Source organism: Maylandia zebra, linkage group LG1 (genome assembly GCF_041146795.1).
Source record: "Maylandia zebra isolate NMK-2024a linkage group LG1, Mzebra_GT3a, whole genome shotgun sequence".
NCBI lineage: Eukaryota > Metazoa > Chordata > Actinopteri > Cichliformes > Cichlidae > Maylandia > Maylandia zebra.
Window position 1 is genome coordinate 3,816,632 of NC_135167.1, and position 72,089 is coordinate 3,888,720.

A 72,089-nucleotide genomic window follows, 5' to 3' on the forward strand; every position below is an offset into this window, starting at 1 on the left:
CATTTCAATGAAAAACTTAAACGCAAACAACAATAAACCTCATTTCATTGACAGTTAGACTTACTTCCCACTAATTATCTGGAACCTGTGTGTTGTACCTGTATAGTTTATGGAACCAGTTTGCAATGGAAACCAGTGTGGACCCAGCTTCTCAGCTAAGGACAGCTGGCATAGGCTCCAATCGTACCAAAGCCCCGATGATCAGAGGAAGATGGATGATTGAATGGATGGCACCACAAACTCTCTCTGAGCAGCACATCAGTTTCACCCTCTGTATTGGCACCAGAGATGGGCAGTAACGCGTAATCCGATTACTTTTTTCAGGTAACGAGTAAAGTAAGGGATTACTATTGCAAAAAGGTAATCAGATTACCGTTACTTTCCCGAAAGCAGGTTGCGTTACTGCGTTACTAAAACCGTGATTCTTTTGTGAATGTCTCATGACAGTGACAGAAGCGAGTGCGACGTTCGTGACAACAGCTGTGTGCAGATCAACAATGGATCATATATCGAGTGCAGGAGAGAGTGTGAGCGTGCAGCGTTTAAAACGTGGAAGTACTGACCTTACTTTGAGTTTGATTCCGTAAAAAGTGACAAAAACATTAGTGTCCGCTGCTCACTGTGTGGGAAGAAAACTTCTCTTTACAAAGAAAAAACCCCTAAACTTCCGAGCAAGCACCGAGTGCGCTACCACGTAATGGGAAACTCACAGAGAAACTCGTGGATTCTTCCACTGACCGCTGCGGCACACCTGCACCAGGGTAAACAGGTGAAAATAGAGCAACAGAACCGCTGAGTCTTTGACTTTATTTTCTGCTGTGTTTTACTTGCATCTATTTGAAAGACTGAGTGTAAACACAAAAAAATATTTCATTTTATGTGCTGGAATGTGCAGAAAATAGGTTTAAATGTTAAACAAATTTCTTCCAGTCAGAATGTTGCATATAATGTCATTTTTGCTTGATGCATAAAGTTAAAAGATTAAAACTAATAAAACAAATTTTAAAAAGAGACTTTTATCATTTGATTACATTTTATATGATGGATTAGGTAGAAAGTAGAATTGGGCTGAAAGATCTATCGCTTTATCACCTATTCAGGTTGTAAATCATGTTTTTAAAAAGTAACTAAGTAACTAATTACTTTTGAAAATAAGTAATCAGTAAAGTAATGGGATTACTTTTTGGGGAAGTAATCAGTAATTAGTTACTGATTACTTTTTTCAAGTAACTTGACCAACACTGATTGGCACTGTGTTAAACTGCATCATTTGTATTAAATGAGAACTTTAATAAAGCTAACGAGACTTAGCCAATAAACCGGGACACCGCCTTCTTGTCCACATATGGTCACTTCTGTCTCCAAGAAACAAAAGTTGTTGACCAGAGTGCTAGCATAGAGGCTACAAAGTGCTAGCACAGAGGCTACAAAATACAGAGTTGGTGACATCATGGTGGCTCTGTCTGCTCAGGTGTCTCACAGCTAGCTCAGTATGAACAGAGCTGGTCATCCAAGCATAAGATCAGGAGTTTCTGGGTGTACTTTTTTTCTTGGCATTCTTACTCTATAATATAAAATGATTCCTGAACATAAACTTTGCCTTGCTGGAAAGCCCTACAACATCCAGGTAACATTGCACAACTTTCACTTATATTTTATATTTCAAGACTAAAAGTTGAGGAAAGTTAGCAAGCACTTCTCTGATTAGTCACCATCTGGGTTTCCTGTATGGTTGTAGTGTCTTCTTAATAATAAGAAGAAGAAGATGAGGAAGAATCTTAGTGCTTTTGTCCAGAGACAACTCCAAATGTTCAGGAGAGATGGAGGTCTTAATGGTTGAGCATTTTAAAGGTCAGCTGGGACTTTCCTGTTAAAACCACTTACAGTCTGATTGTACATGCTCAGATCAGTTAAACAGCTAAAGAGGTAAATTAACTTTTATTTGGTTTCCTTCACATAGTGAACATTTAAAGGAAATAAAGAACAAACCAGGGACATTATTAACTTTTATGAGCTACTCGATTATTCAAAAGGAAAAGCTTTCAGATTGGCTCTTGTCTGGCTGGTAATGCGGTTTTCTGTTTCTGTGTCTCACCTGAGGCTTTCGCCCAGGAATGTGTCTCTGTGTTTAATACAAAACTCCATTTAAAAAGAGACTCATAAAACTGAAAACAGTGGTTAGTGTGAGTGATGGAGTCTGGGTGGTCCGCCTCTCCACCCGGAGAGGGTAGAGCCTGAGGAAGAGGGGGGTCACCACATGATTTATGAGATCTGATAAAGTGTTTTCCATTGTAGAGTCCTGTTTTAGCTCTCTCTCTCTGTTGTTCCTATTAGGGAAAACAGTCTGTATCACAGTTTGGGCAGGTGGTGGCTCGTCGGCGTTCAGCTAAACAGATATTTTTCCGTATGCTTACCGTCAGTATTCCTGCGTTGGTCAGTGCTGCCGCTGGTTTTACAGTCAGATGGAGACGTGTGAATTTGCTGTCTGATCTGAAAACTCAGTGTGAGGTTAGAAAGCAGTGAGCTTACAAACTCTGCTTCGGGCTACATTAGCTACTACCAGCACACACCCCAGTCTAACAGCCGACTATCGCTGGTGCATCATGGGTACTGTAGGCTCCTGCAAAAAGAACAGTTCTGCTGCATCTGTTGTCATCGTTTCTGTTTGATGATCATTGTTTTTGACACTTCACGTGAGTCTCTAAAGATGTCAGTGTGGTGATGTTATGTCTTTGTGTCTTTGATATTTACTGCATGACCTCAGACTGTGGACTAAAGATAAAAACTGCAAAGTGCCTCAAACGTGCATTCTTTTTAATGGCCAGCAGGGGGCAACTTCTCTCATTGCAAAAACACGACCTTGGGCTGTATATGTATGTCTATGAGAAAAACAACCTACAGCTCCCACCGCCCTGTGCCTGCAGTAAACATTTCCCTAATGAGTTAATCGATTCAAACAATAGTTTTATGTCATTTTTAGTACAGCGTGATGCTTACTTAGCCAATGAGGGCCTCATTTAGAATAATACAGACAGTTAAGCAGGTTATAATTTTGGGTGTGGCTGCTGTGTGAGGGAGCAGTCGTTACTTTGAGAATGTGGGTGCCCTCAGTTTCTCAGATGCACTCATCGCTGATGAAGAGTAGATCTGAGCAGGCTGAATGAGGAAAAAAGAAACAGAAAAGGATCTCGGCAGAGCTCAGTATCTTACTTTGTTTTTACATTGTTCTGCCCAACTCTTAAATACCCAGCAAAACCAAAATGTTGACAAGGCCATGCATCAGTGTTGACTTAACATGCTGTAAGATTCAAGCTTTTAGTGATTGTTTAAGAAATTCAAAACTCTGTGGCTATGAAAAAAAATGAAACTAATGGTGGTTATACTTGAATAAACGCAGTCTTGTTCTCAGCCTGTGTGTCTTTACCAAACTCGATGTCAGCGTACAGTCACTCTATTTGGGGAGATTTATTTTAGATGAACTGAGGAAAATGATTTTCAGCTCACTTCATGTAAAATCAGCTCACTGGGGATCTGGCAGGTCACAGACGTCAAGCTCCTGTTTGAAATAAAGTTGCTTTTGTAGAGACTTTTCTTTGTTGTCTCTGCTGCTTTACCCGTGCAAACTTTGTTCTCATGAGCTCATGAGCTCGATCACCAGTTTCAGGTCGTCTGGAATGAAACAGGAAGTTTATTTTGTAAATTATGTTCATTGTTGGAGCCAGAAAGGATGCTCAGAGAAGGTGTGTTCATCTAATAACTTGTTAATCATAAACCATTAGCAAGGAGAGTGCAGTGTGACACCTGGTATATATGCTGACCCTTGTCACCTTCATGCTGTATGATCATCTTTGTTTTGCTGTTATTTATATAAAGATCTCTACAGGAAGCTCGGAGTTTGTCAGATTATACAGAGATGCTGCAAAAGTTTCTAAAGACTTTCTGGAAAAAAAGCTGTGAGATAGCTTTGCTTCCTGTTTTGACATCTTCTACACATGTACCAGCGCAGCAGCGAGGTTGGTCCATCTCAAGGACCAGGACAAATGTTGACGAAGTGATGTCACAGCTGGCACGCGACACATAAACAAGCGATGGCTTGGTTTCACAGACGCAACGCTCAAGTCTGGATTATACTTGGTTACGAACACGGACAACTGAAGGACGGGCCCATGTGTAGCTGGTGCATTGTAATGTAAATTCATATAGTGTGCTTGCAAACCAACTAAACTGTAATAAAAGAAAAATGTTTTAAAAAAAGGAAACGGTTTTTGGTTTAGTCCATGTTCATTTGTCAACAGAACCAGCATGAGACAGCTGTGGTACACATGTTTACTCTGAATGTCGACATGACTGTGAGTCAGCTGCCTGCGCAAACTGCTGTGACTGTGTTGTAATACCACTTCTGAAACCCCTTTCCCTGAAAAATACCCCCATATAATAAAAATAAGAAGAAAAAGAGAAAAACTCCTACAGAAACGAAACACGTGTAAACAACAAGTGTAAGGAGTAAAGCCATTCTGCAAACAAAGGAAACTCAACTCAACTAAAATTTAAAAAACCAAACAAACCTTATGATAAATGACAAAATTATAAGACGTTAGATGACCACACTGGGGTCTACTGAAGGGCAGGATGTGTGGAAAAACAGTACAACAATGGTCCAAACAACACTGATATAAAGGGTTATCGCGTAGTGAAAGTTAGTGGCATGTTTGTCTATTTTGAGGAGAGCAGATGTAAAACATCCTTTAACCTCAGGAAGTCTGCAGGATGTTTTCTGCTCCGAGTGTCATCAAACGCTCATTAACGTCTTCGGTGTCACGTTACAGGATGCAACTTTTTAACATTTTAAAACACGTTTCTGTTCCTCTGCCTCATCACATAAATGAATGAATCGCAGACACATATGCAGGTGTGCACGAGGACCATCGTAAGGCTCGGTATTCAATCCAGAAAATCAAACATTTACTCGGAACACTAATTTGCTCCTAAAATAAATAAACCTGAATGAGAACACATGAACTTAATCCTAAAATAAGAAGTATTTGGACACTTTGGATTGTTGAACTTTACAGATGTGAAGAACAGCTGTGATTACTCTGCAGGCTCCCCTGCAGAAACTTAGGAATCGCTGACTTTATCCACTGAAATGTGACCAAAAACCTGTCAGAATAAAGCATCAGCCAGTGAACCACATCTCAAAAAGTGGCCCCACATCCACAAGTCGCCTCATTACCAGCTAACTGCACTTTACATTTACCAAGTAAAAACAGACTTTTTACATTCTGTAGTGACTGTGACGCCTTCAGGAAGTCTCACTAATCCGAAACCAGCTGAGACAAACTGCAGTGACTTGACTGTCAGCTGAGATTAAACTCTTAGATGTTCTTTAAGAGCTTCAAAGGATCCACTGCAGATCAAAATAACATTCAAACAAGCAAACAAGTGTTCGGAATAATAACTCATTAAACTGACAACAAAATCCGGAAAGAAAGAATCAGATTCAGCTGATTTACATTAACTTTATACGTGTGTGAGAGAGAGAGTGCTTAAAACACACACACACACACACACACACACACACACACACACACACACACACACACACACACACACAAAGAAAGGAAAAACGGGGCAGAGAAGTTTAAAAAGCGCAGTCTGGTCCTTTAAAGCCTCTCTGAGGCTCCGTGCGGTTTCACGTTTTCATCACTGATCCCAGTCCTGGTTCAGGTGTGGGTGCGGGTCTGGTTTCTCCTCCGGCAGGGGCGGAGACAGTTCGGTGGGGCGGTGTGATGAAGAGGAGGAGCAGCTGGTCTCGGTTCAGTCTGTCGCAACGTTTTCTTCTCTTTGTTTCTCAAGTAAAGTTCTGATGGGCCAGCCGGGACCGCGCCGAGCCGGATTAAAGTGGCATTAAAGGCGGATTAAAGGCTGGGAGCAGCGGGACCCGCAGCGGGTCAGGGGGGACTGGACTCGGCTTCAGGTCTGATCGGATCCGGACCATGGGTCGGTGGGACTGACGGACTTCTGAGGAAACTTTTTTTGTGGCGTTTCCATGGAGATGGGAGTCTTCCCTTCCAGCTGAGGAAGCTGATTAGACTCCGATAAGGTATCGATACTCTGTATTGATCGCGTATTGATCGGAGGGATGGCCGCGCTCCCGCTACTGTTGCTGCTCGTGCTTTGGACCTGCGGACACGCCAAAGGCGCGTTCCCGCTGCGACAGTCCTACAACCTGTACACCAATGGACACGCGCACGGAGCCCGCGCTGCCAGCAGGCACAGGTAAGATGACACGTGCGCGGAAAGGATGGTGATGGTGATGATGATGAGGTTGGAAATGAAGAAAGGATAAGGTGGTGACGTCAAGGTGTTATGACCTCACCACAGAGGAGTTTTATGTGTGTGTGTTTTACTCTGACAGGAAGTGCTTACAGGTTGCTAGTTTGATTCCTGGTTCAGTTCTGCAGGTCTGATATTTAAGAGTGAGCCCTCTGCTGATGTCAGGATCCGATGACATCATGCACCTCTTTTTACATTGTTTCTATAGTAACAGCTGAAATTAAAGGTGAATTTAAGCCTGTTTTTGATATTTCAGGTCAATGAGCACCTGAAGTTTAGTGTAAGCTGATAACTTAATTTTCTGTTTATGACACGTCTCTGTGAAATGTTTGGTTTAGACATCTGAGATGTTTGGACTTAAAACATTTAATTTGCACAGACGTTTAATAACAGCTTCATTCTGTCTCTTCCTGCCGTCCTTTCATTACAGTCACTGCTTCAGATGACAAACAAGCTCAAAGCAGTTTCTGGATTTCTGTCCACCTTCATCCGTTTCCTGTTTTCACAGGGAAAAAGTGTTTAACTTGAATATAAACTGACATGCATGAGGAAATCAAACTCTATAGCGTCATCATTACTAACACTGTGTATCCACAAAGGCAGAGATGTGCAAACAAACTGACATCACCCACTGGTTTACGATCGCCGTGTTGGTGTTTTGCACACAGAAGTGACCACAATTAGGGTGGAGTGGAGTTATCAGCTAAAGCTAGCAAGCTGCATACGTAAAGACAGTATGGGTGCAACTACATCGCACAGATACAGGTAATTAAGTCTACGGAGCATAAAAATATTAGAAGTTCACTCTCTTGAGGTGGAGCACAATCTTCTGTGATTGGCTGTCTTATTATTGGATTTTAAATGCTCCAAAAGTCTTTAAAAACAGTCACAAAGTTTTTTCACTGGCTCTGAGTAGCTGAGGTGAAGCACTGGCCTGCTTTCTCTCCATCCACCTGACACTCAAAGCTTCCAGGGTTATAATAATGTCAACTTTAAGCATTAACATGGTTCAAATGTGTCATCTTGTCAAAAAAAAAAACCCAAACAGTTATCACAAACAGGGAAAATGGCTTTATAGCCTACAGATGTTTTTTGTATCCTGTTTATTTCTGTTGTAAAGTCTGTTTTTTAAATCCAAGGCAATGGGTCGACTCGCTTTAGGAGCCAAGTGGTCATTAGAGGAACTGCAGTGTTTGTCACTTTGTCTTCATTTTTCAGCCCCAAAGGCTGGAAACACTTTTCTTTAAAAGCCATTAACACACATTGTTGTCATAGTGCTTCTGTGATGATCTCAGTCACTGCGCTTCATTTCCACTCTCATCTCCATTCATGGATGGATGTTTGTACCGCATGTTATCAGACATGTCAATCAAAAACACAATAATTAGAAACTGTCACACTTGTCGAAAAAGCGATAAAAGGAAGTGTTTTATTTGGCGGCATCAGGTATGGAATACCGAGGGAACAAAATAACTACTGAAGGAAGAAGTAACTGAGGACACCGTCTCTGTAAATTCCAAGGAAAGGACTGTAAACAAGGCACAAAAAGAGCACCAGAGCATCCATCCTTACACATGGCCATTAAACACAGCTGCACAGAACACATAAATATAAGCTATTAATAAACTTTTTAGGCGAAATTCTGTCTCGCCTCATTTTCATTTCGATTTCACCATATCAGGCTGAACTTGCACTGCACATTCTTCCTTTATAAATAACACTTTATGTGTGGTTTATACAGCCGGGCCTTTCGTGACCTTCCTGGCAGAGAGGTTTAACTGGCACATCCTCTCAGAGCTGCTGACTGTCACTTCACGCACATGCATGCTGACAGCTGTGCTTTAAATAGTTCAGAGTATGTGCCCTGAGTGTGTGTGAGGCTCTTCGTGGTCAGTGTGTGTGAAGATGATGTTGGGTTTAAGTGTGGCAGGACTTTAAACTGAGCTTCTTTCAGCTGCGTTCACACTGAAAGCAACACAAAGGTGATGGCTGATGGACATTCCAGACTCGGACAGGTTTTATGTCAATCAGCAGCTGATGTCAGTCAGCTGTGTCCTGCACTCTCATTGGCTGAGGCTTCAATCACCTGGAAGTTGAGAACAGTTTGTGACATGTGACATTGACTTTCAATAGTTTTTGGTCAATGTGAATCTCTTCTAGTGTGTAGAAGAGTTTTTTATACCACTGCACCTCTTCACAGGAGCTCTTGGAACCTCAAACCACATCCACAACGGCATTTGCATGAATTTTAGTGGAAATAAACCTGCAGGTGTGACACTGGGGCCCTTGTCTGGTTTTCATGTGTATCATTTTGTATAATGGTAACTTCCCCACTCATTTTAGGGTCAGTGGAGGAAGGCGTACCCACTTGTTGTGGGTTCTTGGGTTGGATCTCGATGCTCATCAGTTAAAGTTGGAGAGTGTGAGCACAACAAATGTCACATGTAACACTTTCCACATCAGAGTGTTGTTTATATACATAAATATCGATCAAAAGAGTGAGTAGAAAGATCGATTTTTAACACCGGCGCTTGATGTGAAACAATAATTGCTGAAATATTTTGTCATTGGTGGGGATAGTGTTACTAACCAAGGAAAGTGGAAGAGAGATCGAGGCAAACATTTGTGGCTGAGAAAAAAGAAATCAGATGTTTTATTGTTTTAAAGCTGTATTATTTTTAAAAGGTGCCACACTGTTAGCTTTTGTAACCAAAGCAGTCGCACAACAACAAAGAGAGACAGCTGAGATGTAGCCTGCTAACTACGTTCTTATAAAGCCTGGTGTTTAAAAGCAGCTCTCGCTACGTCACTGGACTCATTCTGCCAGATCTTTTGTCTTCAGTGGAGTGGAAATGCAGACAAACAATACTCTGAAGGAAACTTTCAGCTCCCTGAAAAAAAAAACTTCTTGAGGGAGAAAATTTTAGATGGAAAAACAACTAATGAAGCAGGAGAAGGGTGAAGAAGTCTTTCTACTCAATCCTTTTCACTTTAGTTATGAACTGAGCAGCTGGGCATGTTTCCCGTGGATTCTTAAATAGTCATAAAGCTGAGTGAATTCATTCATCTAAAAAAAGACGCCTTCATTTTTTCCAAAATGTCTTAAATCAACATTTGAAGATGTGGGAACAGTTGAATTCTATGAGTATTTTTTTTATCAGTGAAATTAAGATCTCTAAATGATTTGTAATAGCTATAATTATCAGAAAGTGCCTTGCATTAATGACACAGATCACAATGGGAGAAGCAACAACATTTATAGTTTGTTTTTTGATATAAAACCATGTTTTTTAATATTTAAGCCAAAGTCTGGGATCCCATCAGCTTATTGTGGATGCTAAGAGCTTTGACGAAATCGTAGAAAAACAAACATATCTGTGGGATGATGTCACTTTCTCATTCCTAAATCTTACTTGCAGGAGAGCTGGTCTTAAATTTAATTCTGAGGGGTGTTAAAGAGGTCTTAAATCTAATCTGCCTCGAGCTGCAGGATTCCTGTTTTCAAATGTTTTTCGTCTTCCAGGTGAACTGTTTATTTAACTGTCAGCATGGTTTCATTGGCCGTGAGTGTTAGCAGCTCACACAAGTGTCTCCAGGACTAATGGAAAAAGGATAAATAAGTTTCCATCTGGAGCGATCCTGACTCAGATGTCACGGCTGCCTGAAAGCTCACGTGTTAGCTTCTTCCTCTTCTTCTTAAAGTCATTTTCTTCCACGGGAATCACAGGATCCGCTCAGCGAGGTGAAAGTAGTGTTGAGTATGAAGCTCCGATTTGGTGAACTTTTTACTGGGGTCAGTCCTGTAAGCTGAAACACTATAAAACTAAACACACAATACACCACATAAAAGTGCAATAAACACACAATAGAGCACAGTAAAAAGCATTCCGCCCAGCGAAACAGGCAGTTAAACCCTCAGTTTGATGTCGGCTGCTAAAAAAATACCAACGTGAAGCGCAAACTCTGAATCTCTCCTGTGGAGTTTGTAAAGCTGATAAATCAACTTTTTTCTGTCCGGCCTGTAGAGCTGAGACGCACGGGGGGCAGAAATTAAACCAACCCACTCTGAGGCAGGAATAAAAAGGTCAGAGGTGGCGTCTGTCCTGACACGAGCAGCATTCACTGACCTGCAGATGCAGAGATAACACGACATCAGCTCCAGTTTCCCCTCATTCCCCTCCCCATCCATCTTTATACCAAGTTTTACTTTTGTTTTTACTTGTGCGTGCATCTTTGCAGAGACGTGTAGATTCATACATCTCTGTTTGTTTCACTCAGCAGATTTATAGACGACGAAAAGCCAGAAAGCGAGCAGTGTCACGGAGCATTGGGAATCTAAAAAATTTTTTAAAAAGAGGGGAAACAGCTGAGACTGATCTGAGCAGCTCGGAGACAGACGTCCGGACATCCTGTCCGCAAGATTCGAGCTCAGAGATTCAAGCTAAACTCTGTACACTGAAGACTTTGTGTTTAGCGTTGTGCTTCATAAAAACCATCCTAGTGACATCAGCTCTGGCTGCCAGATTACTGTAATCCTGACTGCTGTAATCTATTATCAGTGCTGATAACTCAATCTTCATTAATCAGTACCAGAGATGTGATCAGCGAGTCAGCATGTGGAGCTCATAAATCAAGTGTGTTTCAGTTGAGGATAAAATGAGCACATGAATGGAACATCAGTGGGTTTTTGTGGTAGTAAACTAAACTGATCAGTGACTATAAAGTGTTTCAGGTTTTCTATCAGTGCTGAGATCAGTGCTCTCATTAGAAGCTGCACAGTCACTGTTTATTTATTAAATACTTAAATGACAGATGCAGACGTTTATTCAGATTTTTACCACTGAAGGTGTGGGAGTGTAGTGATGTGGTCACGAATAAACATGAGCGGCATATGAAACCACTGCAGGGTTCTGGTTTGTGCGGTTTCTGTCAGTTTCTCGTTGTCTTTGTTGTGTTTTCTTCTTGTGTGTTCCGTGTTTCCGTCATCACGCTCAGTTGTTCTTCAGCCTTTCTCACTGTTTGTATTGCTCTGAGAATCAGTTTTCCTCATGTGTCTTTTTTTGTTTTACTTCCTGCTTTCCTTTCCTCTTCTTTGTGATTGTTTGCTGTGTCACCTGTGTTTGACAGCCTTGTATCTCCCTTAGTTGGATCATCTCCTTATCTTCTCTAGTCCTCCATCAGCTTCCTGTGCTCCGTGGCAGTCTGCTTGGTTGGATTTTTGTTACTTTCTGGGACTGTTGTTATCGGCTTTTTCCAAAAGCTTGAAGCTTTAGAAAAATCCCGTCTGCGCTTTAGTCCTAAGTTCAGTTAAATTCCAAGCAAACAGTCAAAAATCACAAGAAATGAAAGTAACAAGAAGCTTTTTTACCCAATGGAAGTATGTGTTTGGTAACCACATGTCGCACAAAGACAGCATGTGTAGTGTTGTTGTGTTTTTGAATGATGCACGCTCATTTGTATATTTAATGCAACACTTTTCCAAAGAAGCTGTGACAGAAGCACGTTTAACGGCGTGTTGCATCATCTCTTCTCTAAAAAAAAACCACTGCATGCTTTTGGGAGCTGAGAGGCCAACTGCTGTTTTAGAAGCCAGATGTTTTCCCATTCTTGCTGGGATTTCAGTTGTTCAACAGGACCTCCTTTGTCGTACTTTTCATTTTATAATGCTCCATCTGTTTTCAATGGGTGACGGGTCTGGACTGCAGGAGGGCCAGTTTAGCACCCAGATTATTTTATTACAAAACCATGCTGTTGGAAAACCTGTGGAATATAGTTTTCCATCCTCTTGCTGAAATAAGAAAGCCCTTCTCTGAACCATGTTGCTCTTCATGCTATTTATTGTTCAGCATAAACAGGGCCTTCACACATGTGAACGTCACCAATACCGCGATCCCCAAACATTCACAGCTGTTGCTCAGTTGCTGATCTTTGTTTCTGACAGATTCAGCCTCTCTGAGATGCTCTTTTGTATGCACAGTCATGTTACTAGTTGACCTTATTAACTTTGAGATGTTCTAGCACATATTTGTTTTTAGCGCCGCACAACTTTTGCAGCCCGTGAAAAGCTGTTGGAAACTGCTCAGCGTCCCAACTATTTCTGAAATGTGGTTGTAATATCCAGCCCTGACAGGAATGTTTCAGCTGCACTCTAATTTATATGTGCACTAAGCCATAATCCGTCCTTATCCTTGGTAGTTTAGCTCTTCGTGGTAATTAACAGCAACTAACCACACTTCCATAACCCCACTTTTGCACTGTATTAAATCCTTCTACTAGTTTTGAAAAGAGTGCTATGATTTAAAGACATATGTACACCCTTTAACCAAAATAGGTCATTAAAAAGTCATTTATAAACTAACAGAGCCAAACTGTTGCACTGATAATCCATTAAATCGATGGGTGGATCGATCCAAATATCGAAAGTATCGAACCCAACGCAGGTATTAATATCGATGCTAGCGTGATAGGATCAATGCTTTGTTTCTATGCATGTAAATCGCCGAATTGTGTTAAAAAAAATTTTTTTAAGAGGAAGAAATATACCTCAAACATGCACTGTGAAAAATAAAAGTGTTGACTGATAGTGTTGAGTGTCACATTCTTGGCTTTTTTAAATTTTATTTATTTATTTAAAAGCCTACCAGCACATTTAACAACAGAAGGTGACCCAGTGCTTTAAAGACGGGCATATTTACCTGCCAGCTTTAAAATAAAACCCTGTTTCAAAATACACAAAAAGCTGAAAAGTTTGTTTTATTGTATTAACTCATTGTGATCATTAAAGTCAGTTCAGAATTTACAAGTTGATTACAATTAATCTTAGATCGATGCTTTTAAAACTTGAAATTATCGGTATTGGCAGTACTGGGCCTGTATTTATTTGGTATCAGATCAGATGAGATTAACCAGAAGTGCTAAAACCCACAACTACCACTTCTTCCTCATACTGCGGGGATTTACCTTCTGCTGACTCGCCTAACAGTTGGAGCAAATATGTCTGGATCACCTTAGATTCACGATGAACCAATCACAGCCACAGTTTGGCCGTTAATATTGTGAGCATGTGTTTATCACACCGAGTCTCATCTGAATTTCTAATTACTGTAACTGAAGTCTTAATGGAGATCTTACTGGGGATCGTTGAGATGAACCATGGTATTGATTGATGATTGGCTGCTGTATTTATTTCAACCAAGCAGTCTGATTTACAGCCCCTGATTTCTCACATAGTAAATGGACATATGCTATAATGATTTATGATTACCTTCAACATGGCAATGATGTAATTGGTTTGCTTGTTATCCAGATTATTCAAACGTCATGCATGGATTAGTAAAAGTGGTCATTTTTTGTAATAGCTTCATAAATAAATGTCACATTGAAATAAGAAAAAACAGGGACATCATCTTGATGTTCTTAAAATAATAATATCTGGATCCAAGAAATCAGCTCATGTGTGGCGTGGAGGGGATTTTCAGCCTTGGCAGAGGCAGCATACTGCTGTTGTTGATTAACACATGTGACTGCACGTTTAAATTGATCACACACAATCATTTGTGATCACACAGAGCCTGTCAGAAGCGTACATCCAGCTGCAACCACTCATCTTGACCATTGTCATAGGCAGTAACCAAGTTCCCTTTTAGGGCATGTATTCTGGCAAGTTTTTCCATGGCAGGACAAATATGAGTTTCCAGAGGAAATCTGCACATTCACATTGAAAAACTAGGGACTCCTCTGTAAACTTTCCCCACACTTTCTCATTCTGTGTCATCCTCTGGGACAATGAAGACTGAGGTCTTTCACAAGTTTAAAGAAAAACTCCCTGGGCTAAAGCTAAAATAAGGCAAAGGTCCAGCTGTAAAGCCTTTAACATTTGCACAAATTGCAACACACAGACACACGTGCACACATTCAGCCCCCTCCTTTTGGCAGCAACAGCTCTGATGTCATCAGCAAAAAACTGGAAAAACGGAGCGAAAAAACACCCGAATTACTCATTTCCGTAGAATGTGACATCATTCTGTGTGTGTGTGTGTGTGTGTGTGTGTGTGTGTGTGTGTGTGCTTTTCTCTGTGGACTCTGTGGTTCAGTTGCAGTTGTTTTTTTCGGCAGTGTGGAGATAAAACGTGATGAAAAACATGAAAATTTATCTGTAGAAATGTTCGGACAAGATTCCGTTGGTGCTGCCATTTAACACTGCCGATCTGTCCGGGGTGTACACCACCTTTTACCCAGTGGGATAGACTCCAACCCCTGCAACGGTGGATTGGATAAAGTGATTAAGAAAATGGATGGATGGATGGATGGATGGATGGATGGATGGATGGATGGATGGATGGATGGATGGATGGATGGATGAATGTATTTATGTATGTATGGATGGATGGATGGATGGATGGATGGATGGATGGATGGATGAATGTATTTATGTATGTATGGATGGATGGATGGATGGATGGATGGATGGATGGATGGATGGATGGAGGGAAGGATGGATGGATGGATGGATGGAGGGAAGGATGGATGGATGGATGGATGGATGGATGGATGGATGGATGGATGGATGGAGGGAAGGATGGATGGATGGATGGATGGATGGAGGGAAGGATGGATGGAGGGAAGGATGGATGGATGGATGGATGGATGGAGGGAAGGATGGATGGATGGATGGAGGGAAGGATGGATGGATGGATGGATGGATGGATGAATGTATGTATGTATGGATGGATGGATGGATGGATGGAGGGAAGGATGTATGGATGGATGGATGGATGGATCTATTAACTGATCAGAGGAATGGATGTGAGGCTCATGTTTCCTGCTTATCTTATATTTTTCTTATATTTATTCATTTTCAATGTAACCATAAATCAGCCAAGTCAGGCCCGTTGTGCTTTTAGAAGATGTTGTTTCTGTTTTAAGAGAAACTCTGTCAGGGGCAGCGTTTTCCCTTATCAGCCTCCACTTAACTCTGTCCTGCTTTCAGCCTGCTGTAGGTCAAAGGTCACTTGCTGTTTTAATTCTGATCATTGCTGATAGTATAAACTCACTGTCAGGAGTCATGCTCACACTGACTGAAAACATGTCAGCAGCCCCGCTTTAACTTTAGGTCACTGTTACTGTGACGCTCTCTGATTGGCTGTCAGTTGGTGAAAGGAGCCTTTGTCTCTTCTTTGGCTTTACGTCTTCTTGTAAAGATGAGAATATTCTGTGCAGTGAGAAATCTGAAGCTTTATTCATCTTTGCAATATTTAAATACAGTTGGATCTCTGAGTCGACTGTAGACGTGCAGGAAATATTTAGTTTGGGTTGGGTTTGTGTGCTGGCATCACTCATGCCTTTAACATTACATGTTGTTTTATTGTGGGTGGGGGGTTAACAGTTTGTCTGGTGTTTTTGTCTGTATGTACAATGTTTTTTAATTTCAACTTGAAAATGTCCAAACAAGGGAAGCTGTGTTTTATCATTCCCCAAGTGACTCGAATTCCCTTTCGTCCGATTTAAGATTGATATATGAGTATGTTTGCAACTCAAACTTTCAGTAAAACGCATTCATACAGACTTCTGCTGTGTAACATTTATTTAAATGCCCTCTGTGAACTTATATCTGCTGATAGAATCTCACTGCAATAATATTCACCATCAGGATCTTGTTATTGTAAACCACAATGTTAAACAGTGTCTCAGATTTGACATTTAAGAAGATGACTGTCTTTCTTACTGATGTGGTTTATTTATTCTCGCCAGAATTCTTTAACAGTGAATCAGATAGACATGCACCATCTGTTGTGTTCCCATACACTAATTAATAATGTTGTACAAATACAGAAGTGTAAATAAGAAAATAAACACATATTTTTAGAATTACATAACAGCCCATTTTTGCTGGCCAGGGTTCAGAGAGCTTCCACGTTTTTTTGTTTTAGCAATATGTTCATCTACCGAGGACTTGTCTGTAAGTTTGGTGCTTTTGTGTGTTGAGACTGGTTCTTAAGGAAAGTTTGACATAGCCAAACTTGGCTGGCTCAACAAATCCTAAAACGGCACTCAGATAACCACCATCTGTGAGAGCGCTATCTGTTAACTCTCCACCTCTGTGCACGCTCACATACAACATGAATCAACCGGATGCCGTCGACTTCAATCAGCGCTCCGCTTTCTAGCATAAGAAAGGCATTAGCCTGCATACATTGAAACTTTCAAAGCTTCACATTGTTGTCACACAGGTCTGATACTGTCTCACATCCTGCTCAATAAGACGTGAAGATAACTAACTTTTTGTCACCTAATCAGTGCTTAAAATCTTATCTTCTATAGCTGCAATTCCAGGAATGAAGACTTCAAGACTTAGCATCAGATTAAGGTCAAGCATGAATATGCATTTATACACAATCACCAACTGAAGACATGTAAATTCATTGGGCAGAGCGACACAGTTTGCACTGCTGTAACATAATAGCTGAGCTGATATGACTTAGCTTCCCCTCAGCAGGTTTCTGCAAAAGTCCTTTATATTTAGTTTCTTTAGCAATTCCTTTCCTGCCTTTCCTGACACCTTTCAAAGTTTTTCTTTGGGCACTGGCTGCCTTTTCGCTCATTTACAGTCCCGTCCTTGTACGTTACCGTTTTCAGTGAACTTTTTGTTTTGTTTGTTTGTTAGTTAAGCCACTTAAAAATGGGGCTTCTAACTCAAGTGATGAACTGAAAACAAACAGCTAGCAGCCTGTCATAGCCTGTTTCTTTAGTTGTCTATGAAAAATTCCAAAGGTAACAAAATTTCACAGCACAAAATAGTTTTTTTCCTCACCAACACCTGGCATATTTCAATATGGTGTGCAGTTTGGCCTCAAAAGACAAAATAGGAAACTGGACAGGTGGCAGGCCTAAAGTGGAGGTGGTATTGGAGATCTGGTTAAAATGAATGAATCTCTTTGTACTCCCAAAGGTTGATTCTGTTCATCTGGACGTAGCGTTTTCAGTGGGAGAAGCATCTCATTTGAATAATTTGTTGGATGAAGTTGAAGTTGAACACCTTCAACTTCATTGTTTGAAAATTTGGAGGTCTTTGCAATATTATTCCACGAAGGAGAGATAAGTTGAAGGAACTAGATAGGATTTATTGAAATGGATTGATATGTTTAACCTGTAATGTGAGATAGCGTCAGAGAAAAATGCCTGATTTTACCTACACTCAGCTCCAGGATAGCTTTTTAGCTCAGAAATGGGATGGAGATGGAAATACAGACTTCCACACCGGTGCTTAGTAAGAACAATACAGTGGAAAGTCTTGCTGCGATGACACTGTCACCATCTGTGTCCAAATCTCAAGGCAAGAATAACAAAGAAGCCCGGAACCACATTGTGGGGCTTTTCAACAACTGTCATCAAAAGAGAAATCAAAGCAAAACCAAAACTGTGCAAGTTTGGGTCCGTAGCAAAACCACAAAGCTGCAAGTATGTGCAAGTGAGCAATCCAAAAACAGCAGCACAAAGGAGGTGCTCAAAGAGGCAACCTCGAAGGATCTGTTTAGCTTTCTGCTCTCGCGGGTGGAGTCATTCGGCTCTTTCATTGCACCTCGTATGGTGAAGGTGGAGGTCATTTCTTTCTCGTAGTTACACTGAATGAATGATAGAATATTTAAATTGCACATTAAACTGATCAGAATGTATTCTGTTTATCCCTCTTTACATTTGGATATCTCATTATGATTATGACTACATCTCAGTTCACTGACATAGGGGAGACCGGGGATAGTTGTAACATTTTTGACATTTCTGTCTGTAAATTGGAGCTCTTTTAAGGTAGTGGATTCAAAATGTAATGCAAAGTATTTACATGTCTCTGCTATTAAATAGTGCAGCTATTTTCTCTGCAGCACAATTACCCATTGCATGGTATGGTCTCAAACACGAAGAGTGAAATGTTACAATTAACCCCATAGTCTGGGTTAGTTGTAACATATCCTGGGGTAAAATGTAACACAATGAAATAAGGGTACTAACAAAACATTAACATGTAATCTTTGTTTATTCAACACATGAATGCACTTAGAGCCATTTATGTAGCTGTGTGTGTGTGTGTGACAGAATGCAGACATCTAGCTTTTGAACATATTCCAACCCCCCAAAAAAGACAAATTATGGAAATTTCTGCAACTGAATATTTCATTAATTTTGGTTGGTCTTCCTTGAGTTTGGCCTCATTGGCTCAGTGGGCATTATAACCTACAACTCTTGCACCAATTTTGAACATAATAATGAAGCTGAAAAAATGTAGTTGTTCACCAGCATCGCAATTCCATTACTTTTTATCATGGCTTACCTTGGTGTGGTTTGCAAAGTGCTTCAGAAAGATGAGGAAATCTTTCTCACACCCATCCTGACTTATTTCCACTACCAGTATTTCCTACTGGTCCATCTCTGACACAGTGGTCTGCATAATGTATGTGTGGGAACACAAACAGTGGAGGAATTGTGTTGCCAATGGCATTAACTGCATATACAAATGTGACCAGTGAACCTCTCTCTGCTGATGTCGTTGCCCTAACTTGTTTAATATAAGTTAAAGTAATAGTGTGGCAACTTGTAACATTTGCATTGTTACAACTAACCCAGACTGTTGCTGTTACAACTGACCCAGACTCCTATAGCCATGAACTAGCTAACATTACAGGCAACGGCTAAAACATTAGCACTAAAGACCTACACAGAATATATCCCCATAGACATACAAATAACATAATTTAAGTTTGATGAGTTTAACTGCAAAGCAGATAATGCTATTACAAATTGAAATAAAGTAGAAAAACTTACTTTTTGGCATATAAATTACTTTTTTTCGTGTTAAATTATCTGTGTTTGACAAAATGTGCTGATTTTTCACATGTGATAGCAGAACTGAATTGGGCATGCACAGGATGAGTCACATCATTTGAAACTTAGCCCTGATTGGAGAAATTGGAAGTGTTACAACTGACCCACGTTACAACTATCCCCGGTCTCCCCTACAGACCTGCTTGCTTTGCATTTAAAGCACTTTGCGTTACTTTTTATATATTTGGTGTATATTGAGCCCCCTCCTTATGTCCTCCAAATATTTCAACGAATGCAACCTCAGCAGTGAAACAGCATGATTATGGTTCATGAGATGATTGTTTCTGCTCATCGTTCTGGATTCCAGAGACAACAATTCAACCTAATTACACGCAAACACACAACACAGCGAGTCTTTCTGCTGCTGATCCGACATGAACGAGACGGATGGAAACTCATCGCCACCACACGCTAATGACATCAGCACCACGCGCTTAACTTGTCATGAGATTTTACCCACAATGCCATGTGAACAATGAGCGTGTCACTGGATTCGATGACTGAAGCTGTCAGATGCCGGGCAGGATGTTTGACTTATAACCCGCATGGGAACAGAAACAGACAGAAAGCGATCCGGCGTGTTTATATTCTTCAGAGGGTCTGCAGGTGTTTGAGCGGCAGCACTCACATTTTCATTTGATGGTTTTTCAGCTTCGCTTCACATGTTTTCAATCAGCCGAGATGGCCAAGAATGCAGACCGCAGAGTCAACCGTAGCCTTCAAAATAAATGGATCTATGGGAGAAAGCTGTATTTTCAAAATAAAAGTCCTTAAACGGTGGGAAGTCAGCCGTGCTGGAAAAAAACGAGACGCTTCACAGGTTACTCAGTGTGCAGGTTTAAAGATAGTTTGTTTTAGAATAGTCTGCTACCGTGCTGCACCACAACCATCAAGAAACATCTGCACATGCTCAGTGCTGACCTCGCTCGACCTTAAACAGATGTTTGTGGTTAAGCCTCTATGCTGCAGCTGACCAAGTGAAAAAAAACTTTAAAAAAAGGTTCCTTCAGAAACATAAAAAGTAATCCACCCTCAGCGGTGCAATGAGAACATTAACATCAAAGTATAGTCGAATAAGGCAACGTAATATATCAAAAACTCCTCTGTAGCTCAAACAGTAAGAGGTCACAGGGTATATTTGAAGTATGAATGAAGTTACCACAGGAAAGTGATTGGAAAGTTTTCCTTTTATGGTTCATTATGTTTGCACTTTTTAAATGTTGTCCGTTTACATACGCCATCAGTGTGAAGTTAACAGTTTTTCAAGGTTTTTCTCTTTCACCCATTTGCTCCCATAGTCATGGTGGCGGAGCTGCCATGCATGTGGTTGGGCTAGATTGGGTTTAAACTGCCAACCCTGTGATTAGTGGGCAACCCACTCTGCCCCCTGAAACATGTCTCAGTTTTAAAGACACACTTGTAAAGACGTGAGGTTAGAAAGACCTGCTAGATACAAACCAGTGTGTGTGTGTGTGTGTGTGTGTGTGTGTGTGTGTGTGTGTGTGTGTGTGTGTGTGTGTGTGTGTGTGTGTGTGGCAAGTGTACACAGCTTCAAGAGAAACTATTCTTTTATCATATGCTTGGATATAAAATATATGAAAATACTTTTATGCTTTTGGGGGAATGCACACAATTTAAACATCAAATATCATCACTTAATTTATCTGATCATCACCAGCATCTTATCCAACACTATCTGTAAGAAATATTGCAGAAATATATAGAAATATTATTAAGAGATATTTGAGTTTGTTAGCTGAAAGAATTTGGTCAAGAAAATATTCACCTATTACTCAAACTAACATTTTAAGTTGAACTTAAAGAAGCCAAAAACTGATTATCTGATCGTCACATTACTGTCGTGGTGGTTTTGGTTTCTGTTTGGATTCACAAACCCTCCAGCATGAAATTGTAGTTTTTAATTAATGTCTTCTAGACTTTGCGATTCCTGTTTTGTTTCATTATCATTCTAATAATTTTGAGCTTTAGTTCTCGTTGTGTTATTTGAGTTTCTGTGGCGTTTTGATTACCAGCTTCTGGTTTGTGTCTTCAGTCTTCCCTATCTGTTCCTCTCTCGTTGTCTTATCTTTCTGTGTCTTCGTCCTCCAGCGTTCTCTTGTCTCTGTTTTCATGTTTTATGTGAATCTTCTCATTTCCGTGTATAGTGTGTGACTTTTGGATCCCAGTTTAACTTTAAAGGTTAGTTATCGTCTGTTTCCTGTGTTGGTTTTACTTCCTTGCTCTGCCTGATTTTTCTGTGTTGAGCTGTGCCTCCGGTCTCCAGTCGCCGAATCAGCCCTCTGCTTTTACACAGTCCTTTCTTCTGCTCGTCAGCATATCTGCTGTTGTTGGTTTGAGGATTTTTGATGGTTTCAAATTTTGGACTTTGTTACTTTGTGTTCAGTCTGAATTAAAGGCTCACCTTTTGTTCTATGTCTGACTTGAGTTCTCTAAACTATGACATTTAGGAACGTTTCCCTTTATTTTATTTTATGATAACGGTATTTCAAGGGAGTGCATGTTATTTTTATGCTTTTGATGTTGCATCGCTCATGTTGGCTGTAAGATTTTGCTTCATTAACGGTTGCCCAAATCATGGGTAAATATTACGTGTAGTACCTCCTTTACAAAGCTCTATTAAGATTCTGCTTGTGGGTTTACTGTTAAACATAGCATTTATGTATGAAAGTGTAACACTGTGTTATGTGCTGTGAGGTCTTAAGGATGTCACAGCACTTCACTCTCAGAGTGCGAGCTTCGTTTTGGTTTCTAGAGTTTCCAGAAGTAAAACAGAGATCAGGCTCCTCTCCTGTGGGACCAGCTCCCAGTTTGGGTTCAGGAGACAGACATCTCTGCTTTAAGATCTTTTTGATAAAGCTTATAGTCGGGGCTGGATCGGGTGATACTGAACCCTCCCTTATCCTGCTATAGGCTCAGGCTGCTGAGGGACTTATCATGATTCACTGAGCTTTTCTCCATCTCTACTCATGTTACATCCACTACTGCATGTCACTGACTTTTGTTGGGATTGTCTCATTTTGTGATTCTACTGTTATATTTGTGTGTCTAACAGGAACTGGTGTGCGTTTGTGGTCACAAAGACGGTGAGTTGTGTGGTTGAGGATGGAGTTGAAACCTACGTGAAGCCTGATTATCATCCCTGCAGCTGGGGGAGTGGACAGTGCAGCCGGGTGGTGGTGTGAGTACACACTCTCACACACACTCACACACACACACACATAGTGTGTGAATCAGAGTCATCAGTTTGTGCTCGTCCTGGTTCTCTGCAGTTATCGGACCTACATGAGGCCGCGCTACAAAGTCGCCTACAAAATGGTGACAGAGATGGACTGGAAGTGTTGCCATGGTTACAGTGGAGCAGACTGCAACATTGGTCCAGTTGGTGGAGGAGGGACTCAGATATCCACCACCAGACCTCAGCCCGGACAGGGAGGGGGGACGACCAGTGGACAAGGTGGAGGAGGGCATAGTTATGGGGGAGGCAGTTCTGGATCTGGACAGTCTGGAGGAAACGCGGGTGAGTGGATTTTCATTTTGTTCTTTTATTCACATGAAGTTCGGCAGTTTAAAGAAAAGCTGTGGCTGGAGTGCATGAAGACAAAGACGCACATCCTCAGTCCATCTGCTGCACCATGAGATGGGACTGAATGTAGACACTTTAAAAACCAGCGGAGATTCCTTTTATGAGAATTCCCAGTGAGATTCTCCCTGTTCTTAGGATCTAACACGGCTTAACATTCGACACCAGACCCAGATGGACTCAATAAAAACCAGAGCTGAAGCAGGAACTCAATCGTGCACTGAATCGTTCTTTATTTTCTCTCTTTGCTGTCATCTCAGTAATCATCAGCAAGCTGCAGCAAACAGTAGCATCTGATATTAGTCGATCAAAACTAATCTGCAGCCTTTGCTCACTTCTTCTGGTGAGAGCCAGTTCACTTCGTAAATCAATCACTATTCAACCAAACGGCTAAAAGCTGCTCGCAAAAAGGAGAAAATGGAGCTCGGTTCTCAGTAACATAGTGCTGACCACATGTCTCCTTTGTTTTTCAAACAGGGGCACTAGCTTTGCCAGTGAAACACCATCATCTAATTAGTCAGTAAAAGACTTATGATATGATATCTTCATGCAGAAGCATCTTTTTCCAAGAGATGTGAGAAGTGTGAAAGCAACCAAAGCTTGCATTTGTGTAAAAGAAGCAGCTGGTTGTGTGTGACAGTGTTGACTGCTGTCAGGAAGCTACTGCTGGAAATTCTCAGCAGCTGTTTGTTTAATGTGTGAAATAAAAACTATGACTGAAAGTGTCTCTTGGTGCCGTGACAGGATTCTGTCTATTCTAAAGAATGATAAAAATGGAAATAAAAGAGAAACTCTTTTATTTTATTAAGAGTTTCTGTAACCGCTTCATTTCTTTCCTTAACGAGCAGACAACGAGAAGATGAGACAGCTGGAGGAGAAGATCCGCAGTCTTACAAAAAATCTCCAGGACCTTCAGTCCACCATGAGCACCATGAATGAGCGCTTACAGGAGGAGGGCAGCAGGAATGGACTTGGTGGAGGAAGCTCAGGAGGGAGAAACCCTGCGGATGCCGCTCAGCCCGAGATTAAAGAGACGATTCACAGCATTCAGACCAAACTGGACCAGCTGGACAACCGCACACAGGTGAGCTGGTTTTCAGCTTTACTGGGAGGTTATGTGGACTGAGTAAAGAAGCTAAAACAGGAAAAGATGTGTTATGCTGTTTGTGTTTGTGCTGGTGTTTTAATCAGAAACTGTTTCACCTTCAACAGGCTCACGATAAAACCCTGGTCAGCATCAACAACCACCTGGTGAACGGGAAAGGTAATGAGTTGGAGGGAGGTGTGTCTGGAGGATCGTTAAGTGAAGGACGGCTGAACTCACTGAAGGAGGAGATCCTGAGCGAGCTGGAGAGGAGAGTGTCGCTGTCCTGCTCCTCCTGCCAGGTATCAGACAACTTTAATAAGCCGATATTCCAAAATCTTTCTAGCCGGTGTTTTTCAGTAAGATTAAATTCACTGCTGGATGTTTTCAGGCCGGTGTGGAGGATCTGCGCAAACAGCAGCAGCAGGACCGTGAGAGGATTCGAGCTCTGGAGAAGCAGATGAACGCCATGGACGTCCAGTATCGGCAGAGCCTGGACGGGCTGCGGCGGGACGTAGTGCGTTCACAGGGATGTTGCGACATCATCAGTGACCTCCAAGATCGCGTAACTGATGCTGAACGCAAGATCAGCACGGCCTCTGAGAACTTTGATATTCTGCAGAACCGCCTGGACAGGGAGCTCAGCGGACAAGGTGGCACCAGTAGCAGCGAAAACACTGGGTCCAGAGGACAAGGGTTACCTGTTGGTGGTGAAACTGGCGGGCATGGTAGGGATGCCATGATAACAGAGGAACGCCTGAACAACCGATTGAAGGATCTGGAGCGACGGGTCAACAGCACTATGCAGAAAACCGAAGAGAGCTGCTCATACTTGGAGAACGACGTGAAAGACTACTTCCACAGAGAACTGGACGAGCTGAGGTCCGTGTTTCTGGAGCGGTTTGATGACCAGGCCGACAGGATCGCAGACGTGGAGCTGGACGTGGAGCAGGTCAAGAACAGCATACGTGATCATGACAAGCGGCTGTCGAAACTAGAAAACACCACCTCCCAAATGAACTGGAGGCTGGAGAAGTGTGGCTGTGTAGTGTCTGAACAAGGAGGAGGAGGAGAAGGAAGAGGGAGAGGTGACGGGGGATATGGAGGTGGAAGTTGGGGAGCAGGAGGGGGTGGATCAACAGGAGAAGGAAAAGAGGGGGGTAACAGAGGGGATGGAGGTGGGACGTGGGGAGCCGGAGGAGGAGGAGGAGGAAGTACAGGGGGAGGAGGACGCTGGGGAGGTACCGGGGGAGGATTACCGGGAACGGGAGGAGAAAGAGACAATTCAACCAAGAAGTCTCTGGAGTGGAGAGTGGTGGCTAACGAGGATCAGATTCGACATTTCAACACTCAACTCAAAGACCTGTCGATGTCCGGAGACTCTCTGTATGACAAGGTGAGTCATACATCTGGCTCAGCACAACAAATAATTACAGGACAGATTAAGAATTCCTTGCATGTTCAAATAAATGTCCTCTGTATAAACACCTTAACATTATAGCGCATCGACTAGATTGGACTCCTGAGCCAAAGAAAATCATTTTTCACAATAACTCAAAGACTCTTGATGTGCAACTGAAAGTCTTATTATTCAAAATAATGTTATTTTAAAAGCTCCAAAAGGCACCAACAGCTCGAACAGGATTGAGAGGGTGGGTTTAGTGACCTCAATTAGCTGACATGAAGTTTAGCAGACAGCTAGCTTTCACGGTCACCTCTGTTAGCATTTCTGTGCTAGTTGAAGTGGTCCCACCCAAAATGCTGTATAACTTTAAACTTTAAAGGGGTTATTAATTAAAAAAAGACCCCACAGAGATGTTACGAAGAAGTAAGCTAGCTGTATAGACTGACACTATCCGGTCGTTAAGTGATGACGTGACGAATCCTACTTCCGGGCCTAAAGTAGTCTGCGTTTAATATGGCTTTTGTGTTGTTAACATGTTTAATGTTATGTATTTTCTTCTATTTAATCTCAAAAAGCTCCTAAAACAGTCAGTGATCACTGTTGACCTCCCTCGGCTTTTATTACCGCTAATCATTTATTTAAGCTCAGTTTTTAAAACCTTAGGATGTAACTACAGCCCATCCCATGCAGCAGTATATGAATGACTTACCTCGTATTGTGGATGGATTATCTCAGTTGTTCTCCTGGCTGAAGTTTGGTCCTTTTACAGCATCCTGCCATGCGATTACATTTGTTCCTGACCACCGAGAACACTCACGTTAACTTTTATCGAGTGGAAAAAAAGTTAGCTTGTTTATATTATGCTAACATAGCTGTGTCGCTAGCGGTCACGTAGCACATCATTATATACCAGCTAGCCAAACTTCAGTAACCCTACAAACGTCACTGCTGTTTAGTTTTCTGTCTTCATTTATGTTGGAAGTGATAACAGAGATGTACGTTTTAATTTGTTTCCAAAACCCCGCAGTCAGGACATGCTATATTGTATTTAGATAGAAGCTAGCGAGCTAACTCCCTGCTAACTTCTAACTCCGTTAAATGTCATAAATTCCGTTTTCATGGATGCCTGGATGTTAAACTCAATTGTTACACCTGGTAGAGCAGAACGCTGATCATTTTATTAAAGATAAAAGACTTTAGACAGTTTTTCAACTCTCATTAATGCCATAGTGATCGTTTGATATATGGACCTGCAGCGGAGTTTAGGCCCAGACACGGCTAGTGACGTCAGACTTAACGACCGGATTTATTAAACTGGGTTGTAGACATGTTTTTCTGCTGTAGAGTTGGGAATTTTAACATTGCCTCCAGTGGCCATTCTGAGGAACTGCAGTTTTTTGGCAGATTTTATTTTGTGGGTTTTTTTTATTCCTAAAAGTTGCTGCTTGGTTGGATGTTTTTTATCTTCACCTTTATCTTATTTCGCAAAGTTTGTAATATTAATCAACGCACTTAAATTAAAACTGTGATGTGTGGATTATAAACTGACTTTTGTGTCAAAGAAGCTCAGATTTTGTGACTATGCAGTCATCTCATTTGTTAATATTTAAATCAATAATCAGGTTTTGGACCTGACCGATGACGTCGGTAAAATCAAAGCCCTGACCGGTGATCACGGAGAACACTTTAACCGAATCGTGACAGTGGTGGAGATGCTGGGCGAGGACTGCGAGCTGTGCGGGAAGGTGGAGGAAGAGCTGCAGAAGATGAAGAATTATTCCCAGAATGCGCTATCCAATATTCAGAACCACATCAACAGAATCCAGAACAGACTGGATTCAGAGGGAGACAGCTGCTTCCAGATGTGCTCAGTCCTGCAGAGTGAAGTCAGTGTTCTGAGGGATGATGTCAGGAGGTGCACCAACCAATGCAAGAGCAACCCGGACATGACCACAGGTCAGATCTGTTTTTTGTTTTTTTTAACTTAACCTCATCTCCTGGTAGAACTGGTAGGGATGTAATACTGGGGCAGGAAAGGGTCAGAGTTCAGAGTCTGGACCGCTGTAGGGACAAAATTGCCTCTCTTTCTCTGTGTCCTAAATCCTGGACACAGATGGGAGCCACTCGAACACAGAATGTAAAATATGTGAGGGATCTTGGAGAATCCTGTGGGCAGTTTTAATTGTCTGTTTTTCACACAGGGCAGACAGAGCTCTAACAGGATGTCCATGAACAGCTTGTATTGGTCTATTATGTCTGCTCAAAGTTTCTTCTGATGTAATACTCAGGGATTTGCTGGGTGGAATGGGGCATTTTCCTCACTACATTTCTGTCCCTGTGTTAAATTATTTCTATCCCTGGTGGAGATATAAAAATATAAACATTTATCCCCCGCTGTGATTTTTAGCACTGCATCTTGAAACTGTCTACAGCACAGTCATATCCAAAATTGATTTCCACCCCGTATTCATAATCCTGTGACCGCAGAGATGAGTCTGCAGAAGGAATATTCTGGAGTCTTTTCAGTATGTGGCCAAGCACTGCTGTTTCAGTGTGAAAACTACAGCTAAGTAAATAAAAGATGAATTAAGAGGATTCAGCTATGTCGAATCATCTGCATTTGAATAATCTACAAAGATGAAATGCGTCTTCTTATTTCAACGTGTTGAACTGCAGTTATGCACCAGGGTGTCCTGCATTAGTAGCCTCTTTTATTTGCGTCTGAAGACATGTTATTTGCATGGTTCGCTCTGATGGTGGAGCTGCTGTGATGAGCTGATAGTGAGCTCCTGACCAAAATACAGTCATTTCTGATACTGATTTTTTCAAGCATCAACATATTTTAAGGGGAAAAAAATCCTGTAAAGCAAAGTTTAATTAAATAGATATTTTTGTTTTTACCACTTGAACACATAATTCATAGGCAAATTCAATCCCCAATAGGTGTTGATCATGCTAGACCTGGTGGCACAGATGACAACAGTGGACCGCTGGATCCTGCGAAGCCTTTAGATGGCCATAGCGTGAATGAAGGCATCAACAATAACCACCTGAAAACGCTGCAGGGCGAACTGTCCAATGTCATCCTCACCTTCAGCTCCATCAACGACACCCTGAAGGGTCTGGAGCACACGGTGCAGAAACACGACAGCGTCATCACGGACCTCGGTGAGCCGAGCTCAGGAACAAACATAGCTTTGCATTAAATGCCTCCAGCTAGTGTTCACTCTGTCACCCTCTAAATCCTGACAGGAAATACTAAGGATAAGATCATCTCTGAGATAGACAAAGTCCAGCAGGAGCTGACAGAGCACATCGAAGACAACCGGAATCGTCTGGATAAGATGGACAGGGACATTCGGCGATTTGAGAGTACAGTGCTTGAGATGGGAGACTGTAAGAGGTCTGGAGACGGGCTTGAGAAGAGGCTGTCGAAGCTGGAGGGAGTTTGCGGACGACTGGATGGGGTCTCTGACTCCATCCTCAAAATCAAGGAAGGTATGGTTCATTTTGATGGTCGTGTCTATAATAATGGATTGCATTTATATAGCGCTTTTCGAGACCCTCAAAGCACTTTACACTTCCACTATTCATTCAAGCTACAGTTGTAGCCACAGCTGCCCTGGGGCAGACTGACGCCATCTCTGGTCATCACCAGTAGGCGGCAGGTGAAGTGTCTTGCCCAAGGACACAACGACCAAGACTGTCCGACCCGGGGCTCGAACCGGCAACCTTCCGATTACAAGACAAACTGCCAACTCTTGAGCCACGATCGCCCCAATGTTTACTACTATGTTTACTCTTCCTTTAAAAAGCCTATCATGTGTTTTCATCTTGGACATGCAAATTTGTATTTGAGCTGGTAACAAACACAACATGTGTGCCGGTGTCTCCGTGCCTCACTGAGGTTCAGATGATTCAACATGGAGAACATATTGAAATCGGGTATAAAAAGAAATCAATCAAGGAAAAATAAAAACAGTTTCATCGTTCATGAGAAATTGTTTTTCCATGTAGACTTGCATTGTGAATAAGCAGGACAATAATTCAGGAAGAGGAGATTATGTTGGGTTTTTTCTAACCCGTGCATCTGTTAGAAAGGATGTTTACTCCATCTTTCCCTGGTATAGATACTACTCTGAGTTGCAGGTCAGCTAGAATGTTTACCTGTCTGCTAGTTATCACTTCCACTAATTAAAGTAACTACTTTTTGCTAAACATAATAAACCAGATGGATGTAACAGTAGTTCATCTTTGTGTACACTCTATGTACTTACATGTTGCAGGATATATTTACAACACCGGGCTGGCACCGTGTCCTTACTGGGACACTACAGTGCCCAATATGTGCAAATCAAAACTCCAATCGTGCTGCGGACCGACAGCTGATGCAGCTGTGCTCCAGCTGTGTTGCTGTGGTCAGAAAGTGAGTTCTTCAGCTGGAATTCAGAGAAAGTGAGCTTCTCATTTCTCTAGAAACATCTTTCACTGTGTTTTTTCTGTCCTGACGTCTTCAACTGGATGACGTGAGGAAAAAGTTGAGGGTACTGCCGCGTACCAAGTGTGTCATGTTACACGAGAAAGACGAACATATGTTCCTCGTGCTGATTTTGATGTTTTGATGTTTTCCGTGTTTAGGACTGAACAAACACGTTTCGAGTTTGTGGACGTGTGTTTCTGGTCTGAATGACACCGTTATCCGTCATGGAGGTCTGCTGGACTTTATCCAGAACGGCCAGGACGACATCCACAGCAGAGTGAAGAACCTGAACTCGAGCTTGAACCAGGTCTCCCGAGACCTGCAGGGTTTGTCAGAGCATGACCTGACGGGTGAGCTGCTCCTTCCTCTGATTCTGTTTGGGGGGTTTTCAGCTACAGTGTGATTTCTCAGCACAGCTCCCCTCTGATCTGAATAACATGAAAAGAGGGTTGCAGGGTTTTTATTGGCTTGATGTACTGACTTTGTCTTGGGGACCACCAATCATTACAACAGTGCTCTCAGACAGACTTAGATCTCTTAGATTAGATATTTATTAACATCCTGATGTGCTGAAATCCTCACAAGGATATCTAATATAGATAGACTGATGAAAGGTGAAGCTTCTCCGTGTTTACTACAGTTTACCACATGTGAAAGTAAATGTACAGGATGAGCTGCTCAGTTATGTTATTAATATGAAGCGCAAAGATATTTATCAGAGACGTTTGATGAAGTTCCTGAAGTACAGTAAACGTTTTCAGTAACTTTCTGCCCTCTGCAGGACGAATCAAGCAGTACTCAGAATAAACTGGAGGGTTTCACAATAATGATTCAGAAAAAAACACAACGCACGTAAGAAAAAAACTGTGAGAAAGTACGTTCATGGTGTTTTGTTTTCTAGGCCCGGCACTGCTCAGCAGAGGTTTGAATGCTCTTTTGATTTACTCACTAACTGCAAAGCTAAAAGGGAGTTTGTGATGTCATCAGATCCAGAGGAAACTCCAGAGTTTGTCAGATGTACATGTTGTTTGTTGTTCTCTGTTTCCACTTGGAATATGCGCCTGGATTGTGAAAACTAATAATAATAGTAATAATAAGAATAATAGTATCCACAGCTCCACGTATGAAAAAATAAAAACTTAAATGTGGCATCTTTTCCTTCAAAGGTCACCTCTTTCTGCACCTCTGGACCGCTTCCTGCTCAGCTTCTATTTTTAAATTTTCCTCCTGAAGGCTCATTTTGACCTCATTCCTAGTGCAATTTCACATTGAACGTATTTAGAGAGCATACTTGTGATCTTTATATTAACAAGAAGATCCACCAGGACTGTGCTCTTGTTTTGTTGGCTTCTTTCTTCACATTCGTGGACTTGTGCAGCATGAATTTATCCCCCAGAGTGAAACCTCCAAAGAAGAGTTCATCTGTAATGTTGTGAATTGACTTTGTGTAGCGCGCAAGAAGGCAGAAGGTAAAGTGACTTTTGCCCACCACCTACCCTATTTGCCTATGGCTTCATCCTCTTTTCCCCAAATAAAATTCAGGTTGAAGGGTTGCTGTGAAATCTAAAAATAGCAGTCATGTTGGAGGCGGTGCACGGCTGCTCAAGGAGAGGACCTTGAAGGAAAGATTGCTAGGTTGGAAGAGGCTGCGAGGTTTTTATTTTTACTTTTATAGACAGAGCAGTAGAACTTTATTATTGCACTTTGCAACTTGTAACATTTGTTTTATTTCACTGTCGATCTGTTTGATGATGCATCAGCAGCCAACAAACAACAGCTTGAACTAAACCTGCAGATTTTGTCTTCAGTGTGTCGTCTGTTGTTCCGTGTCATTAAATATTAATGCCAAGTGAGCTGTAAAAAACTGTTTTGAAACTAAACCCTTCAGCTTCCCTTTCTCCAGTGAACTTAATGAACAGTAACGAATGATTGCGCTTGAATTACTGGGTGAATATAACGAAGCTTTCTAACATTTTAAAGTCTGTTGGCTTCATATCCAGTCAAGTCCAGTAGAAGTCTATGATCTCAGGATGACTAAAATGTTACAACAAAGCTGAAGGTTTGTGTCATTGCACAGGCCCACCAGGCCCACCTGGACCTCAAGGACACCCAGGAGAACGAGGCTTCAATGGGCTGCCTGGCCTCCCAGGGCCCCCTGGATTTCCAGGACTACAAGGAGAAATTGGCCCACCTGGTGAGATGGATATTTTACATTTATAGAGTGTGTGATATACAGGAAGACTAAAAGTCGTGAGTAAAGCTATTACTAAGCCAGCTAACATACCTAAAATCATATTTTTTTCACTACTTCCTGTTCGTTTTTTCACATTAAAAGTACAGGCTAAAAGCTCACTACACTCAAAAACAATGATTTTCACCCTTAGTAAACAGTAAGCAATAATTTTGAGCAAAAAGCAACTGAAATATATAAAATAATAAAATTTTCAAATCAAATGTTTATTTATAAAAACAAATTATCATGAGGAAAAATGGGTTTGGTATAAACTGAATGGGCACCAATCAAGTAAATTTAAATTTACCATCAAGTACTTATGTTTCAAAATTGCACGGACAATTTGCTTGTGATAAAATTAGTTAAAGTCAGCATTTTGGACGTAACATTTGTTTTACTGTAACCTGAAAATTCTTGAGGAAGTCAGAGGCATCATTGGAGGCTGATGAATGTTCATCTTCAGCAAAGCAAACAGCCGACATGTTTCTGTTGTTTGCTTTCTCACTTCTATTTGAAGTTAAACACACTGTTAACTGGTTGCTTTGGGTTTTATTGTTGCACCTTTTTATTATTCCACTAAACATGTCCTCTGGTTTCTTGCAGGTCCCAAAGGGGAAACAGGTACGTCTTTAATTAAGAGAAAAACCGGCTGAAGTAGAAGAACAGTTGTGTGCAGTATTTTCACTGTGATCTGGCTTTTGTTTGTTTCTCTCTGCAGAGCGGTGTGTGTGTTTCTCATTGTGTCTTTGTATCTTCTCAGGCCTTCCTGGCGCTGATGCTCAAATCCCCAAATTGTCGTTCTCTGCTGCTTTAACTGCCCCCATGGACAGAGCAGGAACCATCGTCTTTGACAAGGTCTTTGTCAACGAAGGAAATTTCTACAACCCGAGAACAGGTGAGCACGAACAGAGGCTTGCATCTGCAGGTTGTCCACTAGTCACAGGGTTAAGAGTTCGGACTCTAATCTTCTCCTGGCATTGTGTTGATGTCGATAATTAACCTATAAATTACTTTGATGTTATTTTATGTCCATATTTACTTCCTGTTTGTAATAACTGAAGTAAAGTGATATATTTAAAGGTCAAAAATTAGGATGTTGTTTGATGATCACTGAACTCCAGTTTAGAAACAGTTTCCTAGTTTTGATCAGAACTGAAGCCATCTGCAGCTTAATGAATGTAAAAAAACAACCTGTTACATATTAAACTAATGCATACATTTCCTGGTTGATCTCTGCTTTAATATACTGTGAACCGGTTCCCTGCAGGTATCTTCACTGCACCTGTAGATGGAAATTACTACTTCAGCGCCGTCCTGACAGGTCACAGGAACGAAAAGATCGAGGCAGTCCTGTCAAAGTCGAACTACGGCATGGCCCGCGTGGACTCTGGAGGCTATCAGCCTGAGGGCCTGGAGAACAACCCCGTGGCCGAGGCTAAAGTTAACCCGGGCTCTCTGGCCGTCTTCAGCATCATTCTGCCTCTGCAGACTCAGGACACGGTGTGCATCGACCTGGTGATGGGCAAACTGGCTCACTCTGTGGAGCCGCTCACCATCTTCAACGGCATGCTGCTGTATGAAGACAAGTGAGCATTTATATCGATTTTTTGTGAACAAAAAGGCCTGAGGACCTGAACAGCGCTGTTTAAGATTCATGACAAACCCACAGGAGACGGGTCCATAAAGTATGATGTCACTTCCTAATTTGGGAGTGATCGAGAACTGATGACAGAGTATTTTTCGATGAAGCTTCCTGGTTGATTTCAGCATCAGTATAACGTGTTTTTAACAGATCACACAGACTGCACAGAAAACTTTTTCTTCAGAGGAGGCTTTACGTCACCTCTCATGTGGATGCCAGAGTGGATTTACTATAAACCCAGTCAGCTGATCTGATGTAGTCACATGGTCTGACCTCAGAGCAGCGCTGTGAGAACTGACGTCCCTGTAAACCAGGATAAGCTGATGCCTGCCAGACCTGCTTCCTCCTACTAGAAAGCCTCTGGAAACACACCGACGCATGTGGTGAAGAGTTCCAGATTTAACCGTGTAACGTGCTGTTAGTGCCCTCTATAGGCCGCAGAGCTCATTACAGCAATAATGTGAACAAGCATTCTGATGATTTATAGATGATTGGCTGCCACATAAAGTTTTTACTGAGGGCGGTGCTACAGAAAGTTTGTGAAGTCACAAAAATGCTATTAAAGATATCAGTTAACGATCATTAGAGCGGTAGATGTTGAGATAAAGTGGATGTTTATCAAATGTAAGCCCCCTTCTGGGCAAATGAGCATGACTTTAAATGTTAATGCACTGTTACTCGTACCCACCACTCAGTCCACTCCCCCTGTGAAGCGCTTCCTGCCACAACCGCTCCGTCTTGTCCAGATGTTGCTCTGCAGGCATTAGATGCTGACAGATGTAATCAGGTGGTGGGTCAGGTTTTCCACGAGGATGATGTTTAGTGCTGAATAGTGATTTATGAGCCTTCACTCCTGCCCCCTGATGGAGGTTTCCGTCGTCTTTTCTGTTGAGCAGATGTGCTGTTGATTCTTTTTCTTGATCTTCATCATTTTTAAGTGGAAATTGAAAAATGTCATCCCCCAGAAAATGAAAGGATACGTGCTGTTACCTTAAGAGGGGCGAAAACAGAAAGTGGAAAACGGAAATTTTTCTAGCACGCTCTTTGAAATATATTTTTCATTGCTGCAACCAGGTAGATTTAGTGCTTAAAAGGAACAAAACAAAGACTGAAAATAAGCCTCTTAACATGCAAAATTCTTAATTACAGAGAAACAAACTGCTCAGACTTTTCCGTACAGCTGTGCCTGTGACTGGTGAATCTTTGGATATCTGTTATTACTGATGGTGGGATATATCCCATCGCCACCCCAATGCCCTACCCTCACAGGTCAGTGGTCGTCATGGCAACATGAGACGTTGTGACTTTACATACGATGAAAGAAAACCAAAGAAAGCTTTTTTGCTCTGATGCTTTCTAACAGCAGAATGTTTATCTATTTTCAATCTGTGTGGATTTTCTTTTTAAACTGAGATGAGTTCACATTGTGAATGTTTTTATATTAAACAGCACTTTTTCTTGTTTTTATTGTCATTTTTATGTTCTAACAAATATTTATCACAGAATTTCACATTTATGGACAAACGTTAAAGGATGGAAATACTCCGTATTTTCTTACTGTCAAGAAATACCATAAAAGCACAGTGGTGGAAGAAATATTTTGATCCTTTACTAAGTAATAATACCACATTGTACTGTACTTAAGTAAAGAGAGTAACACCACTTGTAAAAATAAAGAATTACTATTAACGAGTCCTGCAGTCTAAATGTTATTTCAGTAAACAGCATTAACTGTCAGCAGACAGATATTGTTTGCTTTAAAACCCAGAAACCAAGCAAACTCTTACAGATGCACGATCTGTTTTTTCTTCGACACACAGAAGGAAATAAATTCATTCGGCATTTTATTACGAGTATAATCCACATTTGGTTCTGTACTTTGTATTTGTGGCAGTGAAAGAACCAGACATTTATTACAGATCATTGTTTACATTAGGATAACATATTTTTTGGTCTCTTGCTCTTATCGTGTGCTTATGCAGACATGGCTGATATATAGAAGAATGCTATGAGGAGTGTCTATATAATAAGCTTGTTTATGTTACCTTCGGTTGAACAGTTGTTTAGTGAGCAATGCTTAATTTCTGATAAAGCTTTTAAGATGACTAAAACATAAATGGGCAGATGCACTGGTAAAACATGCCCATCCAGGAAGACTGTAGAGCAGGGGTCTGAAACTCGCAGCCCGGGGGCCACTTGTAGCCCATGTCACCCCTACTTGCGGCCCGTATTTTGACCTGAAGAAATTTAATTTGGCCGTCGAAGTTACTTTTTTTGTGAGGGAGAATTTGTTTGTTGTTGAGTGCAATGTTAAAATAAGTTCTTTAAAAAGCAAAAAATGATGTAATATGATGGCAACATGATCAGAGAGCACAAACATGTTGAGGGACTGGCTGTGTTAGTTCAGTGAGAGTCAAAAACTAATGTGTACGCTTATGTCTGCATTTTAATTTTGTCAGGTCAGACAATATTTGAAATTTAAACAAAACACTACATTTTCAGAAATATTTGTGGGTGTTTTCTCATTTGTTTGTTTGTTTTTTTGTACTACTTGAAGACAAAAGTGGCCGTGGCCTGCTGCTCGCTTAAGTTTGAGACCCCTCCTGTAGAGAAAGTCCTCCTCAAAACAGTAGCTGTTAGCGGAGGTAACCCCAGCTCTGTGAGTATGTGCATAGCCCTGAATCTGTTCACCCTTGGTTGTGTAGGGTGACATACTGTAAGTCTCTCAGGCCCGGTTCCTGAGAAGGACATCTATGTTTCACTGGATCCAGTAAACCACTGGTGAGGAAGGAACATGGCAGTCAGTTCAACAGTGGGGCTGAGTCATGAGTTGTAATCATATAAAGTATAAAAGATGAGTGTATTGTCCAGCTCCTAACTGTAAAGGCCACATGTGTCTTAAACCTGTGTTTGTTTTAAAGGCCATCAGAGGCTGATACCTGGGATTGTACAAAGACTTCCAGTATCAGTCTATGAGAGAACAGCTCCTGGCTAAACACCTTCCTGATGGTTTCATTGTTTCAGATCATCCTGAATAAAATATGAAGTTCATTGTGTAAGTTTTGGTTATTCTCAGAGTTATAAACGCTGTGAAAGAAAGACAGAGATGTGGATAATTGTCATGATCCCCGCATCCCGCCAGCTGACGTCTGTCAGACGCTATGTTTTGTTTTTTCCCCTCTCTCGCTTCTGCTCTCTCTTTCTCTCTCGCTCTCCCCTGGCCCACGCACCTGGGGATGATCAGCACACCTGCCGCTGATTAGGACGATTGGCGTGCTACTTAAGATGGCAGACCGGCTCTACTCGTTGCTGGATCGTTGAGCCATCAGTGTCAGTCGCCCTGCTACTTGCAATTTGAACTTGTGAGTACTTCTGAACCTGGAAACTAACCGATTGTCTGTATGTGAGCATGAGCACGAGAAGTGGTGGAGAGAAGAGGAGCTGTTTGGGCTTAAGGAAGCTGTGTGGAAAGGATCATATTTTCCAAAAATTAATGTCATGTTGCGTTAAATAAGATGAAAAATTAGAAACTGAAATGTTTTTCCAACCAGAGGAGTCGCCCCCTGCTGCACATTATAAAGAATGCAGGTTTTGTAGCAGCTTCACTTTTCACCTGGAGAGACCTTGGGTATTTGTCACACTCGTCTACTGATGAATAATTTCTTCTGTCATTAAAAAAACTATTAAATCCACAGTCTATATTTCTGAAAACCCAGCAGGTTTGGCTTCTGCGCTGTCATTAGAAAAAATGCAGCATTGAATCCAAGTCTAACACATGAATACCAGATACACAGATCAGCATCTTTACAGTGTCTGTTTTTAATTCTCACAGTTTGGTAATTCATTGGCATGCTGCGCAGACCGTGAGGCTGAAATGTCTCACTCTGTGGTTGGAATAAAAATTAGTTCAGGTCCTCCAGTAGTGTAAAGAAACATAATGAAGTGACCAGTGTAGTAAGATATTAAAAACAGCAGTAATATATGTTAAAATATACAAATTCCTCTGTTTTAAAATATGTGACCTGTTGAGTTCACCTGAGCGGGGTTGAAGTTCCTGGGAACAGATTTCCGGACTGGCTGATAGCTCTGTTCAACGGTGATCGTTCACAATAGATATAGATGGCCTCCTTTACTCGTCTTTCAAACCATCTGTCTTCTCGGTCCAAAATGTAAACACTAGCATCCTTAAAGGAGTGACCTTTGACCTTCTGATGCAGATGTACAGCTGAGTCCTGTTGAGGTGATTCTTCTATTTTGTGCCTTTTGTTTTTCCTGCGTAGAGACCCGAGGACTCTTTGCTGCACTGTAGAGCTGTTTAGTTTCTGTCTGAGGGCGTCGCTGGGTCGGAGTCCTCCGGGATTCAACAAAATTCAACTTTCTCTGAAAAACTTTTTTTGACAGTGTTGTTCTGTTTGTCATTCGGTTTCTCCCAGGTTGGTGTCTGACCTTGTTTCCTGAGAATCCTCACTGATTTGATGAAGGCCCAGTTGGGAATTTACTTAAAACACATTCAAAACCTGTTCCTTCCTCTGTAAACGGAGTGTCAGCTTCAGTGTTGAGCAGAACCTAAAGAAGTCCAGCTGCCCTCTTTCTTTAACATCTCAAGGCTGCCATGACCGGGATTACTGAGATCCTACACAGACAGTGCATTGCAGAAGTAAAAACTATTTAATTAGCATACAATTACCATTTTTTCTATATGAAGGTTTCTAATTTACAACCCTATTTTTTGGTTAAGATATAAAAATTCCTAAAATTGTTACCAACTAAACATTATACCTCTTGGATTCTTGGATTACTTACTACTATTAGTAGGGTTAGTATTAGTAGTATTAGAACAGGTTATAGCCCTGATTCTTGGTTATTACAGAGAAATTACCACAAATGTTTGCAGTTATTACATTAAAGAATCGAACATATCATAATCACATTGTTACCTTCAAAGAAAAGGGATATTATTAAACATTTGTAACTACCCATCTGTGTTTTGTGCCGAAGAAACTTCCAGTGAGGTTGAACTGGGGTCATGTCATTCAGTAATTTGTACCACAAGATGAATCCGCCTTTAAGGCAAGTCGTTAAAATCACATTTTTATTTACAACCTAACGGCAAGGCTTCCTGAGGAAATATGGGAAAGGGCTAAAAAAGAATCAAAACAACAGCAGTGCACTTTGGAAACTATTTCGGCACTGGTAACACGCTGCCCCTGGGTAATGAAAGCTTCAGTTAAAATTGCAGATGATATTTACAAAAATAGCAGTAGTCATAGCAATAGAAGAAGTAACACAGTACATTGTGTTGTTGTCAAAAGTGCTTTGAGTGGTATTCCTCTGCAGCTTTGTTCCCAGCACAGAACAAAACTCAGCAGGGTCTTATGGGTAGACTTCTGCTGCAGGCAGGTGTTTCCAGATGTGCTGTCAGAGTTCTCCTGAAGAATAACAAAGAAACGGTGGAGGTTGCAGCAGACAACGAGACTCCTCGAGATGAACCAGAGCTGTTATCAGCCCAGAAACCAGTGAGCTCTAGAGTCTGTGCAGCCGCAGTCTGTGTGCAACAGCACAGACAAATAACAGAATCAAAAATCTGTGTCTTCATAGGGCATTTTAACTTTAAAGGACTGAGAGACACAACGATAATCATCTGCAAGCAGCAGTGAGGCAGAATGGAGCTTCCAGCACAGTTCAGGCTGCACTTCTGTGACTGTATTTTGGTGATTTGTGCAGAATTAGAGGTCTCCATTCTTAGAAAACTCTTATCCATCACACCACTGCAGTCAGGAAGACATCAGATTATTCTAAATTTGTTCTACAGCCGAACAACAGCAGCAGCATAAAGAATCCAAAAAATAAATAAAAAATAAAAATCACATTTTACTTTGTTGTTTCAGCTAAAAAACCACCAAACAAACAAACAAGTTTTTTTAAACTGAAAGAATAAAGTTATATCACTTTTGAGCTACTGTAAGTAAAATATACTAAGATACTAACAGTGGTGTCGTTAAACGCATAATATATGGAGCCGTGTTTTGCCGGCATTAATGTAAATAATTGTAAATCAGAGTTTTGCCAGAGGCAAGAATCAAACTAGTCCTTTAGTGTGCAGAATTTATAGCCTATGGGTTTCTCACTCACCAAACGCAATAAACACAGATATAAAAATACATTTAGGCAATAAAAACATTTGTCAAAGCAAAATCATGAACGTAAACACACATTGCAAATTTGACTATATTGAAATGAAGTGGCCTGATTTGTTTCCTGCATGCTGTGATTTGCATTTAATTTTACTGTGCTGAATTCTTCTACCAGGACTTTGGTGGAAAGCACAAATAAACTGTACCATTATTGGAATGTCTTGGTGTTGTTGTAAAACTTAAGCATAAGAAAAAGACAGAGGAAAAGACAACTGTGAGTTGAACGAGGTGCATTTTGATAAGCACGATTTTAATACATACATGTACATGTACAATACAAGGTTATGGACAATATCTGCAATGATTAAACAGTCATCATTCTGGTTCTCTCCGACTGTAAGTGGTAGAAGCATTGCCAATGTATGACTGTGTATTATAACTACCTAACAATAAAAATGCACCAGGTTGTTCCTGTTGGTTTGGGTTAGAGAGTGGTTGTTATGCCCTCTCAACATCTCTTCCATCAACTAGTGGGTGAACGTTTTAAGTGAGAGGCACAAACTGCCGGTGCATGTTCATGTTTTCTGCATATTCTGCTCAGAGTTGATTTGCATAATTCAGAGTTCAGTTACACTGGGTCTTGGTGCACCCCCTCACTTCATGCTCTGTCTGAAACAAGCAGCTCTGTGCCCTCTCCCTTTGAACTAACTTTCTTCTGATTGGCTGCCTCTGCCAAGATGAAGGCTTGGATAACAGGAGTGTGGAGCCTCTGTGTTCATAGCAAGAGCTGCGTGCCTGAGATGACCAAAATTTAACCCCTCTCCACACACAGCCTTGAGCAGAAACTCTTAAGGTGTCACAAACTTTGGAAATGTTTTATTTAGGATTTCAGATCTAACTTTCCATTGAAGTTGCACATATGTAATTTGGCCCCGGTGTACCAAATAGGTGACAATTTTTAAAAATGTGGCAGATATTAATCTAAACTTAGACCCAACCAGATTGACAGAGGAAGTGAGGAGGTTATGCTCATTTGAGAGCTGTTTGGACTTCACTTCAATTAAGTGGCTGGTGTTGAGTTAATCTGCTGGGTAAGAAAGAAGAGTTTTCTTCTTTTCCAAACCTATGCAGTGGGCCGGATATCAGTCTTTGCCGACGGTTCTGGCCCCAAGGGCCTTACGTTTGTTACCATAATCTGACATCAATTAAACCAAAAATGTGGCTTTAATATTAAATATCACAGTAAATAAAATAAATAATGTGATGCTAGTTTTCCACAGTTCAGACAAACAGCATTTATTTTATGCACACCCCTGACAGCTAGATTGAGTAAAGGCAGCTAGGGGCCCCTTAGGGTGGTAAAAATATAAAGTTTGTCAGCTTTTAGGGGCCCCCCACTGGCCTGGGCCTCAAGCAACGCCTCTGGTTATCGTCTTAATTTAAGGAGTTAAAAATATAATGCTCTTTATTGTGGAAATTACCGCACTGGTTGGTTAGGTTGTAAGAAAAGTTAAAAAGCGCTGCTTTTTACGAGGGGCACTTGAAGGCAACAGCAAGACAGCCTGTCAATCGTCGGTCGGCGTCGGTCACCTGACTCAAACTCCGAATCACGTGACTGTTATTCCATCCTCGCCATTTTGCAATGTGGGAGAGAGAGAGAGGGGCCACTTTTTATGGCTAACGAATAAAAGAAAGCGGTTTATGTGCTGAGGACAAAGAGCGCCAAACTTCTCCGTGTCCGTGAGTATATTTTTATTTCCACACACCTTCGCGCTCCTCCGTTACCCATTAACCACCAGCAGCACGGACGCGTCCTTGTACATTCATGTGTTTCTCTGCTAGCAGTGTGTGAGACTCGTGTGTGTGTGTTTGACTAGCAGGCTGTGAGGCTAACAGCGGAGCTAACAGCGTGTGCCAGGATCCTTTTGACTTTTCCCTTTTTTTTTAAACGTGAAAGTGTTTTTGTAGCGTGAAGGCAGCAGTGTGTTGGCTCACATCAGCGGGTAAAAGGCTGCTTTTTGTGTGAGAGCTCACACCGAGAGGCTGTGTGCAACTTCGTCCTACAGGGGAGTGAAAGTGGATGGAATATTTTTAGATCCTGACATAACAGGTGCTCATCTGAGACGGGTTAAAGCACATGATGGAGTCCAGAGAGAAGCTGACTGATCGCAGGCGCATAAAAAGGAGTCGGATGCAGCTTATTTTGAATTCCTCCTCATCACAGAATTCAAAATTCAGCTGGATGGATGAATGCACTACAACATCCCGCCGTGGTTTTCCTTCCCATGGAAAACCACGGTGAAATCAAAACATGTGTTTGTTCCACATGTTTTGATGTTTTCACACAGAAGCAGAAGTAGGAGAAAGAGGAAGTTTGTGGTCAGAAAGTGAGAAGGAGGGCAGTGTTATGTCATGTGGAGATGGAAGGAATTCAGCCAGAGCAGTTGTGCCCGTTTCCTCTTCAGCTTCCCATGTAAACAAATGCACATGGTGCACAAGGTCTGTATTGACTGTGCAGGGACAGGACTTATCAGGAATGAGTTAAGCTGTCACACTTATCCCATTAGTCGATTGACTGATTTCCTCTCACTAACTTCTTGGTAAATACTCAAGTGATAAATGTCATTAGTACAGATTTATTTTAAAAGACAGAGAAAGATCAAAATGATTTTGCAGTCTGTGTGGCAGTGATTCTCAAAGTGTGCCACACAAGAGGTTTTTTTTAATAGTTAACACCTTTTTTTAATTACAAGATCATCCAATTTATAGCTAGCTAGGAATGCATCATACAATTTAATCCTTCTAAAAAGCATAAAATTCGCATTTATATGATGAATCAACAGGATATGTCGGATCCAACAACACAAATGTTTTTGTTCAATAAAATAAATACTATACAAGAAGGAGGTCAGTTAAACTGAATGTTTAAAAAAGTGATTCAATAAATAAAAATGTAGATGTGATCCAATATGGAGCTTAAGCCTGAAATGTGGGATCAGCTTTATTGAGTAAGTATGTGTACACATATGAGGAAGTGAGAGTGTAGATAGACAACAGACAGTGCTGACAACAACACAGCATGTTTGTTGTGCAGAGTGTGAAGATGTTGGAGTAAATTATGAAATAAGGGATGGATAACAAGTTACTATATGTACAATATATAAATGAGGATTGACCCTCAGGTGTTGATCAGGTGACCCACGTGCCAAAAGGCTGCTCTCTGCAGTTGTCCTTTCCAGTAAAGGCAAAAGTCCCCCAGAAATCGTGATATGAGGCGGTTTGATACAGATCTTCTGTGTCTGTCTTCTTGGCAGTGAAGCCAGTAAGTGTCGCAGAGTGTGGTCACAGTCCATTAATTATCCATAGCCATTCACCACAGCCACAGTCAGCTGATGGAGGAATCCAAACAGTGTGTTGATTCAAACTGATTTCATACAGCAGAAGCGATGAGGGAGAGCTGTAGCGAGCAACATGGACGCTTCGCAACAGCGAGCGGTTCAACATTCAGGCCACAGAAACATTGTTTTGTAAATACGTGTCAGATTTTCATCATCGTCCACCTAAGAAGTCCTGAAGTTATGGTCCACTGTTGTCCACAGCGTTTCACTACACCAACACCTGCTACATGATGTTCATCAAGCTCCGAAACGAAGAATGACATAATCTTCAGTTGCTCGGAGATCGTTTTAACTGTTTACTCTTTGCAAACCGTCAAAGACACGCAGCACCGCAAACCTGTTTCTTCTTTCCAAACACACAGCTACAGGTTGCTTTATTTGTACTTGTAGGTAGAATTGGTCTGAGGAAGGTAAGTCGTCTTTCATCATATGTACACTCTGCAGAGGAAACGCTAAGAACGGGTAAGCATTGCAAAAATAATGAAGGAAAAAATAATGGTGAAGCTATGATTTGATCCTCTGAGTGATTGGTGCTGGAATGAAGCTGTTTTTCTGCACTTTGGGACTTTGTCCAGAAGAAGAAAGTGAAACTCACTTTGCAACAGCTGCAAGTCGAGTAAAATCGAACCAGTCAACCGTCGTGACTGCCTGGTGTACGTTCAGCTGTGGCCTGTTAGTAAAAATTTGAATGAGCCAGTTTCTGTTCGTTACAGAAAAACTTCGCAACAATGAAACAAGGGAAAAGGACAAAAAAGGGCTTCATGAAAGCGCAGTAAAATAAAATAAGATCATCGTGTGGAACGAACTGAAAAACATGACAGATGCTGGTCGTGTCTTCTTGTCTTAGATCTCTTAAACTGAACGTATGACTGTGTTTTAACTGTGTTACATGATAACTGTATTCATGTACAACTTTTCAAATTTCATGTTACTAAGTGCTTTACATGAGTATCCGAATAAACCAAAAATAACTGTTGTGAGAAATGCAAAGGAAAGGCCTTCTTGTAAAACTATGTTTTAAGACACAACTTGAAGATCGGGATTTCCCCGGGCAGGCTGTTCCTCATCCTCCAGGCCTCAACTTCAAACACTTTGCACTGTTTTCGGCGCGGTCCCTGGAACAGACAAAAGACCTCTGCCTGAGGGTCTTGTGGGTAGCAGGAGGTCAGAGATGGAGCTTTAAACGGTGGTTCTTTAAATTTCCCTATCTTGCATTGACCTGCACTGAGTCTGTGCCCCACAGTTAGAGAAACACTGCATTGCAGAGTGAGAAAGTGAAAAACTGCACTGAGGGCAGATGATGGATGTGGAGCCTTGACCAGCACCATGTCTTTCCCCAGTTCAAACTATAGCAGTTTCATATCTGGGGATTCCTACGTCTAATAACCAGCAGCGGCCTTGAATAGTAGCTGTCCTGCTAATTCTGTCTACCACTAAAAATAATGCACTTTGGATGTTCTTTCACATTGGTTTCACTTTTCAGATGTTGAAGCTATTTCCGTCTTTTATGTCTAACATTTTTGGCCACACTTCTTTGCTCTAATTTTTTAAAAATGTATTTATATTATAAATGAGGTCATCTACTTAAAAGGTTTACTGTGTAACACCAATCAGATTCCTCACTCATTACTTTGTTCTCTGCTGTTTTCCAGGTCATGGAGGAGATCACTAATGCCATCACACACTCATCCGCTGCCTCGTCTTCCTCCTCCACATCGGCGGCACTGGGCTCCCACACACGGCAAACCAAAGAGAAGCAATCCTCTCACGGTTTTCAGCAGAAAACGGCAGATGATTCTCTCATCCGGGTCATAAAGAAGCTCAGCAAGATTGTGGAGAAGCGGCCCCAGCGTCGCTGCACATCAGGGGGACAGAAAAGAGCGCTGCAAGTGGGGGAAAGGGGAGCTGAGCAGGGGGGCGGCTCTATATGTAAGAAAATTAAAAGGAACCATAAGGATGAGGTGAGAGTAGAGCGCGGCACAGATGACAGCAGTCTTCCCTCACCTTGGTCAGGTGATGATAACAACAACGTGACCACCACGGTGGCAGAGGTAGCTGCCAACCCCAACAGCAGCGACCTCAAGCGGACGGTGACGTGCTATCAGTGCAGCCTGTGCCCCCATCTCGCCCAAACACTGCCCCTGCTGAAAGAACACCTGAAGCAGCACAACGAGCAGCACAGTGACCTCATCCTCATGTGCTCCGAGTGTCACTTTACCTCAAGAGACCACGAGCAGCTGGAGGCGCACGTCAGGATGCACTTTGACAATGGAGACAACCAGAAGAGAAAGTACCCGGTGAGTGAGGCGAAGGAAGAGGTTTTAAAAAAGCAGGATGTGGATCTAACAGGTGACGACTGCAGCGCAGGAACCGAAGTGAAGAAAAGCTCAGTGAGCAGTGCTAAGGAGTTACCACAGAAGAAGAAGTGGTACAGCTATGAGGAGTATGGCCTGTACCGCTGCCTGATCTGCAGCTATGTTTGCAGTCAGCAGCGAATGCTGAAAACCCATGCCTGGAAGCACGCCGGCCTCGTCGACTGCTCCTATCCAATCTTTGAGGATGAAGACGGAGGTTCTGCAAAGAGAGAGGTGCAAGCTGCTCCTAACAATGCGTCAGCCAGAGAGGAAATAGTTGTTCTTCAAGATAAAAGCCTGCAAAAGCTCCCTACCGGTTTCAAGCTGCAGCTCTGCATGCCCGTGGCTGTCGAGGACAAACAGGAAGTGCTGAATCTTCAAGGCTCTCATCTCAGTGAAAGTCCAAAAACAGTAGAGGAAGAGGACGAGTACCCCATCAAAGATCTGACGTCTGAGGAGCCCGTGGTGGAGGTGCAGGTGACCACTGAGGCAGCGACGGAGGTGGAGCTAGGCGGTCACCATGAAAGCACCTCTGTGAGCGACAGCTTGCTGTCATCGGCTCAGAAGATCATCAACAGAAGCCCCAACAGCGCCGGCCATATCAATGTGATCGTAGAGCGGCTTCCTTCAGCTGAGGACTCAGTCATGTCCTCTAACCCACTTCTTCTCAGCCCAGATGTGGACGGGGATAAGAGCTTGCTGGAGAAAAAAGCAGAAGAGCAGGAACATGTGGAAGGTGTGAAAGATGAGGTGGTCCTCTGCTACAGTCCGGGGAACACTAACAAAAGCCAGCATTTAGGAGCCGATATCAAATCCTCCATCACTAAAAGTAACGACCTTCCACGGGATGAAAACGTCCCCCCAGCTGGTCGCAAGAGGACGCACTCGGAGTCTCTCCGCCTCCACTCGCTGGCTGCCGAGGTCCTCGTGGCTATGCCTATGAGGACGCCCGAGCTGCCCAACTCTGGCGCCAAGGTAGCTCTGAAGACCGTTCCGGCACAGGCGCAGAGCCCGCAAGCAGGCCAGAAACCCACAGAGGGGGCTGCAGCCGGACAGAAGGCCTCTGACGTGGGAACGGCAGCAGCTATGCTGAACTGTAATGAGGGCAGAGAGGAAACTCTAGGATCTCTGGGCCTGGGCAAAGGAGACGACGACGGGCCTGCAGCTAATGGCGGGATCAGCCTTTCCCTGCTCACGGTCATTGAAAGACTGAGGGAGCGCTCAGACCAGAACACCTCGGACGAAGACATCTTGAAAGAGCTTCAAGATAACGCACAGTTCCAAAATGGAGCTGGAGTGGTCGCGGCGAACGGAGCGGGCAGTTACGTGTGCTCCAGTGTTCCAGGGATGGACGGGTTGGTCGGCTCTCCTGACAGCAGTCTGGTGGATTACATCCCCGGCAGCGATAGGCCGTATCGCTGCCGCCTGTGTCGCTACAGCAGTGGCAACAAGGGCTACATTAAACAGCACCTGCGGGTGCACAGGCAGAGGGAGCCGTATCAGTGTCCCATCTGTGAGCACATCGCCACAGACAGCAAAGACCTGGAAAACCACATGATCCACCACTGCAAGAGCCGGATGTACCAGTGCAAGCAGTGTCCAGATGCCTTCCACTACAAGGTGAGTGCGGCCCTTTCATTTGAAACATGTTTTAATCTAACCTCCTTCTTTCCAACATCTCACATGTGAGGATTTTCTGATGAGGATTTGTGGAAGAGAACGTGCAAATGACCAGGACTCCTCAGTTATAGAAGACATTGTTGTAGTTGTAGGAGTGAATTTATCTTACTTTATTCAGAAGGGATGAAATGTGAGGTAAAGCTATCACAAAGAACAGGGTGTAAAAGGGGTATCAAGAGCATCAGTGTTGAACAAATGGAGCACAATAATCACTTATGTCAGCGGTCCCCAACCTTTTTTGCGCCACGGACCGGTTTATGCCCGACAATATTTTCACGGACCGGCCTTTAAGGTGTCGCGGATAAATACAACTAAATAAAACTAGTACCGGTACCGAAAAAAAGAAGATTTATTCATAACACACGTGAAAAGACCCAGGAAAACCGAGTTAACGATAAAAACGATAACAAAATAACGCTGAAAACCAATAAAAACCCTGAAAACCAGACATTTCACACCCGAGCCTCAACTCTCGCGGCCCGGTACCAAAGACTCACGGACCGGTACCGGTCCGAGGCCCGGGGGTTGGGGACCGCTGACTTATATGAATGATGAACTACACAGCGCTACAGTTGAATGTGTCGCACATACTTGGCATGGTGGGCGATCTTCTCCATGTGACTGACTGAAAGCATGCATGTGTGATTATGGCATGTTTGTGTTTCGCTGTTGTTCTCGTAGTGAGGCAGTTATAAAGACGTATTCAGGTGTAAATACAATACATATATATTTGTATTCAGAGACTCCAAACGATTTTACTGTCATGTTTTGTCAGAGTTACTATTTTATGACTCCTTAAAGGGAAATTATGGACAGCAGGGGAACACAGTTACACAGATAATCAATAATAATTGTCTAGTATTGGCTATCACACAATAGCTGTATCATGGCACTGTGATAATCATAGCCAGCATTTATTGATGTTTGGCTTGTCACCTTGATATTTTGTTGCCACCAACACAAACAGTTGTGTGTACTGGGTGTGTTTTATCGAGTCTTCTGGAGGTAAGGCCTGATTTAGACTCGGATAATCTTTGTAGAGCCTGCGACGTAACCTTCACGAGTGGCCGCCGTCGTTGCCAGCATTTATGCTTGTGCTGGTGCATCGTGTGTTTATTACCTCGTGGTCGTGTCCCTGTGTTTTATATGCAGTGTCAGCTGGTAGAAACAAATAAGAGGCTGGTACTTCTGCCCTCCTGGGTCCTGGTTCTTTGTCTTGGTCAGTTTTTTTTTTTTTTTTTGCCGGGACAAACACATTTTCCCATTCTTTGTACAATCCCTCATGTCCGCTCCACTTGTTTCATTCATCTCCCTCCAGGAGCTTCCTTATGAACTTTCAAGTCCGTATGTTGATGCTGTGATTTTTATTCCTTATATTGAGATAAATATTGTTGTTATTTCACTGATTTAAAAAAACCAACTGCAGCTTAAAAGCATCCTGAAATGCACAGGAGGAATTGGGGGTACTGAACATCCAATAGTTAGCTAGAATAGTGTCAGGCTGCTCATATTTAGCTGACATGTTTCTAAGTTTGACTGTTGATTAGTTCAATGCTGGCAGAGCTGGGTCAGCTGTCTGTTTTATTCAAGACTTGTTGAGTGTTCCTCCTGCTTATAATGCCTCTGGTTTTATCTTCACCCAACACTGCAACATTCACCGAGTCGCTGTTGTCAGCATCTCTTCTTGTCGGTCATCAAACGGTAATAATAGATTAAAGCTTGAGTTGATAAATTAGCAAGGAAAAGTGTGCAGCAGTCGGATGCAGGCAAAGGATAAAAGTATTGATTCCACTGGTATCATCGGGCTCCGCTGCCTCTCTGCAGCAGAGATTATTAAGTTCATCATATTTTCCAGCAGATCTGGGAGTTACGCTAAGAGTTGCTAATTGGGAGGTGTGAAAGCAGGCCCCCTATTCTCATATCTGTGCCTGAGGTGTGAGGTAAAATGCCTAATAAAGACCACAAAGTGCATCATTGGGGAAATCTGCCAGCTGTTTTTAATCCATTCAGTGTATCATAATTACTTAGAAATCTCACAGTATCGCTGTTTCTATTCATTTTTAGAGCCAGTTAAGAAACCATGAAAGAGAGCACCACAGCTTCAGCAGTGACGTGGAAATGCTCACACCAGTCGCTGAGACGGCGGCCGCAATGGAGGAGACGGAGCGGGTCACAGATGAAGGTAAGACGTGGTTTATGTTTTTATGGCACCATTAATTGTTACGATATTTGGCTGACGGCTCGGTGTTGTTCTCAACAAGTTGTAAAGGTGTGTTTACGTTGCCTTCTCTTACAGAAGGTAGTCCACAGAAGATGTTTAAGTGCGACGTGTGCAACTACACCAGCTCTACGTACGTCGGGGTGAGGAACCACCGGCGCATTCATAACTCTGACAAACCTTATCGGTGAGTTGTGAAAGAAAACCTGCGCCATCTGCTCATTTCACCTCCCACTAGCCAAGTTTTAGCAGTTTTTAAATTTCACTTTGTCTACAAAATGAAGTTAATCATTGTGGTAAGAACCAACCTTTTATGTAATGTTAGTAACAGTAAAATTAGTGGCCTTGTGTTAACACCTGCTAATCTAACACCCACAGTCTTTGTGGTGCTTCGGCCGGTCGTGCATTTTACTTTCTTTGTCGCCTGATTGCCAAGATTTGAGTTTGTTTGTTTGTTTGTTTTTAAAGAAAGGAACAAAAAATGCCCCGCCTCTTGCCCCATGACACCTGAGGTAACTCCAGGGACGGAGGGATGGATACAAATGAATAAATGGGATATGCGTAGAGATGAATAAATGCATATTGTGTTAGTTTAGCGTTACCATTGATGAGCACTTGGATTGCTGAGGGTTATTTTAACCCTTTAAAGCCGGTCGGAGCGGGCACGCTCTGTTTTGCGTAACAATTTTTAAATCGCGGTAGCTCTGCAACCACATAAGCTAGCGCAATAATTTTTTTTGCACATGACACCGGAGGAGTTGTACTTACATCTTATGCCATCAGCTTGTCCTAGGTCACAGTTTCCTTCCACATATAGCTTTGCAAAAACTGCATAAAAAGCGCTTGCAGCAACAAAAACATGGCTTTGCCGATCCGATCAGCTGTTTGTAACACTTCCTACGTTGGAATAGACGTCAGAGCGAACTTTCGCATGTCCGCCATCACCTGCCCGAAACCGGAAGTGATGTCATTTTTGCGGAAATGTAGTTTTTTACCATCAGGGCCTTATGAGCCTATACTGGTGTTTTTAAGTTATCTTTGACTTTATGACTTTGTGTCGTTTCTGGGATGCTTAGGTCTCATATTGCACTGCTGGAAATAGTTTATTTTGATGCATATGCTGCTTTTTTGCAAATTTGCACTATAATATTTATTTTCGTTTTTCCTGCAGTATATGAAAATTGGTGTATTTCAAAAACAAAACTATGAAGACACTTAAAATAAATTTCCTGTGGTGGGAAACTATTTTGTGCAACTTTTTTGTATTTACAGTTTTGAGGGATACGCCTCTTAAATTTCTCTAACTAGAAATATATGTTAAAAAAACAAAAACGATTTTCAATTTGTTTGTAGTTTATTGCACTTTTTTGCAATTTATGTAATTTCTATGCACTTAATGAATACATATTATTAAAATTTGGGCTATAATGGTTGTATTGATGTATAGGAACTTGAAATGCTCCCAAAAATGGCTCCACAGCATGTAAAAATATAATATAAGCTCTGGCGGACTTGGTTCTATGGTAGGTCTTAAAGGGTTAAAGGACCTAAAAGGTCTTTTGCACAGTCACTAACTACAGCGAGCTGGGAGCAGCTTCGTTATGATGCACTCTGTGCAGCACTTAATGTTACTGGGAACATTTAAAAAAGATTATTTTCATAGAATTTCACCTTTTTTACTAAATGTTGAACTAAAGATAGAAGAAAAATATGTGTGACTGGCTGTTGTAAGGGTGAAACGGTACACTGTACATATTTCACTCGAACAATACAGTTTGTCTACATGACTAATGATCGTGGCCGTTCAGACAGCACGGCTACCAGCATTAATGCTGAGGTCTTATGTGTATGAAGATTGTAGATTTGAAGGGTTTTCTCAGCAAATCACTACAGATTCTCCAATTTCCCCAGAAATCTTACATTTCTATGGAAATTGGACCCGCTGGGTGTGAAAAAACAAATCAGAACGTCAGCCACGTCGTCGGCAGTGAATTTGAAACAGACAGTCTTGGGAAATATCTGCGAGTGATTGATGATAACAACAAATCGTTACTAAAGGGTAAGATGGTGAATCAACAGCTGCAAACGGCCCGCAGAGCTGACTGATCGCTTTTCTGTCATCTGTTTGAGGTTTCCTGCAGTGTGACACATTGTTTAAGTGGTAAAACACATAGTTGCCTTTTTTCCCCCTTTGGTTTTTGACAGTGATCTGTCTGTGAGTGTATTTAATGATATTTTTGTGTGTGCAGAGCTAGAGAAGGATCAGAGCAGCTTCTTCAGAATGACCTTGAACTTGATCATTTTTAGTTTTACAAAATATTGGTTGTAAAGGTTCCTGTTCATGTTAGTCTGCGCAAACTGAACTTTGAGCGAGCTGTTGCACAACCCCAAGTCTAACAGCAGAACATGTATGAGAATGAGTGATAGCGAGTGAGAAAAAGATAGTAAATAAGTTATAAAGCGATATGGAACAATACCACACCCTTTCCAAACGTCATAAAGTTCTGTGGTCCTGCCTTTGTTTCATACGTGTCCTGTTTGAAATTCAGGCTCCAGTAAGATCTTGCTCATAACGTCATGCAAGCATTAATGCAAGAAAAAACCAACAGACCAACAATATATCTCCACTGTTTATCTGAATGTATCTGTCTGCAAATGTCTTTCAAAGCTTTCAGAATCATAGTTTAACAGTTTCTGATGCATAGAGTGCAAACAAAAAAATAGCATAAGATTGTTGCTCCCAATTCTCATCTTAGCTTCCCGGGGGTGTGACCCATTCCCAGTGAAATGTAGCCCCTTAGTGATGCCTGCGATGCCTTTAGCCTGTGGCGGTAACGCTGGGTGAAATGGGATTGATGGTTTCTTGTAAACCTAGAGGAGTTTTTATTAGATGTTTAATCATTTATGAGCGCAGTGAAGTGAGTATTCATTTGAAACATTACTAAGCTACAATGATTCAAAGAACGCGCACAGTTTGACATTTTCAGCTTAAAAATTAATAGAAAATAAGCAAAGTTGGATACATTTATTCTGTTTCCTGTTTCAGACTTGCTTCATTGCGTGTGTGCAGATGAATACGTATAAGATTATTAAGATAAACATGATATACACAAAAATCTCAAGTCAACAGGATTCTTTTAAAAAAAAATAGGGATTAATTATTAAAATAAAAATTGTTAAAATAAGTAGCAAGTGTTAAGATGTTTGAGTAGTTGAAGACATTTCCATCTGTCAGTGGAAGCTGAACATTTGATCGCGTGAGGAAGGTTTTTCTGGATTTTTGGAGCAACGGCACGATCTTCTTTATTAACCTCCACTGACCTCGTGGGACAGAAACATTAAAGTCAAGCAGTACATTAGAACAGAGAAACTGAGAACACATAAGTCTGTGGATCCTAAAATAATTTTTGGATTTAACAGGAAGCTAGCACCAGTGTAATGCTTTCTGTTGTTCTCACAGTTCAGCGCCAGATGATAAGTGTTTATAGAGATTAGGGCTGCCACGATTTGTCGACTAGTCACGATTACGTCGACTATCAAAATCGTCGACGACTGATTTAATAGTCGACGCGTCGTTTGAAGCTTTGTAAGATCCCAAAAGACGCAGGAATAAGTAGCAGGATTTAAGGGTGTAATAACGGACTGAAACAGAAGATGGCAGCACTGCATGTACAAGGATGCCAGCTGCCGTTAAACCCCGAAGAAGAAGAAGAAGAAGCAGCTGTGTCCCAGAATTCATAGCGCGGCCCAGCTTAGTTTCCAACAATGGCGGCAGCTACTTAGTTTTAATATTACTCTTATTATTCTTTCTGGGTCACAAAATAAACGTTTAACATATTTTCAGCCGAGAATGTAGCTGTGTAAACCTCAAATATCTGCTCAGTTTATTATCAAGACATCACATATTTTCAAAAGCGCTCCGACGTTTTCGGAGACGTCTGTTACCCACTAGCTCGATAGCTAGCCGGGGGCTAGGTCACTAGCGCGGTGAGAACACCGGACTCCCGGCAAATTGTTTTCAAACCCACCGCCGTCTTTCGCTACTCAGGTTAAATATATATGAGTCACTTAGATAAATTAAAAATGTTGTTGTTTGGCTTTTTTATTTTATTTTTTTAGTATTTTATTTGTTCCTGAGTAAATCGGTTTGTCTGAGATTAAAGTTATAGTTTTTACACAGCTGAATAAACGTCAAGCAGACAGCTGATTATCAGAAGTGTGAGATGCTGGAGAATATACTCCAGTGTCCTGTTATATTTTAGATAGCAAGGAGTTTATTAAACTTCACCGAAACAATCTGCAAATTTCATTAAAATTGAATAAACTATCATCTTGTCTTTATTTTTAGTTAGCACCTTAAAAGCTTAAAGCTGTAAGCTAATGATAGTTATATAAGAGCAGATGCTGCTGGTGCAATAAGCTGTAGTTTTACGTCCAGTGGATGATGATCTGATTAGTCGACTAATCGCATAAATAATCGGTGACTAGTCGACTATCAAAATAATCGTTTGTGGCAGCCCTAATAGAGATTAATGTAGTGATGGAAAAAAGAGTGGAAACAGCAAAACTTCACCAGCTGTGAAAGCCGATCAAATCTGAATGCTGTCGTCTTAGCAGAAGATGCATCCCTCGACCAGAGAACAGCAAACAGTTTATCAGACTGTTTGATTTTCACAGTCAGATTCTGCTTTTCTCCAGGAGAATTAAAGCAGTAAATTATCAAATTATCTTATAAAAGTGCCCATATTTCATACATTATTGAAAAAAAATGTGTAAAACATGTTTTATGCCTGTTTTATACTTTAGTGGTGGTAGCGCGAAGGCAGCCTGCAGGCAGTAGTGTTTTCAGTCGTTTTCACAGTTGTGCGTCCACATTGAAACGGCCGAAAAACACTTACGTTCCAGTCCTGCTCATGCGTGAAACGTAAGAGGATACGACCTGCCTCATTTCTGTCTGCCGTTTGTTTAGTTTCAGGCTCTTTGAAGTTTTTTCAGTGGACTAACAATGAGGTGGAGTTGTTGCTGCGAGTAACACAAAAGTACAAAGTTGCAAAAGCGAGTGAGAATTAAAGAATCTGAAGAAAAGCTCTCTGGAGCATGTACAGACTGATATTAATCTTTAATAGTCAAAATTGAGGGCAAACAAAACAACTGCTGTATAATGCCCTCTGCTATCTTAGTTTAATTGGTCACATGACTGCATCACATGACTAAAATGTGTCATCGTTTTTGAAAAGGCTCCGGGTTCGCTGTCCACACTGCTCCATGAAAGCACCGTTTTCCAATGTGGACGGGAGGCCAAAACGGAGAGAAAACGATTAGTGTGGACGTAGCCTTAGTGGCTTTTTCCCCTCAGGGTCAAATAGTTTGTCTCTGAGTAAAGCAAAACACATTTTCTGTGTTTCACGTAGGTGTCCACATCATGGTAGTGTAAGGAGCTTGGACAGAAAGTTTGGTGAAGACATTCACCTCTCATCCAAGTAGCTTCTTCAGCTCTAAAATCAGGTATTTAAACCCTAGTGGAGGTTGTCCCTTAAGAGGATCATTGACCTACTATTAATCATGAGCCTCACATGGTGTGAAAAAAGGCTTGGGTCAATACCATCAGAGGTTTTGGGTGGAACTACTGTGAGACCTTGCCTCGCCCTATCATGTGACTTATTGTAGTAACCAGAAGCAAGATGTGAGTGGGCGTTGAGGTGCCTTGGAAGGTTTCTAAAAGCTACATTGTTGACTCTAGGCGTCATAAGCCACGCCCTCTGTTCAGTGAGGATCCTTCGTAGTGGTGGGAAACTGAAAACCTCTAGTATGGCATTGTTATAAGAGATAAAGTTGATCTTTATAATGAATATTAAAGTTCCTAAAACCACCTAAGAGCTTTTGCAGATATCGTTGATTAATTGTGTGTGTGTTTGTAGGGGGTGTGTTGGGTTAAACTTGACCCCCCGTGTTGAGACAGCAGGTTTGGTGGGGAACAAATGCTGCGGCTTTTTCATTGAAACTGTTCACGTTCTGCTCTTCATGCTTGGAAAGTTTTCCATTTCTTCGTGTTTGCCGTCATGCTGTGTTTGTTTATTTGAATGTACAGAATAATGCTGGTTGCAGGAATGCTATATGACCTTTAGCAAGACGCTGATACATCAGGAAGTAGACTGAAAGCGCTCCAGTTTCTCAGGTTCATTGCATGTCTCGTTTGATGCAAGTTGCATAAAATTGGCTTTTCCTGCATGTCAGAAATAAAACTCTGCATGAGTGTATAGTGAAGGGTTTGTTGGTGTCCACTGTAAGTGAAAAGAGGACTTTTAGAGCTCACTGTGACTTCTGCATGGCGACAGCCTTTTTTTTTTTTTAGTTTTGAGTTCCCCTTTGAGGCACACTGAGCTATTTAAATTCTATTTGCTAATTCTCATTCATGTCCTATTACTTTAAGAGATACTTGAGCTCTGCATGTCATTTTAAATTGGTCCTTTAGAGGGCAGTAATCACCTAGAAATGCTCCCAGCAGCACAGCGATCTCAGTGTGGGCACAGGCACACTCTGTCACACAGTGCCCTCACTTTGTCTCTGTGTTAGCACAGATTTAACTCAAAGCACAAACTTTAGGTTGGTTTCTTAACAGAGCGCTGACGTTTGTGCTCTAAAGTCAGAATTATATTCGCCTGATTTCTTTTCGCTCTTGTAAAGGTCAGGCAGCTTCCAATTTAGTTTAGAGTCAGTGTGATCAAAAATCCTGTGAGGTACTTGTGTGAGAATGCCGAGTCGGGTGTTGCTGGCTCATGCAGGTGGGAATATTGAGGAAAGCACAAAGTAAACAGGTGGAAACAGGAGATTTTTTAATATTTTGGCAGTGAGGAAAATGAGTGGCTGGATGAAGCAGGTCCCTGCATGCTTGTTATGCCCTTACCCTCGTGCTTTCATGAGGACAGATCAAATTACACCTGAAATTAAAGTGAACCTGAAGTGACTAGTCAGTCCACAGAAATCAATTTGGACTTCCTTTTTTTTTTTTTTTTTTAATTTTAAATATTTCCAGCTTCTCAAATGTCAGGCTTCCACTTTTCTCTTTCAGGTGTGCGATAGAAAACTGTACCCTGACTTTTTCACTTTTTTATGACATTTGGTAACCAAAGCAAATCCTCGATTAAACAAGAAGTCAATGGGCAGATTAATCCATAATGAGAATACTGTTAATTAAAGGCCTAAATTAAATGTCAACACGTAAAGGTCAACCCTTTTACTTTTACACTTAAACTGGCAAAACTCACATTTCTGCCTGCTCACATGCACATACTGCACATTTAAAGTGTCTAATATCAGAAAGAAGCTCCTGCATCTGAACGTGTGTCATGTCACAGCAGTACAGTGTGGGCTGCCACGTTTTCTGTGGCTTTGGCTCTGTGCTCCAGCACACTGGAGGTTGAAGCGCAGACTTTCAGCTTCGAGTGCAGCGCAGAAGGATAATGACAGGGCTACAGTTCTGTGCTGTTCAACACCCAAGCTGGAAGTAAACATCCTCCAATAAAAGCTGAAAGTCAGCACATCAGTCACACAGAAGACTGTCACTGTAAAAATATGCACAGGCTGCGATGTTTTTACATGTAATCAAACACTGTGCTGTGTGCACGGCCGCTGTGCGCTCTGATGTATGCAGTGTTTCACCAAAGTATCGTACACTGGTTTAAATTTGCTCCTTTGTTTTTGGGTATGATTACATCACCGTTAAAGCAGGCTCGGTCTGCCTAGTTTTATTTTCTGCTGCATACAGTCATGTGAAAGTGAAGTAAATGTTTACTCCCTCCATAGGATTGTAAAGGCAAGTAGCAGCCAGGTGCTGCTAATCAGATGTGCTTGGTTAATCATCAGCACCTCCTATAAAAGCAGATGTTTCACCAGTTTGCTTGTCTGAAGCACTCTGATGCGTGTTAATACATAGCTGCACTCTTGGCAGGAGTGGACGTCCCAGAAAATGAACCCAAGGTCAGACCCAAGGTCAGAGAAGCTGCAAAAACCCCAGAGCTCCATCCCAGACTCTACAAGCCTCAGTTGGCATGTCGAATTTTCAGGTTCATTGCAGCACAACAAGTATGGCTTGTTTAGAAGGGTTCCCAGGAGAAAGCCTCGTTTCTCTAAACATGGCAGCACGGCTCAGGTTTGCAGACACGACTCGTGCAAACTTCCAATCACAGTTTTCGGAGGAGTGATGGTTTGGGCTTGTTTTGCATCCCCTGGACCTGAGCACCTTCCAGTCACTGAGTCAAACATGAACTCCTCTGTGTACCAAAGTATACGCTACATGTCAGTCGAGCTGAACTTGGCCGAAATAGTGATGCAACAGGACAACGATCCCAAACTCACCAGCAAATCTATAACAGAATGACTGGAAAACGTAAGAATTACAGTGACCCAGTCAAATTTCAGACTCAACCTCATTAAAATGCTGTGGCGGGACCTCAGGAGAGCGGTGGATAAACAAATACCTGCAGACCTTTAATTAATTGAAGCAATGTTGTTTTGAAAAAGAAAGTGTGAGGAAACGTTCCTCCACAGTGATGTGAGAACTGTTACAGCCATACTTCAGTTATTCCTGCTTCCACAGCCTTCTGAATCAAAGGGTGCGCGTCATAGAGTCCAGGGAAAACCTTACATGACAATACATTGTATTCATATTAAACATGGTCAATGTTTCAAATAATGTGGTCAGTATGAAGGAAATGTTACGTTTGGGCCACGTAGGCTCTCAGGTTCTGGCAGTTTTGTCTTTTCTAACCCTTGACTTGATTGAAAGTCGGCATCTGTTCATCTCATCCCCCAGAAGATCCAACCACTTAAACATTTTGGGGTATCAAATGAAGAGAAAGTTGCATTAGGGTAGTGCAAAGGGAGATAAACATCTACCTGCACAAAGGCCTAGTAAAAAAATAAATAAAATGGAATTAATTTGAACTTTAAATTCTGAGAAAATACTTTCATGGAGTCCAAGAATAAAACTATGAATCTACAAATGAATCTAACTCGCTAGCTGTTCTCTGCCTGTGCAGGCCGTCAGCTGTTAGAGGAAATCCGTGCAGTTAGGAGTTGGAATACATAATTGGAATTGAGTATGAGGTCTGAACGTTATACAGTAACACTGACAGTAATACCATCGCTGCTATCATCTGTTAGCATTACAGAAGGACTTGAAGGGAAACAGCAGAGTGCAAAGATGCCCATTATCATGCCTGAAACTCTTATTAGTATTCATTCGTCAAACCGTTCAACACGAGTATGAAAACATAGTGCCCACTACATACTGTAGTTTATTAGGATCCCTGTTAGATCTGTTGCAGAGCCCTGCTGGTCGTTCCGGGGTCTGCCCATAATATTACCATAACTGTGCTGGTGGTAATAAACAGCTGGAAATATAATGTACTTATCTTATCTGTTTATGGGGAAGAAATGGTTTGACTGAAAACCTTCTGATATTCTGCTGTAAGCTTATAATCGTTTATTAGGTTCCTAAATGCTCTTATTTCTAGTAGCGTTAGCAGCCAACAAGTACTTTTCTGTTCTCATTTCTCATGTAACTAGTTGCACAAATCATTACCCAGCAATATAACTACCCTTTTATATGCTAGGTGACCCGCATACTGTCAACACCTGGGTGTTAGCAACCATAGCGTAGCTTAGCCTAGTTTAGCATAAAGTCAGAAGACAGGGGAAGCAATTTTCTAGACTCTGACCTAATGTGTCAAAACCTGCCTCTCAGCATCTGTAAAGTTAAATAATTTGTTAAAAAAAGATGTTTAAATAAGTTTGGTAGGAAAAGGAAACACAAATACTCTTAAAGCTGCTTTAATGTGAATTTACAGTTACCCTGTTGCTTTCTCAAAAGCTCCAAACTGGGAAGCGATACCTTTCTACAAGTTTAAGTTTCTCGGGGCAAGGCCACATTCATTTCCATGTAGCACACAATAAACCAAAGCTCCATAAATAATTTATGATAAACTCAGTTTGTTCTCTCCTTGAATTACAGTTGCTGGAATATTAATATGTGCAATTAATCCAGCCCACATGTTGCAGTTGTTGTAGTTACAGGAGAAACCAGTTTGTAGCTTGAGCCAAATTAACCTAAAAATGAAGTGTGTGTGTCTGTGTGTGTGTGTGAGACTTTAATGCTGTGCGGCTGATGGCAGCGAGTCGAGTGTATCCTCTTCCTGCAATCCTTGTACAGTGCCGTATCTGCCTCTAAGCTACTGGAAGTGCCAGTTTCATCACTCAGCCACAGTGCAAGTGTAAGGAAATAGAAAACACTGATTTATTTCTTTTGTTAAAGTAGGAATGTCCTGCCTGCTTTGCTCCAAGTCCTTTATCTCAACACACTGACATCAAAATGCTGCTTCTGTAACTGCATTTCCCAGTTAAATAAGCTGCTCTGTCTCTATCTCTCTTTTTTTCTTTCTAAATGCCCCCGGCAGGTGCTGCAGCTGCGATTTTGCCACCACCAACATGAACAGTTTAAAGAGCCACATGAGGAGGCACCCTCAGGAGCACCAGGCCGTGCAGCTGCTGGAGCAGTACAGGTGAGACACTTCAAACACGCTCCCACCGCAGGGAGCGATGATAACAATGACCGCTGCACTTCTGAGGTGAGAAGGAAGAGCTGTGTGTGTCCAGAAGAAGCTGCGGGCTGCGTTACGAACACGTGCTCTAATCTAATTACCTCCAAACTCCAGTCTGTAGTTTCAACCAGTGTCGAGGCAAAATTCACAGAGACAAAGACGGCAGTCTGTAGGTGGGTGAAAACAGTGCAGTCGATAAAACATAAAATTTATGCAGCCAGCTGCGTCTTAAATTTAGTTTGGATCCGTTTAAAATGTGTCATCGCCCACGTTCAGCCCTTTCAGCCTTTATTTTTTAAATATGTTAGTAGGATGAGATTAATCAGTTGACTCCAGCAGGAAACCCTAAAGAAGCCCGCCGGTATAGAAAATCAAGTTGAATGTTTTGTGTCCTTTGCACGTTAATAAACACATTCAGACTTTTACACTAGTGTTGATTTTGAATCAGCATTGTGTTTACTTGGGAACATATGACCTTAGATTTTCTTTAAAGTGTTATTTGAAAGGTCTGTAGGTTACCTGTGTGGGTCAGAACCTGTTTGTGACCACGTGCGTGCACTCTCAGTCCGGAGATTTAAGAAGTGGGCTTCTGATTGCAAGTTTAGTGGATGGCGGGTGGAGAAAGTGAATGGCAGTCAACACTCGACTCTCCTTAAAATGTTAAATCCTCAACCCCGAGCGAGACTCTGATTGCTGATTTCCACTTCACTGAGCACTTGTCCTCGGTACCTGCGAGGCTTCAACGCTCGTTTCCATACATTCAAAATGGCACAGACGCTGCCTTCTTTCTCTTTAGCGCAGCACTTTCATAACGAGGAGGGACTTGAGGGAGACGGACTGCTTTAAAAGTAAAGTAGGAGGATGAGATATCTTGACTTTTCTGGTGACTTTCACACCTTTTGTTTGCTCTGAAGCGAGGCGTCCCAGCGAGAACGCTAGACATAACATGCTGCGACTGCTGGTGCTCCTTACAGTGTCCTTTTTGCAAATACTCAATTAAAACTAACAAGACACAGTCTGAATTTTCAGTTTCCGATTTATAATAATAATAATAATTTGTATAGCAGGGTAACAGAGGCTTCCCAGTAACACAGAATAAAAAAACAAAGTGGGAGAAATTACCAAAGAAATTTACATATTTGTTATAAATGACTGAAGTGCAGCATCAAAATAAGATAATAATGTGATTCCACACTTACAATTAATGTTAAAATAAAAAAATCTATACTAAAAATTATGGCTAAAATGATAATCACGATTATTTTCACTGAAATTGAGATCTCGATTATTTGACGATATTTATTTAACCCTTTAAGACCTACCATAGAACCAAGTCCGCCAGAGCTTATATTATTTTTTTACATGTTGTAGTGCCATTTGTGGGAGCATTTCAAGTTGCTATACAACTGTTATAGCCCATATTTTAATAATATGTATGCATTAAGTCCATAGTAACTACATTAATTGCAAAAAAGTGCAATAAACTACAAAAAAAATTGAAAATCGTTTTTGTTTTTTAACATATATTTCTACTTGGAGAAATTTAAGAGGTTTATCCCTCAAAACTTTAAATACAAAAAAGTTGCAAAAAATAGTTTACAACAACAGGAAATTAATTTTGAGTGTCTTCATAGTTTTATTTTGGAGATACAGCAATTTTTATATACTGCAGGAAAAACAAAAAACAATCCTATGATGCAAATTTGCAAAGAAAACAGCATGTGCATCAAAATAAACTATTTCCAGCTGTGCAATTCGAGTTCTAAGCATCCCAGAAACTATTCAGAAAAGTCAAACATGACCAGTATAGGCTTTTAAGGCCTACAAGTTAAAAAAAAACTACATTTTCCGCGAAAATGACATCACTTCCGGTTTCGGGCAGGAAATGGCGGACATGTGATAGTTAGCGGTGACTTCTGTTTCAATGTGCGAAGTGTTACGAACAGCTGATCGGATCGGTAAAGCGTGTTTCTGGAATATTATGTTTTTGTTCCTGCAAGCGCTTTTTATGCAATTTATGTGGAAGGAAACCGTGACCGAGGACAAGCTGATGACATAAGATGTAAGTTTCATACGCAAAACAAATTATTGCGCTAGCTTACACGGTTCAGGTTCTACAGGGATTTAAAAATAGTTACACAAAACCGAGCGTGCTGCTCTGACCGGCTTTAAAGGGTTAACAATAACAATGTATTGAATAATGACTTTAAAAAATAATATAAAATAGTGTGCAACACCACTGAAGTTTTTTTTACCTCTCTTTTCAACCAGCGGCAGTCACTCTCCTCTCCAAATAACTTCTGCTTAGTTTTCCGAGCTTCCCTCGGGTCCTCTTAATCAGCGGTCTCCAACCTTTTTTGCGCCACGGACCGGTTTATGCCCGACAATATTTTCACGGACCGGCCTTTAAGGTGTCGCGGATAAACGAGGGAGGGGCTAATAATCGGCTCAGTCATTTTTAATGATCGTTGAAAGCCCAGATCGTAATCGTGATTAAAATTCGATTAATTGAGCAGCCCTACTAAAAATGACCAAAAATGGAGGATATGAGTCTTTAGCAGTGATTTAAAAGGAAGCCACTGGATGTCCTCGGGCAGGTCATTCCACACCGAGGAGCCCAAACACAAAGCCCTCGATCACCTTTTGTCTCCAGCTGTGAGGCAGAAACAGTTAACGGGTTTCTGTCGAGGATCTCAGGGTTTCAGGGATTATCACACTGGAGCAAATCTCTTGTGACGCTGCACAGATTTAAATGCTGGCTCACTGTCGAGAGCAGAGGGCCAATCACGGGGAGCCACGCCCAACGTGGAGGGAGGATGGAGAGAGATCTGCCACAGATGTAACCAAGCATTGACAAATAAAATGTCCCAGGTTTGTACAAGCAGCAAAAGTGATGCATTATTAGATTTTGCGGTAACAGGAGCCTGTTTACATCATGAATGGAACTGGGCACACACAACCTGTTGTAGTCCACCTGTGTGCACCTTCCTCCACACGGGTGGACTACCTCTTCGTTCCCTGCAGCTTTTTCTGTCCTGTTTGCAAAAACTGCTCCATCTCTGCATTTCTACACGGCACCTCCTCATCACCTCTGTTTCCTTCACCTACATGTCGAGTGAAGTCTGCTCCAGTCACCACTCCCCCCTCGGGGGACACGCTTATTCTAGGGTTGCACCTTCAAAAACAAACCAAAACCACTGGCTTCCTCTCCTCACCCCCAACCGGGCGCAGCAGATGGCTGCCCCTCCCTGAGCCTGGTGCTGCCGGAGGTTTCTTCCTTCCCACTGTCACCGAGCGCTTGTTCATGCGGCGGGTCGCCTCTTTCGGGTTTTCTCTGTATTACTGTAGAGTCTCTACCTTAAGTATAAAGCACTTTGAGGCGACTGGTGTGATTTGGTCGCTATACAAATAAAAGAAAGTCTGACTCTTTGAAAACAAAGTATAAAGAAACCACGAGTGACTCAAGACTTGAAACTAAAGTCTGTGATTTTTACAGCACCACAGAAAAAGCAAGTACTGTCACATTTACAGAATTGTGAGGTTGACTTGGTATGACGGTACCTTTGCTGGTGACCTGTGTGTGTGTGTGTGTGTGTGTGTGTGTGTGTGTGTGTGTGTCACATTACTCCATTTCCATTTAAAATTCCTTTTCACCTGTAGAAGGTGGATCTGGTTCCAGTCGTTGGCTCCGTGCTGTCAGTTTTCTCAGCAGCAGAAAGGAAGCAAAGCAAACAAATGAACACGGCAGAGTTTGATTGACTTTGCCTGTCAGAGGCAGCTGTTTGACGGCTGTTGGTTCAGTCTTTGTGGGATGCTGACGGGCTGGATTAATTGGCTATAGATTTTCCCCGATCCTTTTGTGGAGATTGTTATTTTATTTAGTTTTAAATTTCTCATTACCGGTACTCTTTGAGGCCTCGAGGCGTCAAGCGTGATGCGAAGCAACACAAAAGCACAACGCTGTGAAATGGAGCAGAAGAGAGCATTTTTAAATGCACCATCAAAACCATCTGTCAGCTCCAAAAAGATCGTGGGGGTTTTTTTCTTGGTGGTGTCAAAAAGCATCTGCTGCTTCCGGAATAAACTGGCCCTCATCGCGTCTTCGAGACGACGATGGAGCCGAAGCATACGTTTTCTAAAGTGAGTCAGTAACTGGGAGAAAGAAACGGGCCATTATCACACACTAGTCTACTGCGATGTGATTTCATTTTAACGACATCGTGGCTTGTTTTATAAATAACATGTTCTGAGCGTGTTCAGTCAGCTGTTCGGGGGGGAGGGCGCATGATGTCTTTATCCTTAATGATATTTGCAAGTGAAAGCGTTTGAATAGATCTAAAACTCCATAATTCTTTTTAATTTTGACAAATGAGTCCAGCAGCGTGCTGCAAATCCGATTTCCTCTCTCCCCTCTTTGTCTCTGTCTCTCAAGCTCGGTGTCCCCCGTGGAGTGTTCAGTCAGGATGATTCCTCTTGATAGAAAGTAGGAGAAGGATTAGTAAAACCTCAGTACACACATTAAATCATCTTCAGCTTGAGCCCCTCTCACTCCTTTCTCATATTGCCTCCATTATTTATTTATTTACTTATTTTTTTCCTCCTCCTCTCTTTCAGGTGCTCTCTGTGCGGCTATGTGTGCAGTCACCCGCCATCGCTCAAATCCCACATGTGGAAGCACGCCGGAGACCAGAACTACAACTACGAGCAGGTTAACAAAGCCATTAACGAGGCAATCTCCCAGAGCAGCCGGTAAGCACACAAACTGCAGTTCCTTCAGCCTTCTTTCAAGTTTTATCTCAGTGTTTGTAAATGTCAACAGTAAATCAACTGGCAGTGATCTTCATGTCCTGGGATTATACAGGTTATAATGGTTTTAGTAATAATAATGATATATCTCGCTTATATTTCTGTTTTTGTTAAGAATATATGACTTTCTGCTACTTGCCTTCATCATTTGTAATTTCATGTTATAAGGATGTAGTGTGCAGGGTTTCGTGCAAAACATGCTGAATATGCTGCTCTGGCAATGCATGCACATGCAAGCACTGCACTGGGGAAACGTTTCCTGAACTTTTATGCAGTCCTCACTGCTTCCATAGGAATTAAGAGGGTGGGTGTTGCTGCCGATCAGATACCTGATGAATAAAAATGAGATGTGTTAACACAATGCCACAGTCTTGCTAGGATTGGACGTCCCACGTCAGACTCTGCAGGCCTCAGTTAGCGTGTTAAAGGTTAAAGTTCATGACAGTATAATAATAAAAGCACTGAGCAAGTTTGTTTGGAAATGTTGCTGGATTGTTTACAGTATTATGAGCCATTTTAATGTAATTATTTTTAATTTGTAAATATTGTATACCTCTGAGTCCCATTTAAAATTTGCTTTGCATCCACGAAGGTGCTCAGTGACTGATGATGATTGGTGGAAAATTGGCAAAAAGCCTTTTAACTTGGAAACTATGAGTCTCACAAGTGTGCTGTGTATTGTGCTGTTTAAGTACCATATAAAGATTTAGCATATCATGTCACATTTGACCTCTGACCTCTACACATGTTCTAAAACCACAAAATGAAACAACTGTGTTAGTCTGCACTTTGCACTTATTTTTACTTTTGGGGGGAGGAAACGAAAGCCTGTAAAGTTCCAGTCCCGTACAAACGCTGAGGGTGACATTTTTCTTCTCATGATTTTACCCTCTGCTTCTTTCAGAGCTCCTCAGAAGTTATCTGCGGTGGTAGAGTCTGCGGCAGAGCGCCCGGCAGTGTCCCCGCACTCAAAGGACAAAGCAAAGAGCACAGCGGATCCACCGCTAACACCCACATCAGCAACTAAAGCTGCTCTGTCAGCTGACAGCCCAGTGGGCTTCTCCACATCTCCCACAGATCCTTCAAAGTGGTCCCCCGAGTCCGTAAGCCCCCAGGGGAAGGACCCTGCACAGTCTCAGTCCCAGAGCCATCCACGCACGGGCCAGCTCCCCCCGCCAGGCCCCGGCATGGAGTACTGTGTGCTCCTGTTCTGCTGCTGCATCTGCGGCTTCGAGTCCACCAGCAAAGAGCGACTGATGGAGCACATGAAGGAGCACGAGGGAGACATCATCAGCATCATCCTGAACAAAGAACAGCAGCAGTCAGAAGCACAAGCAAGCCTCCAAACAGCAGAGTGACACATGCACGTTCCCCCCTCCCCATCCTGACTTTGACGCCCACCCTGTGCTTTCACAAGCTTTTCATGAGGTTTCTGTCCGTCAGCGAGGCGGCGGCGGAGGAAACAATCTACTGCATCACAGTAGTCCAGTCATTTCAGTGGCGGTACTCTGATTGGTTCGGTTGTTGCATCAAGAGGTTACGTTCGTAAGGCTGCGATGACTCGTGTCCACACATTTCAGAACAAACGATGAAATGTTTTATTGACGATGTTCTTTCGAAAGGAATGTTGAAAAAACGATTGACAGGGCTGTAAGCCGTTAATATTTGTGTCAAATAATTACACACTAAATGACGCAAAATGTGTCTGTAGGGAAGCGATTTTGCTTTCAAGGGAGGAGCCCGAGCTCTCGACTCAAGTCCGTTTTTTTCCACTCTACAGGGACGTGTTCATACCTCACAAAACCACGCGATCCCTCAACCACAAAAGATTTCCATATTTTCAAGTCTAATCCATATATTTTTGATTCTAAGGCAGCTCTTTTATTGCTAGTGTATTTAATGTATTTAATCTGACAGTTGAAGCTCTAGCCAAGTAGTGGAGGTGCAGACTCACCGATGCCTACAAAGGCATTTACCACAGCTTAAAAAAACCTTTCAATATTTATCTGTTTATTTTATGCATGTTAAGTTCCGTTATGCCAATTTAAACGACTATGTTTGTTATATTTTCGTTCTGCTTTTTGTGGCTCTTATTGTAGTTTTACTGTTTGTTAAGTAGCTTCTTTAGCAGAGACCCTGATAGTTCTCAAAGGTGGAGCGTAAGTTGACTGGAGCAAAGCAGGAAGTGGCCTTTGGATCGTCACCAGTGTTCAGTTGGTGTAAAAGCATGTCGACAAAAGGAATAACAAAAAGGGAAGCTGGGATTGGCGGGGCTCGTGTTGTAATACAACGATGGTTCAAAGCCGGTTTATGTCATATTGAATGCGACACAGTTATCACTCGATTGTGATTATGGTGCTAGGTTCACTTTAAGACTTGTCAATGAAGGTATTTTTATAGCTCATGCTGTTTATGATGTATATAATAACATTTTTATAAGGACATTTCCACTTTTTGTCAGTGTTTTTAAAAATATAAACTTTCTAGTATCGGCTTGAAGCGGCCGCTGTCCCAGCTTGAACATGCCTGAAATGAGAAGACGTGGATGTGAAAATAAAGTTTTTAAGTCTACGTGTTTTGGGGTGTTTAGTCCCATGTCCTCTCACCGGCAGGAGGGCAGACATTGCAGACCTCAGCCCAGCTCTTTCAAACGATGAATGGCAGCAATAGTATTCACTGACATCTTTTGAGCATAAAAAATTGAAACCTGGTATTTTAAGTGTTGCTCAGAGTGTGCAAGAAACATCTGGAGGAGATGATATTTACCTGGGTGTCACTCACAGTTCAAGTAAGGCGCAATCATCCCATGCCATCCTAGTAGTTACTCCACTCAGCAAATTTGGCTCCTTGTTCCTCCTCTTTCTAAAAATAATTCACTTGGAAGAAGATCCACGGCACAGATGCAAGTGGTCAGACAGAAACTCGCACAAGGAGTTCACTTTGGTGGGCCTTGGAGTTCAGTCGAGGGGACAGATCCTGAGTGGTGAGTGAGGTTGGAGTAATAAAGGATATGAGCAGCATGCAGATTGGTGTTTTCTAGTCTGTTTGTCTGTGACTGCAGTGATTTTGGTTCATTTATTTGACACCCAGCATTTCACAGCTTATTTGTCTTGCGTTGCTCACTTCAGAGCTTTGAGGGATAACATCCCCATTCCTGCTGGAGTCGTCCAAAAACACATCAAGATTACAGGAAAATAAAAGTTAACGGAAAATTATGAGTGATTAAGAAGATGATGCTTACTAACCGGGAGCTCGGTGACAAGATCTGTTAATTCATCAGTATGTCTCCTTGTTTCTTGCATGCACACAGACTGAGGAAATTAAGATAAAATGGCATATCCATAACTCACTTCCTCTCACCCCCCACCTCACCTTACTGAACAGCTTGAAATTCTGTCGGCATGCATGTGCAGCACAGAGGATGAAAGAAAATTAAATCTCTATCTCAAAGACCTGTTACCTCACCTGGAATTCTCATTATCATAGGAGATAATTATTGTCTGACTTTTAATTTACATTTTTACGTGGCAGGATTAAAAATGATGGGCAATTCAAAAAAGGAAAAGTGGGGTTTTACTCCTGTCTCGTGTCTTTAAAGGACCGGACCAACCGCATGCTCTCTGCAGCCTGTTTTTAGTTAAGTAAAAGGCTCGTTCCAGGTGCTTTTCTTACATTTTCCATGCACCTCTAACAGTTTACTCTGCAGGAAATTAGGTAGGACTTGGGTCCATTGATTCTTCCATCCACTACTTATCTGGGTCTGGGGCGGTAGGGCAGCAATGTAAGAAGAGAGGCCCGGATCACGTGGCTCCTCAATCCATCTCAAAGGGATGGGATGGATTGAGGACACTCTTTGGAGGAAGCAGCATGTATGCATGAACTTATTCATTTGGTTATTACTCACAGCTTTGCCTTTAGGTGAGAGGCGACTTCTTAGCCTTTATGCTTGGCTCTATCTTCGCTATAGCGGTATGGCATCATGGTGCATCACTCAATCTCCTGCTCAAGTCTGCCCCCATGTGTGAGCAAGACTTCAAGATAATTGAACCCTATTGCTGCCCAGCCTCACACTTTTTCCAGCTTGGCTCCAAGGCCCTATCCTTCTCTGCACTTTGTATGAAATCCCATTGTGAGCCGTAAAAAGCAAAGACTTGAGTCTTACGTCACTAAATCGGAAACTTCAAAATCTTTGGCGGCGTCAAGTGGTGTCCATAAAAGTTATGAACAGAATCCAGAACAGAGTCCAACTCCTAACATCCTTTATCGCAAAGATGTAAGAATTGGAAAACGGCCCATGTAAAAATATTCTGTCAAGCTGATTTGTGTCATCACGCCTACATTACTTCACCTTCCATTACTTTCTCATAAAGATTTACTTTTTACTATTTCTTCCCATTAGTGTCAAATCTGAAAAACTCTCCCTGTGACATTTTCTCAGATGGTTTTGGTGTCCTGCAGCGCAGCGCATGTCCATATTGTGGACAGAAAACAATATTACTGTAGAAGCTGTTAGTGCGTCCTATTGGTCGGACAGATTGATCAGGAAGTGAAAACAGACGTGAAAAGCAGCGGCGTGAACATCAGGCCTGACTCGGTTTAACTGCTCAGCTTTTTCAGTGTAACTGATGATCATCGATACTTTGGTTCAGAATTTGTCTGATCACCTTCACATCCCATAAAAAACAATATCAATGCAACCATGTGCCAACTGTTACTAGCTTCCCTATTCTATCAGCAGCACAAATATGCTAGCTGCTACTGCTAACGCATACCGCTATGAAAGAAAGTGCAATTTTTAAAAATGCAACAAAAGCTAATTTTGTTTCTCAGCCAATATTAATCAAGGAACATGCAGATAGTGCACTGCGCTATTTGACCTGGCAGATCAGCTGACCTCAGTAGCAGCCAAGTTTAAGTTTCTTTAGCCTGCCCAAAACCTCTCCAACTGCAAGCAGCTTTGCAACCCACCTCACTTTCATTTCCTCCTTTTCACGCTGTGTCTGGCTTAATCAGCCTCTTGCCTGTTGTCACTGACGTCTGCTCTGTTCTGTGGTGGGGTCCGCCTAATAAACCACTAAATATAAATTAGTCCAGATGGAAAACCTCATCTTCTTTTGATGATAGCGGTCTTGATTTCAATCACTGGCCTGTTAGCAAGTTTTCTTTTTATCTGTCGTCAGAGTGAACAACAGCATAACTAGACACACCATAGACACTAGACAGCTCTGTGGTGTCAGCTAGACAGTTTTGTAACAGCTGCAAAGTTGCACATGATGACATTTTTGAAGTTTTTTTTGTTTTACTCCAACTTTATTAATTGCGTCTGAAAGCTGCAAAGCTAACAGCTGAGAAATGTATCTGAGGTCACTCCCTGTGGGTGGTAATGCATGTAGGTCATGTGGGACTTTGTCAGGCAGTCGTCGATCCCATTTGGTGTCACAAATTGCGAAAGTGTGTCAGCACAGGCAGCAGACACTGCAAGTTTAAGCGAGTGGTTATCCCTGATAGAGAACATCTCGCCCTGACTACAGTTACATTTCCACCACAGAAGCATTCGTCTGCGTGTGCCACGTTCATATTTCCAAAGCAGAGACTCTTCTTTGTTTTATTTTTCTGTGCCTCTTGGTTTAAGGCGTCCCAACATCCTGACCTCGCTCCCAAAACGTTAGTTGAATATTAAACTTTTCTTGTAATTAATCCATCTGTGATTTGGGTTCATAATAAGTGAGTTAATGACACTAAAGTGGAGCCAAATGTGTCTGTGCTCTATATGATCAGGGTAACACCACCATATTATTTTGTTCTTTTTTTTAGGTCCTTTCATCTGCAGTATGTGCACTCTTGGTTACTAAGAGTGCACATACTGCAGAGTCTGACTTTTTTTTTTAAGGTAAAATAAAAAAAATTTATGATGTTTAAAAAATTTCAAGACTGATTGTCATATCTCTTCTCACTTACTAACAGTCTGTGTAAGGGAAGTGATTGTTCTAATCTAAACGCTGCAAAACGACCAGCATACAGTTTAACCCAAGGAGGAGGAGGAGATATCAGATGCCTGCTGTGACTGGTGGATGTTTTTGCTCATATTCAACTTTGTAATTTTAAAAGTATTAACATGCCGTTTCTTTATTTTATAGGACGTCATCTGCAGTATTGCATCAACTTGAATTTGTATTTTTGGTAATAAAAACAGCAGAAATAAAATTTAAAAAAAAGATTTTTGTTGTGTCTGTGAAAAGGACCCTTACTTGCACATCCAAGTAGTCAAGAGTCCATCGCTTCATGATCCGTTTGAAGTTTGGAGTTTGAACCTCACCTGTTCCATCCTACATGTTGTAATGTGGAGGCAACTTTGTTTCATATATTTTAAAGCCATGTAAAGTTAAAGTTCTTTTTTTGGGGGCTTTCAAATGTTCGGACTTTAAACCTTTCACCACCAGGTGGCATCATGTTACCAGTGGGTGGCCACAGGGGTGTTTTTAGGTGTTTACTGCTCTTTTTTTGTTTTTTGATTTCTTTTCCTTCTATCGTTGGTTCCTCGAGGCTTTTCCTTTTCCCTGCCTACCTGTGTAAATAGGAAAATGTTCTTATTGTTAAAATAGGTTAACTTGACTCACTACACCATCTTGTGGTACATATCAGTATTGCAGAAAGACACAGCCTAGTCCTGTGGCTTAATTTTGACTTGTGTGATGTTCCCGTGCAGCCAATGACAAAGCCGATTCAAATGGCCAATTCTGCGAGCATTTAAACCTGCGCTGGTGTGTTTCTGTTGCTCTGCTGCAAAAATCTAGTTGCCTGTAGAGCAGGGGTGTCGAACTCCAGTCCTCGAGGGCCTGCAAGTTTTAGATCTCAACCTGGATCAGCACTCCTGAAACAAATGATGAGCTCATTACCAGGCCTCTGGAGAACTTCAAGACATGTTGAGGAGGTCATTTAGCCATTTAGATCAGCTGTGATGGATCAAGGACACATCTAAAACCTGCAGGACACCGGCCCTCGAGGCCTGGAGTTTGACATCTGTGCTGTAGAGTTTCAAGTAGAGCCGCTCTCTTCCACTAAGAAAAAATAGCAGCAGAAGAATAATTAACAGTAAACATACCTACAGCGCAGATTTAGCACAGAAGCATAAATCCGCCTTCATTCACCAGTTTTATCTTATCGGCACAGCACATGAATGTGTTGAACACTGAGCCATAATAGTTGCTTCTTCACATTCTACTGACAGCTTGAGGGAATTTTAA

At 41.8% G+C, this 72,089-nt stretch overlaps 2 protein-coding genes across 2 annotated transcripts; both read left to right on the forward strand.

Annotated features, from left to right (window-relative positions):
* Positions 1-5,656: 5,656 nt before the first annotated feature.
* On the forward strand, positions 5,657-35,349 carry emilin1b (elastin microfibril interfacer 1b). Its single transcript, XM_004539839.5, has 14 exons — positions 5,657-6,279; positions 22,286-22,411; positions 22,503-22,750; positions 23,662-23,897; positions 24,026-24,199; positions 24,289-25,293; positions 26,925-27,258; positions 28,246-28,470; positions 28,555-28,800; positions 29,941-30,132; positions 31,860-31,976; positions 32,619-32,636; positions 32,776-32,910; positions 33,283-35,349. Exons 1-14 carry the CDS (start codon positions 6,143-6,145, stop codon positions 33,603-33,605), a joined length of 3,516 nt encoding a protein of 1,171 aa, XP_004539896.3. The 5' UTR covers positions 5,657-6,142; the 3' UTR covers positions 33,606-35,349.
* A 6,031-nt stretch (positions 35,350-41,380) lies between these two features.
* Positions 41,381-67,416, forward strand: znf507 (zinc finger protein 507). Its single transcript, XM_004539837.3, has 7 exons — positions 41,381-41,531; positions 44,842-47,163; positions 49,288-49,405; positions 49,520-49,628; positions 59,896-60,000; positions 64,654-64,788; positions 65,750-67,416. Exons 2-7 carry the CDS (start codon positions 44,845-44,847, stop codon positions 66,201-66,203), a joined length of 3,240 nt encoding a protein of 1,079 aa, XP_004539894.2. The 5' UTR covers positions 41,381-41,531; positions 44,842-44,844; the 3' UTR covers positions 66,204-67,416.
* The last annotated feature ends 4,673 nt before the right edge of the window (positions 67,417-72,089 follow it).

Coding starts and splice junctions, on each gene's coding strand:
- emilin1b (XM_004539839.5), top strand. CDS start 6,143: ATGGCCGCGCTCCCGCTACTGTTGCTGCTCGTGCTTTGGACCTGCGGA. Junction 22,412..22,502: donor CAGTGCAGCCGGGTGGTGGT/GTGAGTACACAC, acceptor GGTTCTCTGCAG/TTATCGGACCTACATGAGGC. Junction 25,294..26,924: donor GAGACTCTCTGTATGACAAG/GTGAGTCATACA, acceptor ATCAATAATCAG/GTTTTGGACCTGACCGATGA.
- znf507 (XM_004539837.3), top strand. CDS start 44,845: ATGGAGGAGATCACTAATGCCATCACACACTCATCCGCTGCCTCGTCT. Junction 49,629..59,895: donor AACTCTGACAAACCTTATCG/GTGAGTTGTGAA, acceptor TGCCCCCGGCAG/GTGCTGCAGCTGCGATTTTG. Junction 60,001..64,653: donor CAGCTGCTGGAGCAGTACAG/GTGAGACACTTC, acceptor CCTCTCTTTCAG/GTGCTCTCTGTGCGGCTATG.